Source organism: Rhinichthys klamathensis, unplaced genomic scaffold, assembly GCF_029890125.1.
Source record: "Rhinichthys klamathensis goyatoka isolate OS25496 unplaced genomic scaffold, OSU_Roscu_1.1 h1tg000011l_1, whole genome shotgun sequence".
Lineage (NCBI taxonomy): Eukaryota > Metazoa > Chordata > Actinopteri > Cypriniformes > Leuciscidae > Rhinichthys > Rhinichthys klamathensis.
In genome coordinates, this window is record NW_026606564.1 from 16,086,559 (window position 1) to 16,158,647 (window position 72,089).

At 42.8% G+C, this 72,089-nt stretch overlaps 1 pseudogene; it reads left to right on the plus strand.

Annotated features, from left to right (window-relative positions):
• Positions 1 to 32,530: 32,530 nt before the first annotated feature.
• On the plus strand, positions 32,531 to 34,396 carry LOC130101398 (general transcription factor II-I repeat domain-containing protein 2B-like; annotated as a pseudogene).
• Positions 34,397 to 72,089: the final 37,693 nt, after the last annotated feature.

Below are 72,089 nucleotides of genomic sequence, written 5' to 3' on the forward strand. Positions count from 1 at the left end.
AACCACCCAGAACACCCTAGCAACTGCCTTGCATCATCATAGCAAACTCCAAGAACACCCTAGCAACCGAGCGGCGAGTTTTGCCACTGCAAGCACCACTTCACATTTTCTTCTGGAAATGTACATTCTAGTTAGTGGTGCTTGCCTATGGCGAAGCAACACTATTGTTATCTCACATACTTATTATTCTTCTTCTTCTTCTTATTATTATTATTCTTCTGGCCACTTTTTGACGCGCTACTCCTCCCGCAGTTTTTGTCACAGACCCATGAATGAGGTGTCAAAACGTGCGGCCTGTTCGGGAATGGTGTGCTATGACTTTTCTAAGAGATCGGGGGTACGATGGTCGCCCCAGGGGCGAAAAACGGCCCAAAAAAATCCCATAGACTTAACATTGCGAAAAACTTTGACGAGTCGTAGCTCGGAACGAGGATGTCGCAGAAACGTGAAATTTGCCACATTTGAAGAGGCTGACAGGCTCTGTAAGAACATACCACACAATGGGGTAAAAGTTGCACCCCTGAGGGGCAGGAGGGGCCCAAAGTTGCCCCATTGACTTACTATGGTGTAGGACGGCCCATGAAATGGGCCGTCCTACACCATAGAAACCGCATTTGTATTGAACATAACTCTGGATCACAGTGTCATAGAGACAAGAGGGCGGGCTCATTTTACTCAGACAACCAATCAGTCTCTCAGGATCATTGTGAAGCTATCAAGCCACGCCCTAGCAACCATTTAGAGCACCTTAGCAACAACTCCCATAGACTTCCATTGAAAGAGATCGAAGGGATATCTCTGGACTGAATTGTCATAGAAACATGAGGGTGGGCTCGTTTGACTCGGGGCAGCAAACAGCCAATCCTGAATCACCTCAACACTTACTGGCCACGCCCTAGCAACCATTGTCGAGCACCTTAGCAACAAAAATCCAAAGAGGAATATCGTCCATTCTGAATGTCACAGAGGCATGGGAGTTGGTTTATATCATTCATACTGACAAGCAGCCTTTGGAGTTTCATGATTGGCAGCTGCCAAGACACTCCCTAGCAACCAAACAGAGTACCCTAGCAACCATTTTGCAAGACCTACATCTCTATATCAGAACATCGTATAGAGATGGGGGGTGGTTTATATCATTCATACTGACAATCAGCCTTTGGAGTTTCATCATTGGCAGCTGCCAAGCCACTCCCTAGCAACCAAACAGAGTACCCTAGCAACCATTTTGCAAGACCTACATCTCTGCATCAGAACATCGTATAGAGATGGGGGGTGGTTTATATCATTCATACTGACAAGCAGCCTTTGGAGTTTCATCATTGGCAGCTGCCAAGCCACTCCCTAGCAACCAAACAGAGTACCCTAGCAACCAATTTGCAAGACCTACATCTCTGCATCAGAACATCGTATAGAGATGGGGGTTGGGTCTTTTGACTCATGCTAGCACAAAGGACTTTCAACATGCTAAACATGCTAGCTGTGAATAGCTACATGCTAATATTGATTAGCTAAGTGCTAAATCATGCCATGAACATTATAAAAACTCTATAGTAACCAAATGTGAACACTACCAACCACCTAGTAACACCATAGCAACCATCCAGAATACCATAGCAACCACCTAAAACACCCTAGCAACCACCCAAAAAACCCTAGCAACCGCCTAGCAACACCATAGCAACCACCCAGAATACCCTAGCAACCACCTAACAACACCCTAGCAACCACCCAGAATACCCTAGCAACACCATAGCAACCACTCAGAACACCCTAGCAACCGCCTAGCAACACCCTAGCAACCACCCAGAACACCCTAGCAACTGCCTAGCAAAACCCTAGCAACCACCCAGAATACCCTAGCAACCGCCTAGCAACACCCTAGCAACCACCCAGAACACCCTAGCAACTGCCTAGCAACACCCTAGCAACCACCCAGAATACCCTAGCAACCGCCTAGCAACACCCTAGCAACCACTCAGAACACCCTAGCAACCGCCTAGCAACACCCTAGCAACCACCCAGAACACCCTAGCAACCGCCTAGCAACACCATAGCAACCAGCCAAAAACCCTAGCAACCGCCTAGCAACGCCCTAGCAACCACCCATAATACCCTAGCAACCACCTAGTAACACCTTAGCAACCATGCTACCATCATGCTAGCAACATGCTAAACATGCTAGCATCATGCTAGCAATATGCTAATCATGCTAGCATCTACCTAAAACATGTTTGCAACATGCTTATTTTTGCTAGCATCATGCTAGCAACATGCTAATCATGCTAGCATGTTGGTAGCATGATGCTAACAACATGCTAATCATGCTAGCATGATGCTAACAACATGCTAATCATGCTAGCATCATGCTAGCAACATGCTAATCATGCTAGCATCATGCTAGCAACATGCTAATCATGCTAGCAACATGCTAGCAACATGCTAATCATGCTAGCATCATGCTAGCAACATGCTAATCATCATGCTAGCAACATGCTAATCATGCTGGCAACATGCTAATCATGCTAGCATCATGCTAGCAACATGCTAAAAACATGCTAATCATGCTAGCATCATGCTAGCAACATGCTAGCAAAATGCTAATCATGCTAACATCATGCTAGCAACATGCTAATCATGCTAGCAACATGCTAATAATGCTAGCATAATGCTAACAACATGCTAATCATGCTAGCATGATAATAGCAACATGCTAATCATGCTAGCATCTTGGTAAAAACTAGCTAACCGCACGCTAGCAACCGAGCGGCGAGTTTTGCCACTGCAAGCACCACTTCACATTTTCTTCTGGAAATGTACATTCTAGTGTTGTGATTACTATTCACCTAGACAAAACTTCGGCACGCTACTCCTCCCGCACCTTTTGTCGTAGACCCATGAATGAGGTGTCAAATCGACCGGTTCATTGAGGAGATGTGTGCTATGTCTTTTCTAAGCGATCGGTTGTACGATGATCGTCCGGCGGGCGATAAATTGGACGAAAAAAGTCCCATAGACTTAACATTGGCACAAAATTTGTGAGATCATATCTTTTGACCAGAAGGTCATAGAGACTTGGGGTTGGGCTCTTTTGACTCGGCCTATCAAGAAGCCAATAAGTAGTGATATAATAACTTCATAGCTGTGCCTTAGCAACCACTTAGGGCACCCTAGCAACCATAAAACTACATTTACAAGCCATATCTCAGCTCCAGAAAATAGTAGAAACATGGAGTTTGCCTTTTTTGACTCAGACTGTCAACTAGTCTTTAAATATCATCTTATAAACTGTATAAGCACACCATAGCAACCATATAGACTACCCTAGTAACCACCTGAACACATTAATAAGCTATATCTCAGCACCAGAACATCGTACAGACGTGGTTCTTTGCTCGTATGCAATCATTTACCACACTCTAGCAACCGAGCGGCGAGTTTTGCCACTGCAAGCACCACTTCACATTTTCTTCTGGAAATGTACATTCTAGTATTGTGATTACTATTCACCTAGACGAAACTTCGGCACGCTACTCCTCCCGCACCTTTTGTCTTAGACCCATGAGTGAGGTGTCAAATCGACCGGTTCATTGAGGAGAGGTGTGCTATGACTTTTCTAAGTGATCGGTTGTACGATGTTCGTCCGGCGGGCGATAAATCGGCCTAAAAAAGTCCCATAGACTTAACATTGGCACAAAATTTGTGAGATCATATCTTTTGACCAGAAGGTCATAGAGACTTGGGGTTGGGCTCTTTTGACTCAGAATATCAAGCAGCCAATAAGTAGTGACATAATAACTTCATATTCGCGCCCTAGCAACCACTTAGGCCAGCCTAGCAACCATAAAACAACATATTCGAGCCATATCTCAGCTCCAGAAAATAGAAGAAACATGGAGTTTGCCTTTTTTGACTGTCAACTGGTCTTTAAATATCATCTCATAAACTGTATAAGCACACCATAGCAACCATATAGGGAACCCTAGTAACCATACAAACACATGAATAAGCCATATCTCAGCACCAGAACATCGTACAGACATGGTTGTTGGCTCGTATGTACCACATGTACCAATCATGTACCACACCCTAGCAACCGAGCGGCGACTTTTGCCACTGCAAGCACCACTTCACATTTTCTTCTGGAAATGTACATTCTAGTTAGTGGTGCTTGCCTATGGCGAAGCAACACTATTGTTATCTCACATACTTATTAGTGGTGCTTGCTGAAAGCAAGGCAACACTATTACTATTGCTTTTTTGGAGTCCGCCAAAAAGTTTGACGCGCTACTCCTCCCGCAGCTTTTGTCACAGACCCACGAATGAGGCATCAAAACGTGCGGCCTATTGAGGAGAGGTGTGCTATGACTTTTATAAGCGATCGGGGGTACGGTGTTCGCCCCAGGGGCGAACAAACTTCCAAAAAATCCCATAGACTTAACATTGCGACAAACTTTGACGACTCATAGCTCCGAACGAGGATTTCACAGAAGCCTGCGATTTACCACATTTGAAGAGGCTGACAGGCTCTGTAAGAAAATACCTCACAATGGGGTAAAAGTTGCACCCCTGCGGGGCAGGAGCTGCCCAAAGTTGTCCCATTGACCCCCATTGGTTTATTATTCTTATTAGTGGTGCTTGCCTATGGCGAAGCAACACTATTGTTATCTCACATACTTATTATTATTCTTCTTATTATTATTCTTCTGGCCACTTTTTGACGCGCTACTCCTCCCGCAGTTTTTGTCACAGACCCATGAATGAGGTGTCAAAACGTGCGGCCTGTTCGGGAATGGTGTGCTATGACTTTTCTAAGAGATCGGGGGTACGATGGTCGCCCCAGGGGCGAAAAACGGCCCAAAAAAATCCCATAGACTTAACATTGCGAAAAACTTTGACGAGTCATAGCTCAGAGTGTGAATTTCGCAGAAACGTGAAATTTGCCACATTTGAAGAGGCTGACAGACTCTGTAAGAACATACCACACAATGGGGTAAAAGTTGCACCCCTGGGGGGCAGGAGCTGCCCAAAGTTTCCCCATTGACTTACTATGGTGTAGGACGGCCCATGAAATGGGCCGTCCTACACCATAGAAACCGCTTTTATATTGAACATAACTCTGGATCACAGTGTCATAGAGACAAGGGGGCGGGCTCATTTTACTCAGACAACCAATCAGTCTCTCAGGATCATTGTGAAGCTATCAAGCCACGCCCTAGCAACCATTTAGAGCACCTTAGCAACAACTCCCATAGACTTCCATTGAAAGAGATCGAAGGGATATCTCTGGACTGAATTGTCATAGAAACATGAGGGTGGTCTCGTTTGACTCGGGGCAGCAAACAGCCAATCATGAATCACCTCAACACTTCCTAGCCACGCCCTAGCAACCATTGTCGAGCACCTTAGCAACCAAAATCCAATGAGGGATATCTTCCATTCTGAATGTCACAAAGGCGTGGGAGTTGGTTTATATCATTCATAGTGACAAGAAGCCTTTGGAGTTTCATGATTGGCAACTGCCAAGCCACTCCCTAGCAACCAAACAGAGTACCCTAGCAACCATTTTGCAAGACCAATATCTCTGCATCAGAACATCGTATAGAGATGGGGGTTGGTTTATACATTCACATTGACTTTGGAGCTTCATGATTGGCAGCTGCCAAGCCACTCCCTAGCAACCAAACAGAGTACCCTAGCAACCGTTTTGCAAGACCAATATCTCTGCATCAGAACATCGTATAGAGATGGGGGTTGGGTCTTTTGACTCATGCTAGCAAACAGGACTTGCTACATGCTACACATACTAGCAGTGAATAGCTACATGCTAATATTGATTAGCTAAGTGCTAAATCATGCCAATAAAATGCTACAAACTCAACAGTAACCATCTTTGACAACTACCAACCACCTAGTAACACCATAGCAACCACCCAAATTACCCTAGCAACACCCTAGCAACCACCCAGAACACCCTAGCAACTGCCTAGCAACGCCCTAGCAACCACCCAGAACACCCTAGCAACCGCCTAGCAACACCCTAGCAACCACCCAGAACACCCTAGCAACCGCCTAGCAACCACTCAAAACACCCTAGCAACCACCTAGCAACACCCTAGCAACCACCCAGAACACCCTAGCAACCACCCAGAACACCCTAGCAACGCCCTAGCAACCACCCAGAACACCCTAGCAACCGCCTAGCAACACCCTAGCAACCACCCAGAACACCCTAGCAACCGCCTAGCAACCACTCAAAACACCCTAGCAACCGCCTAGCAACACCATAGCAACCACCCAGAATACCCTAGCAACCGCCTAGCAACCGCACAGAACACCCTAGCAACCACCTAGCAACACCCTAGCAACCACCCAGAATACCCTAGCAACCACCTAGCAACACCCTAGCAACCACTCAGAACACCCTAGCAACCGCCTAGCAACACCCTAGCAACCACCCAGAACACCCTAGCAACCGCCTAGCAACACCCTAGCAACCACCCAGAATACCCTAGCAACCACCCAGAATACCCTAGCAACCACCCAGAACACCCTAGCAACCACTCAGAACACCCTAGCAACCACCTAGCAACACCCTAGCAACCACCCAGAACACCCTAGCAACCGCCTAGCAACACCCTAGCAACCACCCAGAATACCCTAGCAACCACCTAGCAACACCCTAGCAACCACTCAGAACACCCTAGCAACCACCTAGCAACCACCCAGAACACCCTAGCAACTGCCTTGCATCATCATAGCAAACTCCAACAACACCCTAGCAACCGAGCGGCGAGTTTTGCCACTGCAAGCACCACTTCACATTTTCTTCTGGAAATGTACATTCTAGTTCTTATTCTTATTCTTATTCTTATTCTTCTGGCCACTTTTTGACGCGCTACTCCTCCCGCAGTTTTTGTCACAGACCCATGAATGAGGTGTCAAAACGTGCGGCCTGTTCGGGAATGGTGTGCTATGACTTTTATAAGCGATCGGGGGTACGATGGTCGCCCCAGGGGCGGAAAAGCGGCCGAAAAATCCCATAGACTTAACATTGCGACAAACTTTGACGATTCATAGCTCCGAGCGAGGATTTCGCAGAAACCTGCAATTTACCACATTTGAAGAGGCTGACAGGCTCTGTAAGAATATACCTCACAATGGGATAAAAGTTGCACCCCTGGGGGGCAGGAGCTGCCCAAAGTTGCCCCATTGACCCCCATTGAAAATTTTTCTAGTATAACATTTACTATTCCAGGAAAAAAGTTTGGCGCCCTCCTATTCCCGCAGCTTTTGTCACAGACCCATGAATGAGGCATCAAATCGTGCGGCCTATTGAGGAGAAGAGTCCTATGAGTTTTAATAAGAGATCGGGGGTACGATGTTCGCCCTAGGGGCGAACAAACTTCCAAAAAAATCCCATAGACTTAACATTGCGACAAACTTTGACGACTCATAGCTCCGAACGAGGATTTCACAGAAACGTGTGATTTGCCACATTTGAAGAGGCTGACAGGCTCTGTAAGAGCATACCTCACAATGGGGTAAAAGTTGCACCCCTGGGGGGCAGGAGCTGCCCAAAGTTTCCCCATTGACTTACAATGGTGTAGGACGGCCCATGAAATGCATGCGTTTTTCCTACTATGGTAAATTGCATAGGGATTTTGTATTGAACATAGCTCTGGGTCACAGTGTCATAGAGACAAGAGGGCGGGCTCATTTTACTCAGACGACCAATCAGTCTCTCAGGATAATTGTGAAGCTATTAAGCCACGCCCTAGCAACCATTTAGAGCACCTTAGCAACAACTCCCATAGACTTCCATTGAAACAGATCAAAGCGATATCTCAGGATATAAGAGTCATAGAAACATGAATTTGACTCGGGGCAGCAAACAGCCAATCCTGAATCAGCTCAACACATCCTAACCCCTCCCTAGCAACCTATGTCAAGCACCTTAGCAACCAAAATCCAGACAGGGATATCTTCCATTCTGAATGTCACAAAGGCGTGGGAGTTGGTTTATATCATTCTTACTGACAAGAAGCCTTTGGAGTTTCATGATTGGCAGCTGCCAAGCCACTCCCTAGCAACCAAACATAGTACCCTAGCAACCGTTTTGCAAGACCAATATCTCTGCATCAGAACATCGTATAGAGATGGGGGTTGGCTCTTTTGACTCACGCTAGCAAACAGGACTTGCTACATGCTACACATGCTAGCAGTGAATAGCTACATGCTAATATTGATTAGCTAAGTGCTAAATCATGCCAATAAAATGCTACAAACTCAATAGTAACCATCTTTGACAACTACCAACCACCTAGTAACACCATAGCAACCACCCAGATTACCCTAGCAACACCCTAGCAACCACCCAGAACACCCTAGCAACTGCCTAGCAACGCCCTAGCAACCACCCAGAACACCCTAGCAACCACCTAGTAACCACCCAGGATACCCTAGCAACTGCCTAGCAATGCCCTAGCAACCACCCAGAACACCCTAGCAACTGCCTAGCAACGCCCTAGCAACCACCCAGAACACCCTAGCAACCGCCTAGCAACCGCCTAGCAACCACCCAGGATACACTAGCAACTGCCTAGCAACCACCCAGATTACCCTAGCAACCACCCAGGATACCCTAGCAACTGCCTAGCAACGCCCTAGCAACCACCCAGAACACCCTAGAAACTGCTTAGCAACCACCCAGAATACCCTAGCAACCACCCAGAACACCCTAGCAACCGCCTAGCAACACCCTAGCAACCATCCAGAATACCTTAGCAACCACCTAGCAACACCCTAGCAACCACCCAGAATACCCTAGCAACCGCCTAGCAACCACCCAGGATACCCTAGCAACTGCCTAGCAACGCCCTAGCAACCACCCAGAAAACCCTAGCAACCGCCTAGCAACACCATAGCAACCACCAAGAATACCCTAGCAACCGCCTAGCAACCACCCAGAACACCATAGCAACCGCCTAACAATGCCCTAGCAACCACACAGAATACCCTAGCAACCGCCTAGCAACGCCCTAGCAACCACCCAGAATATCCTAGCAACCGCCTAGCAACGTCCTAGCAACCACTCAGAACACCCTAGCAACCACCTAGCAACTCCCTAGCAACCATCCAGAACACCCTAGCAACCACCCAGAACACCCTAGTAACCGAGCGGCGAGTTTTGCCACTGCAAGCACCACTTCACATTTTCTTCTGGAAATGTACATTCTAGTTATTCTTATTCTTATTCTTCTGGCCACTTTTGACGCGCTACTCCTCCCGCAGTTTTTGTCACAGACCCACGAATGAGGCGTCAAAACGTGCGGCCTGTTCGGGAATGGTGTGCTATGACTTTTATAAGCGATCGGGGGTACGATGTTCGCCCCAGGGGCGAAAAACCGGCCGAAAAATCCCATAGACTTAACATTGCGTCAAACTTTGACGAGTCGTAGGTCGGAACGAGGATGTCGCAGAAACGTGTAATTTACCACATTTGAAGAGGCTGACAGGCTCTGTAAGAACATACCACACAATGGGGTAAAAGTTGCACCCCTGGGGGGCAGGAGGGGCCCAAAGTTGCCCCATTGACTTACTATGGTGTAGGACGGCCCATGAAATGCATGTGTTTTTCCTACTATGGTAAATTGCATAGGGATTTTGTATTGAACATAGCTGTGGATCACAGTGTCATAGAGACAAGGGGGCGGGCTCATTTTACTCAGACAACCAATCAGTCTCTCAGGATCATTGTGAAGCTATCAAGCCACGCCCTAGCAACCATTTAGAGCACCTTAGCAACAACTCCCATAGACTTCCATTGAAAGAGATCGAAGGGATATCTCTGGACTGAATTGTCATAGAAACATGAGGGTGGTCTCGTTTGACTCGGGGCAGCAAACAGCCAATCATGAATCACCTCAACACTTCCTAGCCACGCCCTAGCAACCATTGTCAAGCACCTTAGCAACCAAAATCCAAAGAGGAATATCGTCCATTCTGAATGTCACAGAGGCATGGGAGTTGGTTTATATCATTCATACTGACAAGCAGCCTTTGGAGTTTCATGATTGGCAGCTGCCAAGCCACTCCCTAGCAACCAAACAGAGTACCCTAGCAACCATTTTGCAAGACCAATATCTCTGCATCAGAACATCGTATAGAGATGGGGGTTGGTTTATACATTCACATTGACTTTGGAGCTTCATGATTGGCAGCTGCCAAGCCACTCCCTAGCAACCAAACAGAGCACCCTAGCAACCGTTTTGCAAGACCAATATCTCTGCATCAGAACATCGTATAGAGATGGGGGTTGGCTCTTTTGACTCATGCTAGCAAACAGGACTTGCTACATGCTACACATGCTAGCAGTGAATAGCTACATGCTAATATTGATTAGCTAAGTGCTAAATCATGCCAATAAAATGCTACAAACTCAACAGTAACCATCTTTGACAACTACCAACCACCTAGTAACACCATAGCAACCACCCAAATTACCCTAGCAACACCCTAGCAACAACCCAGAACACCCTAGCAACTGCCTAGCAACACCCTAGCAACCAACCAGAATACCCTAGCAACCACCTAGCAACACCCTAGCAACCACTCAGAACACCCTAGCAACCGCCTAGCAACACCCTAGCAACCACCCAGAACACCCTAGCAACCGTCTAGCAACACCCTAGCAACCACTCAGAACACCCTAGCAACCGCCTAGCAACACCCTAGCAACCACCCAGAAAACCCTAGCAACCGCCTAGCAACCACCCAGAACACCCTAGCAACCGCCTAGCAACACCCTAGCAACCACCCAAAACACCCTAGCAACCGCCTAGCAACACCCTAGCAACCACCCAGAACACCCTAGCAACACCCTAGCAACACCATAGCAACCACCCAGAACACCCTAGCAACAACCTAGCAACGCCCTAGCAACCACCCATAATACCCTAGCAACCACCTAGCAACCACCCAAAACACCTTAGCAACCACCCAGAACACCCTAGCAACCACTCAGAACATCCTAGCAACCGCCTAGCAACACCCTAACAACCACCCAGAACACCCTAGCAACTGCCTAGCAACACCCTAGCAACCACCCAGAATACCCTAGCAACCACCTAGCAACCACTCAGAACACCCTAGCAACCGCCTAGCAACACCCTAGCAACCACCCAGAACACCCTAGCAACCGCCTAGCAACACCCTAGCAACCACTCAGAACACCCTAGCAACCGCCTAGCAACACCCTAGCAACCACCCAGAACACCCTAGCAACCGCCTAGCAACACCCTAGCAACCACCCAAAACACCCTAGCAACCGCCTAGCAACACCCTAGAAACCACCCAGAACACCCTAGCAACACCCTAGCAACACCATAGCAACCACCCAGAACACCCTAGCAACAACCTAGCAACGCCCTAGCAACCACCCATAATACCCTAGCAACCACCTAGTAACACCTTAGCAACCATGCTAGCAACATGCTAAACATGCTAGCATGATGCTAGCAATATGCTAATAATGCTAGCATCTACCTAAAACATGTTTGCAACATGCATATTTTTGCTAGCATCATGCTAGCAACATGCTAATCATGCTAGCATGTTGGTAGCATGATGCTAACAACATGCTAATCATGCTAGCATGATGCTAGCATGATGCTAACAACATGCTAATCATGCTAGCATGATGCTAGCAACATGCTAATCATGCTAGCAACATGCTAGCAACATGTTAATCATGCTAGCATCATGCTAGCAACATGCTAATCATGCTAGCATCATGCTATTAACATGCTAGCAAAATGCTAATAATGCTAACATCATGCTAATCATGCTAGCATCTTGGTAAAAACTAGCTAACCGCACGCTAGCAACCGAGCGGCGAGTTTTGCCACTGCAAGCACCACTTCACATTTTCTTCTGGAAATGTACATTCTAGTTAGTGGTGCTTGCCTATGGCAAAGCAACACTAGTGTTATTGTGCATACTTATTAGTGGTGCTTGCCTATGGCGAAGCAACACTATTGTTATCTCACATACTTATTATTCTTCTTCTTATTATTCTTCCGGCCACTTTTTGACGCGCTACTCCTCCCGCAGTTTTTGTCACAGACCCATGAATGAGGTGTCAAAACGTGCGGCCTGTTCGGGAATGGTGTGCTATGACTTTTCTAAGAGATCGGGGGTACGATGGTCGCCCCAGGGGCGAAAAACGGCCCAAAAAAATCCCATAGACTTAACATTGCGAAAAACTTTGACGAGTCGTAGCTCGGAACGAGGATGTCGCAGAAACGTGAAATTTGCCACATTTGAAGAGGCTGACAGACTCTGTAAGAACATACCACACAATGGGGTAAAAGTTGCACCCCTGGGGTGCAGGAGCTGCCCAAAGTTTCCCCATTGACTTACTATGGTGTAGGACGGCCCATGAAATGGGCCGTCCTACACCATAGAAACCGCTTTTATATTGAACATAACTCTGGATCACAGTGTCATAGAGACAAGGGGGCGGGCTCATTTTACTCAGACAACCAATCAGTCTCTCAGGATCATTGTGAAGCTATCAAGCCACGCCCTAGCAACCATTTAGAGCACCTTAGCAACAACTCCCATAGACTTCCATTGAAAGAGATCGAAGGGATATCTCTGGACTGAATTGTCATAGAAACATGAGGGTGGTCTCGTTTGACTCGGGCCAGCAAACAGCCAATCATGAATCACCTCAACACTTGCTAGCCACGCCCTAGCAACCATTGTCGAGCACCTTAGCAACCAAAATCCAAAGAGGAATATCGTCCATTCTGAATGTCACAGAGGCATGGGAGTTGGTTTATATCTTTCATAGTGACAAGCAGCCTTTGGAGTTTCATGATTGGCAGCTGCCAAGCCACTCCCTAGCAACCAAACAGAGTACCCTAGCAACCATTTTGCAAAACCAATATCTCTGCATCAGAACATCGTATAGAGATGGGGGTTGGTTTATACATTCACATTGACTTTGGAGCTTCATGATTGGCAGCTGCCAAGCCACTCCCTAGCAACCAAACAGAGTACCCTAGCAACCATTTTGCAAGACCTACATCTCTGCATCAGAACATCGTATAGAGATGGGGGTTGGGTCTTTTGACTCATGCTAGCAAACAGGACTTGCTACATGCTACACATGCTAGCAGTGAATAGCTACATGCTAATATTGATTAGCTAAGTGCTAAATCATGCCAATAAAATGCTACAAACTCAACAGTAACCATCTTTGACAACTACCAACCACCTAGTAACACCATAGCAACCACCCAAATTACTCTAGCAACACCCTAGCAACCACCCAGAACACCCTAGCAACTGCCTAGCAACGCCCTAGCAACCACCCAGAACACCCTAGCAACCGCCTAGCAACCACCCAGGATACCCTAGCAACCGCCTAGCAACGCCCTAGCAACAACCCAGATTACCCTAGCAACCGCCTAGCAACGCCCTAGCAACCGCCTAGCAACCACCCAAAACACCCTAGCAACTGCCTAGCAACCACCCAGAACACCCTAGCAACCGCCTAGCAACCGCCCAGGATACCCTAGCAACTGCCTAGCAACGCCCTAGCAACCACCCTCGAACACCATAGCAACGGCCTAGCAACACCCTAGCAACCACTCAGAACACCCTAGCAACCACCTAGCAACACCCTAGCAACCACTCAGAACACCCTAGCAACCACCTAGCAACACCCTAGCAACCACCCAGAACACCCTAGCAACCACCTAGCAACACCCTAGCAACCACCCAGAACACCCTAGCAACCACCTAGCAACACCCTAGCAACCACTCAGAACACCCTAGCAACCACCTAGCAACACCCTAGCAACCACCCAGAACACCCTAGCAACCGCCTAGCAACACCCTAGCAACCACCCAGAACACCCTAGCAACCGCCTAGCAACACCCTAGCAACCACCCAAAACACCCTAGCAACCACCTAGCAACAAACTAGCAACACCCTAGCAACCACCCAGAACACCCTAGAAACCGCCTAGCAACCACCCAAAACACCTTAGCAACCACCCAGAATACCCTAGCAACCGCATAGCAACACCATAGCAACCACCCAGAACACCCTAGCAACTGCCTTGCATCATCATAGCAAACTCCAAGAACACCCTAGCAACCGAGCGGCGAGTTTTGCCACTGCAAGCACCACTTCACATTTTCTTCTGGAAATGTACATTCTAGTTAGTGGTGCTTGCCTATGGCAAAGCAACACTAGTGTTATTGTGCATACTTATTATTCTTCTTCTTCTTATTCTTCTTATTCTTCTGGCCACTTTTTGACGCGCTACTCCTCCCGCAGTTTTTGTCACAGACCCATGAATGAGGTGTCAAAACGTGCGGCCTGTTCGGGAATGGTGTGCTATGACTTTTCTAAGGGATCGGGGGTACGATGTTCGCCCCAGGGGCGAAAAACCGGCCGAAAAATCCCATAGACTTAACATTGCGTCAAACTTTGACGAGTCGTAGCTCGGAACGAGGATGTCGCAGAAACGTGAAATTTACCACATTTAAAGAGGCTGACAGGCTCTGTAAGAATATACCACACAATGGGGTAAAAGTTGCACCCCTGTGGGGCAGGAGCTGCCCAAAGTTGCCCCATTGACTTACTATGGTGTAGGACGGCCCATGAAATGGGCCGTCCTACACCATAGAAACCGCTTTTATATTGAACATAACTCTGGATCACAGTGTCGTAGAGACAAAGGGGCGGGCTCATTTTACTCAGACGGCCAATCAGTCTCTCAGGATCATTGTGAAGCTATCTAGCCACGCCCTAGCAACCATTTAGAGCTCCTTAGCAACAAGTTCCATAGACTTCCATTGAAAGAGATCAAAGGGATATCTCAGGATATAAGTGTCATAGAAACATGAGGGTGGGCTCGTTTGACTCGGGCCAGCAAACAGCCAATCCTGAATCACCTCAACACTTACTGCCCACGCCCTAGCAACCATTGTCGAGCACCTTAGCAACCAAAATCCAAAAAGGGATATCTTCCATTCTGAATGTCACAAAGGCGTGGGAGTTGGTTTATATCATTCATACTGACAAGCAGCCTTTGGAGTTTCATGATAGGCAGCTGCCAAGCCACTCCCTAGCAACCAAACAGAGTACCCTAGCAACCATTTTGCAAGACCTATATCTCTGCATCAAAACATCGTATAGAGATGGGGGTTGGTTTATACATTCACATTGACTTTGGAGCTTCATGATTGGCAGCTGCCAAGCCACTCCCTAGCAACCAAACAGAGTACCCTAGCAACCATTTTGCAAGACCAATATCTCTGCATCAGAACATCGTATAGAGATGGGGGTTGGGTCTTTTGACTCATGCTGGCACACAGGACTTTCAACATGCTAAACATGCTAGCTGTGAATAGCTACATGCTAATATTGATTAGCTAAGTGCTAAATCATGCCATGAACATTATAAAAACTCTATAGTAACCAAATGTGAACACTACCAACCACCTAGTAACACCATAGCAACCATCCAGAATACCATAGCAACCACCTAAAACACCCTAGCAACCGCCTAGCAACACCATAGCAACCACCCAGAATACCCTAGCAACCGCCTAGCAACACCCTAGCAACCACCCAGAACACCCTAGCAACCGCCTAGCAACACCCTGGCAACCACCCAGAATACCCTAGCAACCACCTAGCAACACCCTAGCAACCACCCAGAATACCCTAGCAACCACCTAGCAACACCCTAGCAACCACTCAGAACACCCTAGCAACCACCCAGAACACCCTAGCAACCGCCTAGCAACCACCCAAAACACCTTAGCAACCACCCAGAATACCCTAGCAACCGCATAGCAACAACATAGCAACCACCCAGAACCGCCTAGCAACACCCTAGCAACCACCCAGAACACCCTAGCAACACCCTAGCAACCAACCAGAACACCCTAGCAACCCCCTAGCAACACCCTAGCAACCACCCAGAACACCCTAGCAACCGCCTAGCAACCACCCAGAATACCCTAGCAACCGCATAGCAACACCATAGCAACCACCCAGAACACCCTAGCAACCGCCTAGCAACCACCCATAATACCCTAGCAACCACCTAGTAACACCTTAGCAACCATGCTAGCAACATGCTAGCAACATGCTAAACATGCTAGCATGATGCTAGCAATATGCTAATCATGCTAGCATCTAGCTAAAACATGTTTGCAACATGCTTATTTTTGCTAGCATCATGCTAGCAACATGCTAATCATGCTAGCATGTTGGTAGCATGATGCTAACAACATGCTAATCATGCTAGCATGATGCTAGCATGATGCTAACAACATGCTAATCATGCTAGCATGATGCTAGCAACATGCTAATCATGCTAGCATCATGCTAGCAACATGCTAGCAACATGCTAATCATGCTAGCATCATGCTAGCATCATGCTAGCAACATGCTAATCATGCTAGCAACATGCTAATAATGCTAGCATAATGCTAACAACATGCTAATCATGCTAGCATGATACTAGCAACATGCTAATCATGCTAGCATCTTGGTAAAAACTAGCTAACCGCACCCTAGCAACCGAGCGGCGAGTTTTGCCACTGCAAGCACCACTTCACATTTTCTTCTGGAAATGTACATTCTAGTTATTAGTGGTGCTTGCCTATGGCAAAGCAACACTAGTGTTATTGTCCATACTTATTATTCTTATTCTTATTCTTCTTATTATTCTTCTGGCCACTTTTTGACGCGCTACTCCTCCCGCAGTTTTTGTCACAGACCCACGAATGAGGCGTCAAAACGTGCGGCCTGTTCGGGAATGGTGTGCTATGACTTTTATAAGGGATCGGGGGTACGATGTTCGCCCCAGGGGCGAAAAACCGGCCGAAAAATCCCATAGACTTAACATTGCGTCAAACTTTGACGAGTCGTAGCTCGGAACGAGGATGTCGCAGAAACGTGTAATTTACCACATTTGAAGAGGCTGACAGGCTCTGTAAGAACATACCACACAATGGGGTAAAAGTTGCACCCCTGGGGCGCAGGAGCTGCCCAAAGTTGCCCCATTGACTTACTATGGTGTAGGACGGCCCATGAAATGGGCCGTCCTACACCATAGAAACCGCTTTTATATTGAACATAGCTCTGGATCACAGTGTCATAGAGACAAGGGGGCGGGCTCATTTTATTCAGACAACCAATCAGTCTCTCAGGATCATTGTGAAGCTATCAAGCCACGCCCTAGCAACCATTTAGAGCACCTTAGCAACAAGTTCCATAGACTTCCATTGAAAGAGATGGAAGGGATATCTCCGGATAGAAGTGTCATAGAAACACGAGGGTGGTCTCGTTTGACTCGGGGTAGCAAACAGCCAATCATGAATCACCTCAACACTTCCTAGCCACGCCCTAGCAACCATTGTCGAGCACCTTAGCAACCAAAATCCAAAGAGGGATATCTTCCATTCTGAATGTCACAGAGGCATGGGAGTTGGTTTATATCATTCATACTGACAAGCAGCCTTTGGAGTTTCATGATTGGCAGCTGCCAAGCCACTCCCTAGCAACCAAACATAGTACCCTAGCAACCATTTTGTAACAGCTATATCTCAGCATCAGAACATTGTATCGCGATGGGGGTTGGTTTATATCATTCATACTGACAAGCAGCCTTTGGAGTTTCATGATTGGCAGCTGCCAAGCCACTCCCTAGCAACCAAACAGAGTACCCTAGCAACCATTTTGTAACAGCTATATCTCAGCATCAGAACATTGTATCGCGATGGGGGTTGGGTCTTTTGACTCATGTTAACACACAGGACTTTCAACATGCTAAACATGCTAGCTGTGAATAGCTACATGCTAATATCGATTAGTTAATTGCTAAATGATGCTAGCAACATGCTAATCTTGCTAGTATCTGGCTACAAACATGCTAGCAAACATGCTAATCATGCTAGCATGATGCTAGCAACATGCTAATCATGCTAGCATGATGCTAGCAACATGCTAATCATGCTAGCATGATGCTAGCAACATGCTAATCATGCTAGCATGATGCTAGCAACATGCTAATCATGCTAACATGATGCTAGCAACATGCTAATCATGCTAACATGATGCTAGCAACATGCTAATCATGCTAGCATCTAACTACAAACATGCTAGCAAACATGCTAATCATGCTAGCATGATGCTAGCAACATGCTAATCATGCTAGCATGATGCTAGCAACATGCTAATCATGCTAGCATGATGCTAGCAACATGCTAATCATGCTAGCATGATGTTAGAAACATGCTAATCATGCTAGCATCTAGCTACAAACATGCTAGCAAACATGCTTATCATGCTAGCATGATGCTAGCAACATGCTAATCATGCTAGCATGATGCTAGCAACATGCTAATCATGCTAGCATGATGCTAGAAACATGCTAATCATGCTAGCATGATGCTAGCAACATGCTAATCATGCTAGCATGATGCTAGCAACATGCTAATCATGCTAGCATGATGCTAGCAACATGCTAATCATGCTAGCATGATGCTAGCAACATGCTAATCATGCTAAAATGATGCTAGCAACATGCTAATCATGCTAGCATCTAACTACAAACATGCTAGCAAACATGCTAATCATGCTAGCATGATGCTAGCAACATGCTAATCATGCTAGCATGATGCTAGCAACATGCTAATCATGCTAGCATGATGCTAGCAACATGCTAATCATGCTAGCATGATGCTTGAAACATGCTAATCATGCTAGCATGATGCTAGAAACATGCTAATCATGCTAGCATTATGCTAGCAACATGCCAATCATGCTAGCATGATGCTAGAAACATGCTAATCATGCTAGCATGATGCTAGCAACATGCTAATCATGCTGGCATAATGCTAGCAACATGCTAATCATGCTAGCATGATGCTAGCAACATGCTAATCATGCTAGCATGATGCTAGCAACATGCTAATCATGCTAGCATCTAGCTACAAACATGCTAGCAACCTGCTAATCATGTTAGCATCATGCTAAAGACACGGTAGCATGATGCTAGCAACCTGCTAATCATGTTAGCATCATGCTAAAGACACGGTAGCATGATGCTAGCAACATGCTAATCATGCTATCATTATGCTTATTTTGTTAGCATCTTACTAAAAACTAGCTATACACACCCTAGCAACCGAGCGGCGAGTTTTGCCACTGCAAGCACCACTTCACATTTTCTTCTGGAAATGTACATTCTAGTTATTATTAGTGGTGCTTGCCTATGGCGAAGCAACACTATTGTTATCTCACATACTTATTATTATTCTTCTTATTATTATTCTTCTGGCCACTTTTTGACGCGCTACTCCTCCCGCAGTTTTTGTCACAGACCCATGAATGAGGTGTCAAAACGTGCGGCCTGTTCGGGAATGGTGTGCTATGACTTTTCTAAGAGATCGGGGGTACGATGGTCGCCCCAGGGGCGAAAAACGGCCCAAAAAAATCCCATAGACTTAACATTGCGAAAAACTTTGACGAGTCATAGCTCAGAGTGTGAATTTCGCAGAAACGTGAAATTTGCCACATTTGAAGAGGCTGACAGACTCTGTAAGAACATACCACACAATGGGGTAAAAGTTGCACCCCTGGGGGGCAGGAGCTGCCCAAAGTTTCCCCATTGACTTACTATGGTGTAGGACGGCCCATGAAATGGGCCGTCCTACACCATAGAAACCGCTTTTATATTGAACATAACTCTGGATCACAGTGTCATAGAGACAAGGGGGCGGGCTCATTTTACTCAGACAACCAATCAGTCTCTCAGGATCATTGTGAAGCTATCAAGCCACGCCCTAGCAACCATTTAGAGCACCTTAGCAACAACTCCCATAGACTTCCATTGAAAGAGATCGAAGGGATATCTCTGGACTGAATTGTCATAGAAACATGAGGGTGGTCTCGTTTGACTCGGGGCAGCAAACAGCCAATCATGAATCACCTCAACACTTCCTAGCCACGCCCTAGCAACCATTGTCGAGCACCTTAGCAACCAAAATCCAATGAGGGATATCTTCCATTCTGAATGTCACAAAGGCGTGGGAGTTGGTTTATATCATTCATAGTGACAAGAAGCCTTTGGAGTTTCATGATTGGCAACTGCCAAGCCACTCCCTAGCAACCAAACAGAGTACCCTAGCAACCATTTTGCAAGACCAATATCTCTGCATCAGAACATCGTATAGAGATGGGGGTTGGTTTATACATTCACATTGACTTTGGAGCTTCATGATTGGCAGCTGCCAAGCCACTCCCTAGCAACCAAACAGAGTACCCTAGCAACCGTTTTGCAAGACCAATATCTCTGCATCAGAACATCGTATAGAGATGGGGGTTGGGTCTTTTGACTCATGCTAGCAAACAGGACTTGCTACATGCTACACATACTAGCAGTGAATAGCTACATGCTAATATTGATTAGCTAAGTGCTAAATCATGCCAATAAAATGCTACAAACTCAACAGTAACCATCTTTGACAACTACCAACCACCTAGTAACACCATAGCAACCACCCAAATTACCCTAGCAACACCCTAGCAACCACCCAGAACACCCTAGCAACTGCCTAGCAACGCCCTAGCAACCACCCAGAACACCCTAGCAACCGCCTAGCAACACCCTAGCAACCACCCAGAACACCCTAGCAACCGCCTAGCAACCACTCAAAACACCCTAGCAACCACCTAGCAACACCCTAGCAACCACCCAGAACACCCTAGCAACCACCCAGAACACCCTAGCAACGCCCTAGCAACCACCCAGAACACCCTAGCAACCGCCTAGCAACACCCTAGCAACCACCCAGAACACCCTACCAACCGCCTAGCAACCACTCAAAACACCCTAGCAACCGCCTAGCAACACCATAGCAACCACCCAGAATACCCTAGCAACCGCCTAGCAACCGCACAGAACACCCTAGCAACCACCTAGCAACACCCTAGCAACCACCCAGAATACCCTAGCAACCACCTAGCAACACCCTAGCAACCACTCAGAACACCCTAGCAACCGCCTAGCAACACCCTAGCAACCACCCAGAACACCCTAGCAACCGCCTAGCAACACCCTAGCAACCACCCAGAATACCCTAGCAACCACCCAGAATACCCTAGCAACCACCCAGAACACCCTAGCAACCACTCAGAACACCCTAGCAACCACCTAGCAACACCCTAGCAACCACCCAGAACACCCTAGCAACCGCCTAGCAACACCCTAGCAACCACCCAGAATACCCTAGCAACCACCTAGCAACACCCTAGCAACCACTCAGAACACCCTAGCAACCACCTAGCAACCACCCAGAACACCCTAGCAACTGCCTTGCATCATCATAGCAAACTCCAACAACACCCTAGCAACCGAGCGGCGAGTTTTGCCACTGCAAGCACCACTTCACATTTTCTTCTGGAAATGTACATTCTAGTATTGTGATTACTATTCACCTAGACAAAACTTCGGCACGCTACTCCTCCCGCACATTTTGTCGTAGACCCATGAATGAGGTGTCAAATCGACCGGTTCATTGAGGAGAGGTGTGCTATGACTTTTCTAAGCGATCGGGTGTACGATGTTCGCACAGCGGACGAAAAAGCGGCCAAAAAAGTCCCATTGACTTAACATTGCGGAATTTTCAAAAATTTAAATCTCAACTGTCACTTTCACACACACAGACACAAAAGGGCCTGACAGCCCTGCTGTCAGGCCCTCTCTCTCTCCCTCAGAGGATTTATTTTATCAAGCAGCCAATTAGTAATGGCCTAAAATCTTCATAGCCACACCCTAGCAACCAGTTACAGCACCCTAGCAACCGTAGGCCATACTAAATAACTCTATAAAAACTCTATAAAAACTCCATATAAAACTCCATAGTAATTATCTGTAAATAAATACATGCCGACATCACAGACCCCTGAGTGAGGCGTCAAATTGTGCGGATTATTGAGGAGAGGTGTGCTGTGACTTTTCTTACTGATCGGGGGTACGGTGTTTGCCCCAGGGGCAAATAATTGGCCGAAAAAAGTCCCATAGACTTAACATTGGCACAAAATTTGTTATATCATATCTTTTCACCAGAAGGTCATAGAGACTTGGGGTTGGGCTCTTTTGATTCAGCCTATCAAGCAGCCAATATGTAGTGACATAATAACTTCATATTCGCGCCCTAGCAACCACTTAGGGCAGCCTAGCAACCATAAAACAACATTTTCAAGCCATATCTCAGCTCCAGAAAACAGTAGAGACATGGAGTTTGGCTTTTTTGACTCAGACTGTCAACTTGTCTTTAAATATCATCTCATAAACTGTATAAGCACTCCATAGCAACCATATAGGGTACCATAGTAACCATACAAACACATGAATAAGCCATATCTCAGCTCCACAATATCGTACAGACGTGGTTGTTGGCTCGTATGCAATCATTTAACACACCCTAGCAACCGAGCGGCGAGTTTTGCCACTGCAAGCACCACTTCACATTTTCTTCTGGAAATGTACATTCTAGTATTGTGATTACTATTTTACCAAGACAAAACTTCGGCACGCTACTCCTCCCGCATTTTTTGTCGTAGACCCATGAATGAGGTGTCAAATCGACCGGCTTATTGAGGAGAGGTGTGCTATGACTTTTCTAAGTGATTGGTTGTACGATGTTCGTTCAGCGGGCGATAAATCGGACGAAAAAATTCCCATAGACTTAACATTGGCACAACATTTGTGAGATCATATCTTTTGACTAGAAGGTCAAAGAGACTTGGGGTTGGGCTCTTTTGACTCGGCCTATCAAGCAGCCAATAAGTAGTTACATAACAACTTCATGGCCACGCCCTAGCAACCACTTATGCCACCCTAGCAACCATAAAACAACATTTACAAGCTATATTTCAGCTCCAGAAATTCGTAGAGACGTGGAGTTCGGCTTTTTTGACTCAGACTGTCAACTAGTCTTCTAATATCATCTAATAAACTGTATAAGCACACCATAGCAACCATATAGGGTACCCTAGTAACCATACAAACACATGAATAAGCCATATCTCAGCACCAGAACATCGTACAGACGTGTTTGTGGTCTCGTATGCAATCATGTGCCACACTCTAGCAACCGATCGGCGAATTTTGCCACTGCAAGCACCACTTCACATTTTCTTCTGGAAATGTACATTCTAGTTATTCTTATTATTCTGGACAAATTTTGACGCGCTACTCCTCCCGCAGTTTTTGTCACAGACCCATGAATGAGGTGTCAAAACGTGCGGCCTGTTCGGGAATGGTGTGCTATGACTTTCCTAAGGGATCGGGGGTACGATGTTCGCCCCAGGGGCGAAAAACCGGCCGAAAAATCCCATAGACTTAACATTGCGTCAAACTTTGACGAGTCGTAGCTCGGAACGAGGATGTCGCAGAAACGTGTAATTTACCACATTTGAAGAGGCTGACAGGCTCTGTAAGAATATACCACACAATGGGGTAAAAGTTGCACCCCTGTGGGGCAGGAGCTGCCCAAAGTTGCCCCATTGACTTACTATGGTGTAGGACGGCCCATGAAATGGGCCGTCCTACACCATAGAAACCGCTTTTATATTGAACATAACTCTGGATCACAGTGTCGTAGAGACAAAGGGGCGGGCTCATTTTACTCAGACGGCCAATCAGTCTCTCAGGATCATTGTGAAGCTATCTAGCCACGCCCTAGCAACCATTTAGAGCTCCTTAGCAACAAGTTCCATAGACTTCCATTGAAACAGATCAAAGGGATATCTCAGGATATAAGAGTCATAGAAACGTGAGGGTGGGCTCGTTTGACTCGGGGCAGTAAACAGCCAATCATGAATCACCTCAACACATCTTAACCCCTCCCTAGCAACCATTGTCAAGCACCTTAGCAACCAAAATTCAAACAGGGATATCTTCCATTCTGAATGTCACAGAGGCATGGGAGTTGGTTTATATCTTTTATACTGACAAGCAGCCTTTGGAGTTTCATGATTGGCAGCTGCCAAGCCACTCCCTAGCAACCAAACAGAGTACCCTAGCAACCATTTTGCAAGACCTATATCTCTGCATCAAAACATCGTATAGAGATGGGGGTTGGTTTATACATTCACATTGACTTTGGAGCTTCATGATTGGCAGCTGCCAAGCCACTCCCTAGCAACCAAACAGAGTACCCTAGCAACCGTTTTGCAAGACCTATATCTCTGTATCAGAACATCGTATAGAGATGGGGGTTGGCTCTTTTGACTCATGCTAGCAAACAGGACTTGCTACATCCTACACATGCTAGCAGTGAATAGCTACATGCTAATATTGATTAGCTAAGTGCTAAATCATGCCAATAAAATGCTACAAACTCAACAGTAACCATCTGTGACAACTACCAACCACCTAGTAACACCATAGCAACCACCCAGATTACCCTAGCAACACCCTAGCAACTGCCTAGCAATGCCCTAGCAACCACCCAGAACACCCTAGCAACCGCCTAGCAACCACCCAGGACACCCTAGCAACCGCCTAGCAACGCCCTAGCAACCACCCAGATTACCTTAGCAACCGCCTAGCAACGCCCTAGCAACCGCCTAGCAACCACCCAGAATACTATAGCAACCGACTAGCGACACCCTAGCAACCACCTAGAACACCCTAGCAACCGCCTAGCAACCACCCAGAACACCATAGCAACCATCCACAATACCCTAGCAACCAACCAGATCACCCTAGCAACCGCCTAGCAACGCCATAGCAACCACCCAAAACACCCTAGCAACCACCCAGAATACCCTAGCAACTGCCTAGCAACACCATAGCAACCACCCAGAACACCCTAGCAACCGCCTAGCAACGCCCTAGCAACCACCCATAATACCCTAGCAACCACCTAGTAACACCTTAGCAACCATGCTAGCATCATGCTAGCAACATGCTAAACATGCTAGCATGATGCTAGCAATATGCTAATCATGCTAGCATCTAGCTAAAACATGTTTGCAACATGCTTATTTTTGCTAGCATCATGCTAGCAACATGTTAATCATGCTAGCATGTTGGTAGCATGATGCTAACAACATGCTAATCATGCTAGCATGTTGGTAGCATGATGCTAGCAACATGCTAATAATGCTAGCATGATGCTAGCATGATGCTAACAACATGCTAATCATGCTAGCATCATGCTAACAACATGCTAATCATGCTAGCATGATGCTAGCAACATGCTAATCATGCTAGCATCATGCTAGCAACATGCTAATCATGCTAGCATCATGTTAATCATGCTAGCATCATGCTAGCATCATGCTAGCAACATGCTAATCATGCTAGCAACATGCTAATAATGCTAGCATAATGCTAACAACATGCTAATCATGCTAGCATGATGCTAGCAACATGCTAATCATGCTAGCAACATGCTAGCAACATGCTAATCATGCTAGCAACATGCTAATAATGCCAGCATAATGTTAACAACATGCTAATCATGCTAGCATGATGCTAGCAACATGCTAATCATGCTAGCATCTTGCTAAAAACTAGCTAACCGCACACTAGCAACCGAGCGGCGAGTTTTGCCACTGCAAGCACCACTTCACATTTTCTTCTGGAAATGTACATTCTAGTATTGTGATTACTATTCACCTAGACAAAACTTCGGCACGCTACTCCTCCCGCACCTTTTGTCGTAGACCCATGAATGAGGTGTCAAATCGACCGGTTCATTGAGGAGAGGTGTGCTATGTCTTTTCTAAGCGATCGGTTGTAGGATGTTCGTCCGGCGGGCGAAAAATTTGCCGAAAAAAGTCCCATAGACTTAACATTGGCACAAAATTTGTGAGATCATATCTATTGACCAGTAGGTCATAGAGACTTGGGGTTGGGCACTTTTGACTCGGCCTATCAAGAAGCCAATAAGTAGTGACATAACTACTTCATGGCCACGCCCTAGCAACCACTTAGGGCACCCTAGCAACCATAAAACAACATTTACAAGCCATATTTCAGCTCCAGAAAATTGTAGAGACATGGAGGTCGGCTTTTTTGACTCAGACTGTCAACTAGTCTATAAATATCATCCCATAAACTGTATAAGCACACCATAGCAACCATATAGGGTACCCTAGTAACCATACAAACACATGAATAAGCCATATCTCAGCTCCACAATATCGTACAGACTTGGTTCTTGGCTCGTATGCAATCATCTACCACACCCTAGCAACCGAGCGGCGAGTTTTGCCACTGCAAGCACCACTTCACATTTTCTTCTGGAAATGTACATTCTAGTTAGTGGTGCTTGCCTATGGCGAAGCAACACTATTGTTATCTCACATACTTATTATTCTTATTCTTCTTATTCTTATTCTTCTGGCCACTTTTTGACGCGCTACTCCTCCCGCAGTTTTTGTCACAGACCCATGAATGAGGTGTCAAAACGTGCGGCCTGTTCGGGAATGGTGTGCTATGACTTTTCTAAGAGATCGGGGGTACGATGTTCGCCCCAGGGGCGAAAAACGGCCCAAAAAAATCCCATAGACTTAACATTGCGAAAAACTTTGACGAGTCGTAGCTCGGAACGAGGATGTCGCAGAAACGTGAAATTTGCCACATTTGAAGAGGCTGACAGGCTCTGTAAGAACATACCACACAATGGGGTAAAAGTTGCACCCCTGAGGGGCAGGAGGGGCCCAAAGTTGCCCCATTGACTTACTATGGTGTAGGACGGCCCATGAAATGCATGTGTTTTTCCTACTATGGTAAATTGCATAGGGATTTTGTATTGAACATAACTCTGGATCACAGTGTCATAGAGACAAAGGGGCGGGCTCATTTTACTCAGACAGCCAATCAGTCTCTCAGGATCATTGTGAAGCTATCAAGCCACGCCCTAGCAACCATTTAGAGCTCCTTAGCAACAAGTTCCATAGACTTCCATTGAAACAGATCAAAGGGATATCTCAGGATATAAGTGTCATAGAAACATGAGGGTGGGCTCGTTTCACTCGGGCCAGCAAACAGCCAATCCTGAATCACCTCAACACTTACTGGCCACGCCCTAGCAACCATTGTCGAGCACCTTAGCAACCAAAATCCAAACAGGGATATCTTCCATTCTGAATGTCACAGAGGCATGGGAGTTGGTTTATATCATTCATACTGACAAGCAGCCTTTGGAGCTTCATGATTGGCAGCTGCCAAGCCACTCCCTAGCAACCAAACAGAGTACCCTAGCAACCATTTTGCAAGACCTGTATGTCTGCTTTAAAACATCGTATAGAGATGGGGGTTGTTTTATACATTCACATTCACTTTGGAGCTTCATGATTGGCAGCTGCCAAGCCACTCCCTAGCAACCAAACAGAGTACCCTAGCAACCGTTTTGCAAGACCTATATCTCTGTATCAGAACATCGTATAGAGATGGGGGTTGGCTCTTTTGACTCATGCTAGCAAACAGGACTTGCTACATCCTACACATGCTAGCAGTGAATAGCTACATGCTAATATTGATTAGCTAAGTGCTAAATCATGCCAATAAAATGCTACAAACTCAACAGTAACCATCTTTGACAACTACCAACCACCTAGTAACACCATAGCAACCACCCAGATCACCCTAGCAACACCCTAGCAACTGCCTAGCAATGCCCTAGCAACCACCAGAACACCCTAGCAACCGCCTAGCAACCACCCAGGACACCATAGCAACCACCTAGCAACGCCCTAGCAACCAACCACATTACCTTAGCAACCGCCTAGCAACGCCCTAGCAACCGCATAGCAACCACCTAGCAACGCCCTAGCAACCACCCAAAACACCCTAGCAACCACCTAGCAACCACCCAAAACACCCTAGCAACCACCCAGAATACCCTAGCAACCGCCTAGCAACACCATAGCAACCACCCAGAACACCCTAGCAACCGCCTAGCAACGCCCTAGCAACCACCCATAATACCCTAGCAACCACCTAGTAACACCTTAGCAACCATGCTAGCAACATGCTAAACGTGCTAGCATGATGCTAGCAATATGCTAATCATGCTAGCATCTAGCTAAAACATGTTTGCAACATGCTTATTTTTGCTAGCATCATGCTAGCAACATGCTAATCATGCTAGCATGTTGGTAGCAACATGCTAATCATGCCAGCATCATGCTAGCAACATGCTAACAACATGCTAATCATGCTAGCATCATGCTAGCAACATGCTAGCAAAATGCTAATCATGCTAGCATCATGCTAATCATGCTAGCATGATGCTAGCAACATGCTAATCATGCTAGCAACATGCTAATAATGCTAGCATAATGCTAACAACATGCTAATCATGCTAGCATGATACTAGCAAAATGCTAATCATGCTAGCATCTTGGTAAAAACTAGGTCACCGCACCCTAGCAACCGAGCGGCGAGTTTTGCCACTGCAAGCACCACTTCACATTTTCTTCTGGAAATGTACATTCTAGTATTGTGATTACTATTCACCTAGACAAAACTTCGGCACGCTACTCCTCCCGCACGTTTTCTCGTAGACCCATGAATGAGGTATCAAATCGACCGGTTCATTGAGGAGAGGTGTGCTATGTCTTTTCTAAGCGATCGGTTGTACGATGATCGTCCGGCGGGCGATAAATTGGACGAAAAAAGTCCCATAGACTTAACATTGGCACAAAATTGTGAGATCATATCTTTTGACCAGAAGGTCATAGAGACTTGGGGTTGGGCTCTTTTGACTCAGACTATCAAGCAGCCAATAAGTAGTGACATAATAACTTCATATTCGCGCCCTAGCAACCACTTAGGCCAGCCTAGCAACCATAAAACAACATATTCGAGCCATATCTCAGCTCCAGAAAATAGAAGAAACATGGAGTTTGCCTTTTTTGACTCAGACTGTCAACTGGTCTTTAAATATCATCTCATAAACTGTATAAGCACACCATAGCAACCATATAGGGAACCCTAGTAACCATACAAACACATGAATAAGCCATATCTCAGCACCAGAACATCGTACAGACATGGTTGTTGGCTCGTATGTACCACATGTACCAATCATGTACCACACCCTAGCAACCGAGCGGCGACTTTTGCCACTGCAAGCACCACTTCACATTTTCTTCTGGAAATGTACATTCTAGTGTTGTGATTACTATTCACCTAGACAAAACTTCGGCACGCTACTCCTCCCGCACCTTTTGTCGTAGACCCATGAATGATGTGTCAAATCGACCGGTTCATTGAGGAGAGGTGTGCTATGACTTTTCTAAGCGATCGGTTTTACGATGTTCGTCCGGCGGGCGATAAATTATCCGAAAAAAGTCCCATAGACTTAACATTGGCACAAAATTTGTTATATCATATCTTTTGACCAGAACGTCATAGAGACTTGGGGTTGGGCTCTTTTGACTCGACCTATCAAGCAGCCAATAAGTAGAGACATAATAACTTCATATTCGTGCCCTAGCAACCACTTAGGGCAGCCTAGCAACCTTAAAACAACATATTCAAGCCATATCTCAGCTCCAGAAAATAGAAGAAACATGGAGTTTGCCTTTTTTGACTCAGACTGTCAACTAGTCTTTAAATATCCCCTCATAAACTGTATAAGTACACCATAGCAACCATATAGGGTACCCAAGTAACCATACAAACACATGAATAAGCCATATCTCAGCACTTGAACATCGTACAGACATGGTTGTTGGCTGGTATGCAATCATTTACCACACCCTAGCAACCGAGCGGCGAGTTTTGCCACTGCAAGCACCACTTCACATTTTCTTCTGGAAATGTACATTCTAGTATTGTGATTACTATTCACCAAGACAAAACTTCGGCACGCTACTCCTCCCGCACCTTTTGTCGTAGACCCATGAATGAGGTGTCAAATCGACCGGTTCATTGAGGAGAGGTGTGCTATTACTTTTCTAAGTGATCGGTTTTACGATGTTCGTCCGGCGGGCGATAAATTAGCCGAAAAATGTCCCATAGACTTAACATTGGCACAAAATTTGTTATATCATATCTTTTGACCAGAAGGTCATAGAGACTTGGGGTTGGGCTCTTTTGACTCGGCCTATCAAGCAGCCAATAAGTAGAGACATAATAACTTCATTTTCGTGCCCTAGCAACCCCTTAGGGCAGCCTAGCAACCATAAAACAACATATTCAAGCCATATCTCAGCTCCAGAAAATAGTAGAAACATGGAGTTTGCTTTTTTTGACTCATACAGTTTATGAGATGATATTTAAAGACTAGTTGACAGTCTAAGCACACCATAGCAACCATATAGGGTACCCTAGTAACCATACAAACACATGAATAAGCCATATCTCAGGACTTGAACATCGTACAGACATGGTTGTTGGCTCGTATGCAATAATGTACCACACTCTAGCAACCGGGCGGCGAGTTTTGCCACTGCAAGCACCACTTCACATTTTCTTCTGGAAATGTACATTCTAGTATTGTGATTACTATTCAACAAGACAAAACTTCGGCACGCTACTCCTCCCGCACCTTTTGTCGTAGACCCATGAATGAGGTGTCAAATCGACCGGTTCATTGAGGAGAGGTGTGCTATGACTTTTCTAAGTGATCGGTTTTACGATGTTCGTCCGGCGGGCGATAAATTAGCCGAAAAATGTCCCATAGACTTAACATTGGCACAAAATTTGTTACATCATATCTTTTGACCAGAAGCTCATAGAGACTTGGGGTTGGGCTCTTTTGACTCGGCCTATCAAGCAGCCAATAAGTAGAGACATAATAACTTCATATTCGTGCCCTAGCAACCACTTAGGGCAGCCTAGCAACCATAAAACAACATATTCAAGCCATATCTCAGCTCCAGAAAATAGTAGGAACATGGAGTTTGCCTTTTTTGACTCATACAGTTTATGAGATGATATTTAAAGACTAGTTGACAGTCTAAGCACACCATAGCAACCATATAGGGTACCCTAGTAACCATACAAACACATGAATAAGCCATATCTCAGGACTTGAACATCGTACAGACATGGTTGTTGGCTCGTATGCAATAATGTACCGCACTCTAGCAACCGGGCGGCGAGTTTTGCCACTGCAAGCACCACTTCACATTTTCTTCTGGAAATGTACATTCTAGTATTGTGATTACTATTCACCTAGACAAAACTTTGGCACGCTACTCCTCCCGCACGTTTTCTCGTAGATCCATGAATGAGGTATCAAATCGACCGGTTCATTGAGGAGAGGTGTGCTATGTCTTTTCTAAGCGATCGGTTGTACGATGTTCGTCCGGCGGGCGATAAATTGGACGAAAAAAGTCCCATAGACTTAACATTGGCACAAAATTTGTGAGATCATATCTTATGACCAGAAGGTCATAGAGACTTGGGGTTGGGCTCTTTTGACTCTGCCTATCAAGCAGCCAATAAGAAGTGACATAATAACTTCATATTTGCGCCCTAGCAACCACTTAGGGCAGCCTAGCAACCATAAAACAACATATTTAAGCCATATCTCAGCTCCAGAAAATAGAAGAAACATGGAGTTTGCCTTTTTTGACCCAGACTGTCAACTGGTCTTTAAATATCATCTCATAAACTGTTTAAGCACACCATAGCAACCATATAGAGTACCCTAGTAACCATACAGACACATGAATAAGCCATGTCTCAGCACCAGAACATCGTACAGACATGGTTGTTGGCTCGTATGCAATCATGTACCACACTCTAGCAACCGAGCGGCGAGTTTTGCCACTGCAAGCACCACTTCACATTTTCTTCTGGAAATGTACATTCTAGTTTCATTAATTATTTTACCATTAAAAATATAGAATTGTTCCCCATTCTGCTTAAAACATTCTTCATATCATGTTAATCCCTGTCAATCATACAATGCCTTATTGTATTCTAAAACTGACTTTTCATATCATTTAAACAGTTAATTTGACTTCCATAAATTCTGTCAGACATTTTATTTTCATCACATATAGTTTTCTACTATATTTCTTCTCGATCTTTCCCTACATGCCAGTTCCTTCATTATCTAACCAGTACATGATTGTTTGCACAATCCCCACACAAACATATCTCACACACCAACCTTCTTGTTTTTTCCACTTCCCTCTTCCATCAAGTCTCTCACTTACAGTTCCCTCTATTTCACACAGACAGCCTTATTGCTGCTTGCTACTTTAGTCCTTATCATATAAATTTAAGTTCTATAGACATCTAATGTCATGCATCCATTTACTGGATGAAGAAGTAAAAACTTTATTTCTCCTGGCAGTCCGACATTTTATCTTCAAGCCAACAATCCATGATCTATATATTCAGTGCTGTGTGGTTGCGCTGTGTGACGTGACAAGCAATGATGCGTCACCATGGAAACATTACCGCGAAAGCGTACCACAATAATCAACTAACTCTCTCCCAAAAAAATGGCTAAACGAAAGGTGGACTTTAAAAACAGGGGTTTTCAGGACAGGTGGGAGTCACAGTATATGTTCGCAGATGTAAAGGGAAAAGCTGTGTGTCTCCTGTGCGGAGACAGCGTGTCTGTAATGAAAGAATACAACATAAGAGACACTATGAAACGAAGCACCACGACAAATACAAGCATCTGGACACGACACAAAGGCTACAGAAGGTAGAAGAGTTAAAAAGAAGTCTGGTGTCACAGCAGGCTATGTTCACTAAAGCCAAATCACAAAAGCGAGGCTGCTGTTAAGGCCAGTTTTATTGTGGCAGCAGAGGTCGCAAAATCAGCCAGGGAATTTGTCAAAAACTGCATGATTAAAGTTTGCGACGCCGTGTGCCCAGAAAAAAGGCAAGCATTTTTAAATCTGAGCCTGAGCCGAAACACTGTTGCTGATCGTGTGCGTCACCTTGCTACCAATCTCCAACAACAGCTTGTGAGAAAGGGAAACGATTTCATAGCATACTCCCTTGCTGTGGATGAGAGCATCGACACTTCTGATACTGCCCAGCTGTCAATTTTTATCCGTGGAGTGGAGTGGACTCAAGCCTGTGCGTAACAGAAGAGTTAATGGGATTACACTCCATGCATGGCACAACTACGGGGAAAGATATCTTTGAAGAGGTGTCCAGATGTGTAGATAAAATGGGGTTGCCGTGGGATAAACTTGTGGGACTGACAACAGATGGAGCGCCTGCGATGTGTGGTCAAAAAAGTGGATTGGTGGGGAGGATCCGAGAAATGATGCAGGAGGAAAACGTCACAGGTGAGCTGACAGCTTATCACTGCATCATACACCAGGAATCCTTGTGTGGCAAAGCCTTGAAAATGGAACGTGTGATGAGCATCATAAAAAAAAAACGATTAACTTTATCAGAGCCAAAGGTTTAAATCACCGCCAGTTCAAGTCTTTTCTGGCGGAGTTAAGTTCAGAACATGGTGACTTGCCCTATCACACAGAGGTGCGATGGCTAAGCCAGGGAAAGGTGCTGGAAAGATTTTTCGAGTTGCGTGAGGAGATCTGTGAGTTCATGGAAAGCAAAGGAAAAGACACAAAAGAGCTCCGAAATAAAAAGTTTCTGTGTGAAGTGGCGTTTCTGTGTGACATCACGAGCCACCTGAATGCGCTCAACCTGCAGCTTCAGGGGCGGGGCCGTATCATCACTGACATGTACGCTATAGTGAGGGCTTTTAAAACCAAGCTGCGCCTGTCGGAGACGCAGATGCTGCAGGAAGACATGAGCCATTTTCCGCGCTGCCAAACAATGAAAGAGCAGGTCGCTGCCACCGTTTTCCCAACTACACAGTTTGCTGAAAAACTCTGCATACTTGGTGCTGAGTTCACATGGCGATTTGTCGATTTTGAAGCTCAAAAAAGCAGGTTTGAACTGCTCAGTAATCCATTTACAGCCGATGTGGAAAGCACACGATCAAACCTCCAAATGGAGCAGATTGAGCTCCAATGTAGTGACACACTGAAGGCAAAATATGAGTCTGTGGGCGCTGCAGAGTTTCCACGTTTCATCCCCAATACAATGCCCCAGATGCGCTCCCAGGCTGCTCAAAGGCTCTCTATGTTTGGCAGCACATACTTGTGTGAACAACTCTTCTCTTTAATGAAGATAAACAAAACTTCACACAGGACTCGTCTTACTGATGAACACCTTCACTCAATCCTGAGGATTTCCTCATCTCAGAGCCTGACCCCAGACATTGATGAACTTGTATCCAAGATGAGACACCAAGCATCTGGCTCAGACCAATGAGCAGAGCAGCAAGCGGTGCTTTGACGCATTTTCAGTCTTTAAAGCAGTTTCATTTTTGCATTTTTTCTTTCTCTTGCTATAGGACATTTGATTTTCCTTTGAAGTAAATACCTTTTGTAAATAACCATGAGAAATAAGTGAAACTGATTTTATTTATTAATTGTATTTCTTTTATTTCCTAATTAATGTTGTTTTATAGGCAATAATATATAGGCCTTGTTGGTTTCAGGTTCATAATAATAATACGTTGTTTCAATAAATGTTTAACCTGTCCGGCCCTTGACTTATAGCAATTTTTTAATCTCGGCCCACTGTGCATTTGAGTTTGACACCCCTGGTTTACGCTACGATATGGGCTGTTATGTCTTTTAAGGGCATGACTGCAACTTCCAGGCGCCTCTCAGGGCGCCTCAGTCCCTCTCAGGCCTTAACCTAATACAGAAAAGCACTGGTCAACACTGACCAGTCCCTAAGGTCAAAAGGTCTCCTCCCATCTGCTCCTGAGCATCACCCCAAGCACATACACAGACATTTTAGTTCATGTTATAGGATCATCAGGAGCCACATGGCTCAGATTCACCTAGTAAAATTTACTACTGATCAATGTAAGATTAAAATTGCACCCACAGTATGTCTATTAATAAATGTAATCATTCAAAACATCTATTGTGTTGCTGTCATTATAATTGATTAATTAAGTGATGACTGAGCAGTAGTGATGAACACCTGCTGTTAACAATCAGAATCACTGAAGGAAAGAGGAACAACAAGAATAAAAAAGAGAGAGAGAAACTTCCAGCCACAGCCTTAGATGAAATCAGCTGAAGACAAAAAGACATTGAATCTCTGAAGATCTCAGCAGAGGAGGATTAAACAATTCCACAAACAGCATTACCAGCTTCACTTATTACTAACCAGGAGTGCGTTTCCCAAAGCCAACTATGGTAGCAAGTGCGTTGTTACCAATGGAGTTCAATGGAAATTGCGATCACAGTTGACCGATGATGCCTTTGGGAAACGCACCCCGGATTGACTTTATTTTCTTTGCTCTTGGCTGACATGTGTCATTGCTATGGCCTGCTTCTGGCCCATGTCTAGCAAACAGTTAATTATTTAATGATACTTTTTAAATGCACTGTAAAACATTGCCAAGAATTTACAGGATTAAAGAGTATTATTTTACAATAAATTACTGTTGTCAGAAGTTTACAGTGAAATTAATGCATGATGCAGTGTTACTCATTGCGCGGCTCGCCAAGCTTTCATTTGTGGCTCGCATGGCGGTAAATAATACAGTGATATGATCATGCAGTCACCACAGATATTTCATAAAAACATTAAAAACAAGTAGAGCTATAACATAACCCATTAAAAACTCAAAGTGTCAGCTATTTTACAAATAATTTCGATCGGACTGAAAGGGGTGGTTTATCGAGAAAACATGTAAACACTTGATCGATTAAAAAACGAAACTGAAAGGACGACGTATGAAGCGCTGAACGAGCTGTTTTCCTGATGAATAAAGTGTCATAAATGAGTGTCCTGTCATTCTATAATTCTCCTTTCACTCAGCGTCTGTGAAGTGGAGCAGGACAACGGCTCACCAGTCCTTGTTTCAGACTCTAATCCACAGACGACTGGTTTTGGGCATGTTTACTGCGTGATGAATACAAAAAGCACGTCACAATGGTTCATATGTCCATAGTCTCCAAATTGTGACCAGAATTGGATAAATATTAAGTCTGCTATTTAAAACAAATAAAGAACCAATGTAGGAGAATGGTTAATAAGCAACAACAGCGGGAAACTCTGTATATTTGTGCAGTGTGCGCATGTCAAAAAATCTATTCCGATTTAAATCTTTTGACTTATAAACGCGCACATCAACCCGATAATGTATCACATCACGATGTTTGGCGTTCATGTAAACTACAATACATTGATTCATCAATCAGAATTAATTCAGTCCGATTGAAACAAAACGTACATGTATCCAGTCGTTGCGGAGTTGCCAGTTATGGCGGTCTTTCCAGCTCTTAACGCTACATGTGCTCTTAGATGGCTACTTGATGGGCTAAAGTAGAAAAAAAATGTAAGGTAATTCTGGGATGAATTTATTCTGGATATCCTGTTGTTGTTGTTTTTTTTTTTTGTCATTAAGGGAAATCATCTTGTCTCCATTACAAATTTGACTGGTAAATCATAAAGAATGTTTGCCCCTCACCCTTTTGTATTTATTGCATTGCATATTGTATGTTCAGAGGTGACAGATTGATAAGCAGACATGGTATTTATGACTGGATGCAACTTTTTATACATTGTGGTAAAAATGGCTTTCCTACTGACTTTGTCCTATCAGTGCGGCTCTCATGAAAAAAATAGTGAAGACATGATGGGTCATTTTATTACGAATTACTGTTAATCAACAGCAAAATGTTGTTGACATCACAGTAATGTAATGCTCTTTTTTTACTCTGAATTCACATTTTAAAGTTGTCTTTAACCATGCCACTGTAAGCAATTACATTGTTTTGTACTGTAATTGGCTTGAAGTCACCATAATGGTGATTAGTGTTGAATTTGCTTGGGATCTAGCCAAGTCGGAAATTTGACAAATGAAAACATTTGTCAAAACAAAGACAAGCTAGAATATAAAATAAACTAATTGGCTGATTCAAAGTTAGTCATCAAACTATACTATTAACTATACTATTATTAGTGTTACTTCAGCATAAAATAAGATAAGTCCTAATGTGGAATTACTGTGAAAGTAATGCATTTATTAACCTGGAATATACTGTAATTTCACACTAAAATTTTTAACAGTGTGTTTTTCATGATATGTTTTGGGGAAATGCATCCAGTGTTGCCAACTAATTTTACATTTTTAATTTTACATTACATAATGTCATTACAAGTTATGTAGAGTACACAATGGCATTACTCAAACTGACTGGCCATCTCGGCGAATGTGAAATTTGTTACTTTAGATTTGTTTGTTAATTATCACATATTTGATTTGAAATTACACATTATGTTCTAAATTTGTCTTTTGTCAACTATTGTACTCTGAACTGATTGTGTTTATATGATTTGACCGAAGGGGAAAAACTACTAGAAGTTTGTCTCATTGAAAAGTGTAAGATAATTCAGGTTAATTCAGGTTATTCTTTTAATCAACTGGCAGTCCAAAAATACAGTCCCCTCCAAAAGTATTGGAACGGTAAGGCAAATTCCTTTGTTTTTGTTGTTCACTGAAGACATTTGGGTTTAAGATCAAAAGATGAATATGAGACAAGAGTTCAGAATTTCAGCTTTTATTTGCTGGTATTCACATCTAGATGTGTTAAACAACTCACGACATACCACTCTTTGTTTGAACCCACCCATTTTTCAAGTGAGCAAAAGTATTGGAACATGTGACTTACAGATGTTTATTGTTGCCTAGGTGTTGCCTTTTAGGTTGATTGTACAAACATTAAATAGCTCTGCTTGACTAGTCTAAGTTTTCCTCCTTGGTTCAAACCTATAAAGACTGCATTTCCTGTTAAAGAGGATAAACCAACATGAAGACCAGAGAGCTGTCTATGGGAGAAAAGCAAGCCATTGTCAAGCTGAGAAGAAAAAGGAAAGTCGACCAGAGCCATTGGACAAACATTGGGCATAGCAAGCACAACAATTTGGAATGTCCTGAAAAAGAAAGAAGCTACTGGTGTACTGAGTAACAGACGTCGAACAGGTTGGCCAAGGAAAACAACAGTAGTTGATGACAGAAGTATCGTGAGAGCTGTGAAGAAAACCCCCAAAACATCAGTAAGTGACAACACCAACGACCTCCACAGTGAAGGGATGAAGGTATCACAATCCACTGTTCGAAGAATACTCAGAGAGCAGAAATATAGAGGCCACACCACAAGATGCAAACCACTCATCAGCAGTAAGAATCGGAAGGCCAGATTGGAATTTGCAATGAAGTACAGAGATGAGCCGCAAAAGTTCTGGAACACAATCTTATGAACTGATGAGACCAATTTTATGCTCTACCAAAGTGATGGAATGGCCAAAGTGTGGAGAAAGAAAGGAACTGCTTATGATCTGAAGCATACAAGCTCATCTGTGAAGCATGGTGGAGGTAATATCATGGCTTGAGCGTGCATGGCTGCTTCTGGAACAGGCTCATTAATATTTATTGATGATGTAACTGATGATGGTAGCAGCAGAATGAATTCAGAAGTGAACAGAAACATTTTGTCTGCCAAATAACGGAGAAATGCATTGAAACTAATCGGGAGGAAGTTTATCATGCAGCAGGACAATGATCCAAAGCACACTGGCAACAAAACAAAGGACTTCATCAGGGGGAAAAAGTGGAAGGTTTTAGACTGGCCAAGTCAATCACCTGACCTTAACCCATTAGAGCATGCATTTCACCTCCTTAAGAGGAGACTGAAGGGAGAAACACCCCGAAACAAACAAGAACTGAAAGAAGCTGTGGTAAAAGCCTGGAATAGCATGCCAAATGAAGAATGCAACTGTTTGGTGATGTCGATGGGTCACAGGCTTGTGGCAGTTATTGCAAGCAAGGGTTATGTCACCAAATATTAAATGTTATTTACTTTAAGATTATTTGTTCCAATACTTTTGCTCACTTGAAAAATGGGTGGGTTCAAACAAAGGGTGGTATGTCGTGAGTTGTTTAACACATCTAGATGTGAATACCAGCAAATAAAAGCTGAAATTCTGAACTCTTGTCTCATATTCATCTTTTGATCTTAAACACAAATGTCTTCAGTGAACAACAAAAACAAAGGAATTTGCCTTACCGTTCCAATACTTTTGGAGGGGACTGTAATTACTGAGCTTATGCAAGACTGTTTTAAAAGAACCGTGTAGCTTTGTTTACTCTGACACATGCTTCTTACAGGATGTGGTTTGACAATGAGAGATGTATACGAGCGTAAGATCACTGAGACCTTCTCTGTACACTCTCAAGAAAAGGTTCAAAAGCTGTCACTGGGGCAGTACCTTTTCAAAAGGTACACTTTTGTATGTTTCATGTAATATACACTTTAGGTACCAATATGTAGTTTCAGGGCACCAGTATGCACCCTTTATGTGACAGCTTTTTGTACATTTCTTTCTGAGTGTACCTGTACATTAGTTAAACCCCTCTTCAAAAGGTAATGAAGTATTTTAGTAAAGAATATTACAGGAAAGTGTTTTTGCAAAGCTGAGAATGTGTTGAGAGTATTTGATCAAAATGTGACAAGAAACAATCTACATTGGCTACTACGATCTTCCTAGACTTACAATGCTATTGGGAACAGCGGTCCAGATTAGTTTGGATCTAATGGGGCTTCAGCAGTTTGTCAGCAAACATTCTCCCACGCTGACATTCAAAAATCATGTTTCTGCTTTTTGTCATATTAGAGAAGTGCAAGCTTTTGAAAAAAAAAAGAAGCAAAAACAGAAATCGGGTTGGGTTGTTTCTGTGAACAGTGAGAGATCAGAAGCCCAAAAAAAAAAAAAACGTATTCCACCAAACCAATCTGGCTCTCACTGAGCAACATTATTGAACGACTAATGTAAGTCACCTCTTGATGGTCATAAATCTGATGATATTTCTGATGTGAATCCACTGATATTCTCACATCAATAGCAACTAGTTCCTAACAATCAAATCTATTCATGTTTTTTGTAAATTGCATTGGGAAGAATGTGTGTTCTAAGAAGAATAATAGCAGATATGTGATATAATTTAATGTAACACATTCTTATAAGAACTTCTTTCCACATACAGGTAGTAGCATCCACATATACCACACTAATTAAGTGTTTAGTCTTGTCAATAAAGTCTTTATCATGTCACACGTAAAGTCCATGTTTCATGCTCATATACTCATATATTTACCATAACCCGGAAATTAACATTTCTTAGAATTAATAAACGATTAACAGTGTTCACAGGACAAACAGGTTAATTGATTGTAATATTAATTTTACTACATTAAGTTAATTCTATTAACTAATCCAACTATTCATAATTAATTATAACAAGTTATGATTAATTATTCATATTTATTTTAAGCTAATTTGCTACAGTAGCATCACCTATACCACATGTAATAATAATGAAAGTGATAGGTGACGTTGTAAGGAATCGTTAGAGTCATAGAGATCCATTTGCAGCTTTATTTAGAAACAGAGGCAGACAGGCAGGATATGGATAGGCGAGCAGGAGTAGTGTGGGCAAGGCAAAGAATACTCAGGTAAACAGGCGTTGATGGTCGGGGCAGGCGGGAATGTGTAATCGGTGAAGAGCAGGTGTGTGTGTGATCAGTTCAGAAGAGCTGCGTTATGGGAAATGTAGTTTGCATGGCAACAGTCAATACTCTGGAGACGGATCCCTCCATGGGTGTGGAGGGAGTGATGCAGGAAACTCCTGCGCAACAGACGTCTACTGTATGTGGGAAGAAGTTCTTGCAAAGATAGATTTGTATTAGTTTGCACTCAGTCAACAGATCTGACAACATCAGCACAACTGAGCATAATTATTATAATAATAATCATAATTTTTGGACTTTCATGGCATTTTAGTATTTAAGCTGTGAACTGTCCATCAGCTTGGCTCATGAACACTGTTTGTAGTTTGTCTATGTTTGGCATATTACTTTTTATAATATATTTTTGCACACAGGTTTACTGTAAGCAAAGTGAGTAAAATAATGTGACATTTAATTTACAACTATATTTATAATTTATTTTGAAATATATGTATCTATTATTATTATCTATTTATATATATTTAGTTTTTTTTACTGTAGTTTTAATATATTTAAAAAAAACCGTAAAAGTTTTGAAATGTGTTAATATTTGTTTTACATTTTAGAAACATAGTGCAGCAGATTAGTAAAAAAAATCGTTCACTTTGGTATAAAAGCATGAAATTTGGCACAGATACTCTCTAAGGGCCACTATTTTGGAAAAAGGCGTTGGCCACTCAAAAATTCAATATTGCAGCCATTTTTCAAGATGGCCGCCATTGCTATTCAATGCTTATTATGTCAATTATTCAAACAGTAATCCAAGCAGAAAATTTGATACAAATACTCTCTAAAGGACACGTTAATGGAAAAAGATGCTTGTCCCTCAAAAATTCAAGATGGCTGCCATTTTTAAAGATGGCCACTGTTCCTGTCGAATATTAATTATTTCAATTGTTCAAATGGTGATGCAAGCATAAAATTAGGCAGAAATACTCTTCAAGGAACACTCTTTTGAAAAAATGTATGTGCCACCCAAAAATTCAGGATGGCTACCATTTTCAAGATGGCCACCATTTCTGTCAAATAGTCATAATGTCTGCTTTGTCTGCTTCCTCTCCTTTGACCTCTCCGGCTTAGTTAAAATTGCCAGGGATATAAATTCCCCGCCGGCATAGCACTAGGTTTATTGGAGTACACAAGCCTCTCCACCACGGCAAGGTGCAGTCCACAGAAAGGAAGGGCCACTGTTAGAAAAAAGAAGTGGCCAGTAAAAATTCAGGAAGGAAAACATTTTTGAAGATGGCTGCCCTCCTTTCCTATGTTCATTGCCACTGTTTCCAAAAATTGATGTAAGGATTCAAGAGAAATGGCGGCCATATTGAATTTTTGGGTGGCCAAGGCCTTTTTTCCAAAAAGTGACCATTAGAGAGTATCTGTGCCAAATGTCATGCTTCTATACCAATTTGAATGATTCTCTTGAAATATGCCATTAATCTGCTGCACTAACAAGGAAAATGTGTGATTTCTGAGAGTGTTTTATTGCATGACACTAAACAGACACACAGAAGGTCCCAGTGTGTTTTAAGAGAAAAACAAATGTGCTCCATGAATTCACAGTGACAGTCTCAGTCTGTGAGTCAAAGTGAAAGCTGCTGCTGTGGTTTGAGTTACACAGATCTAGAAGAATGTGGTATATTCTGATGGGCAGTGTTGGGAAAGTTCACTTTCTACATGAACTAGTTCAAAGTTCAGTTCACAAATTTTAAAATGAACTAGTTCAGTTCATAGTTCATACTTTAAAATTTTTAACTAGTTCATAGTTCTTTTTTTCCATATGTTGCTGCGAGCTATTATTTTTCAAAATTATTGCCACAGCCCATATAGAACCACAGACAGCACTTATTTTATCGGCGGGCAAAGTTTGCACAGAAATGTAAAATTTGTCCCATCTTCGCTCGCCGACCTTGTCATAAAACTCGTTTAAATGATCATATGACTCCTCCTTCAGTGGCGGCGCCAGGGAGGAGCTAGGTGGTGCTGTAGCTCCCCTTATAATAGCCATGGCACCCGCCCAGCACGCCCAAGAAATGTCTGTAATTTTTTATATTTATATTGTTTATATGTCATGTTTGAATAGTCTTTTTTAAGTTGTTAAAAATGGGTATTAAATATGTTTAATGCCTTTGTTTAGTCTAAAATAACATGAGGCCCAAACAGGCGATCTTCTTTGGCCGTTCCGGGAGTCTCCGCATATTGATAGCGGCTCCCTGATGCCCGCAAATTAGTTCAAATCTCCCGGAATCTAGCGAGCGAGAGACCTTGCGTGTGTGTGCAAATGTGCGTGTGTGCCTCATGAAGCGCATGTAAGACGACACAACCCAAGGCCCAAATAAATGTATCTATTTATTAAGAATCAGTCTATAGTTCATTTATAGAGTGAAGACTTTATTTTTTTTAGCTACAGTACTAGGTCTATTTAACAGTAGCATTCAAAAAAGAAACGAAGCACTGTTTATTTTATTTGTCTCTTATAGTATTTGTCATATTGTTTGTAATTAGCTTTTTTGCTTATTTTTAATAACAAAGATACAATTCATTAAAAAATCTATATTGTAATTATAAAATTACATTAAATAACTTGTTTCATGAAATAAGAGTGTCCTCAGTCTCGCGCTGTAGTGCAGAAACACGATCTGTTAGCTAAGACGAGTGTGGAACGAGGGGCTGTGGAATTTCTTTGGTCAAACATTTGAAAGGAGATACACCTGCTGTGTGTAAATCTGACATTACAGTGTTTGTTTTTTTGTTTGTTTGTTTTTTACAGACTGATCTCATGAAATGGCGTATGTATGACACGCCAATTCGTATTTTCATTTTTGGCGTGCTATCAACACGCATAATCGCTTTTCAGCGTGTTTATCAACGCCTTTGACTTAACGTTATATTACTGTATTATGTATATATAAATATATGACCTACCCCAACCCCGTCCCTAAACCTACCCGTCACTGGGGTTAATACCATTTATGAGTCTTCTCCTACCATCCTAGGAAAAGAAATATCGCTCCACAGATGTAGATATAGATTTTGCTTCGTTTCGCTCGGACATTTAACGGCGTACACATACACGCGGAATCACTCGGACATTTAATGGCGTAGACATACACGCAAAAGATTTCGGCGTGGACATACACGCGGATAGCTCAAAATGCGTATAGATAACACGCCACTTGAATTGAAAGTGGCGTGTATGTTTACGCAAAGTCATGATGTCATGTTGGTTTTTTAAATGGCGGTTGAGCACGACTGCTCCGTGAATGGATCAGAGGTAGGTGGCTGGAATAATATGGATTATGATGAACGAGAAGATGAAGAAAGGTGAAGAAAGTAGGTGACGGATGAGTGACAAAAGAACCAAAGGGAATAAAAGAGTCAGAAATGAGAAAGATAATGATACAGAAAGTGAAGAAGAGGGGCAAGGTATGGTTCATAAAGAAAGAGAGGAAAAGTATGTAGTCATAATAAGATTTAATGAAAAGAATCAGGGGAGCATGAAGAAAGTTAGCCCACTAGTGCTAACAACAACTCTGGCAAACAAGGTAGGGGATATCGAATATGCAAAGGTTCTAAATGATGGCAATTTATTGGTGAGATGTGCTGATACAGTGCAAATGGAAAAAGCGCTAAAAATTAAAGAGATAGGAAAATGCAAGGTGAAAAATACGGGGAGGGTAGGAGCTCGGATGGGAGGTGGAAACATAGGAGTGATAACGGGGGTGCCAATAAGTGTAATGTGGTGAACTGTATTCACACATGAATATTGGCTTCATGGAAGAATTTAAAAGGAATATTTAAAGGAGGGAAAGTACTTAATGTACAAATATTGAAATCAGCAAAGGAAGGAGTGATGAGAGATAGTGAATCGGTGTCAGTAGAATTTGAAGGAGAACATGTTCCTGTTGTGAAGAGGCGGAGTCAGGAGGATCCATTCGCAGCATTTATTAGAGTAGTTAAACAGGCAGGGATCAACAACAGCAAACAGGGCAACGGAGACAAGGCAGAGACAAACCAGATTACAAGCAAAGGGTCAGGGCAGGCAGAGAGAATCAGAGTCCAGTAAACAGTCCAGGGTCAGGGCAGGCAGAGAAGGGTCAGCAACGATAAACAATCCACAGGTCAAACACAGGAATCAAACTCAGGAAGGAAACGCTCAGAATTGCAGTGGAATAACGTACAAGACTTCACAGGGAATGATGAGGTGAACCAGGCTTATATGGGGTGAACTAAACAATATAATGAGACACAGGTGAATGATAATCAGGGATGATGAGTCCGGGCAGTGAATTATGGGAAATGTAGTTGTGAGTGAACAATGATAGTCTGATGTGGAGTGCCCCCAGGTGGCTCTCAAGGGCACTCCAGCTGATAACCGTTACAGTTCCAAAGAAAGTATTCTTCGGTTTTATGAGTTACCCAGTCAGGATGTTTGTACCAAAGCCGATGAGGTGCTTTAACTGCCAGAGATTTGGGCACACAGCAAAGAATTGTAATAGGCAGAGAAGGTGTGCTAGATGTGGAGGAGATCATGAATATGGGAAGTGTGGTACAGGGATTCCACCAAAATGTTGCAGTTGTGGAGGTGCCCACAATGTGGCATATGGAGGGTGTGAAATTATGAGACGGGAGACTAATATTCAAAAGATAATAGTGGAGAAAAGGATATCCTATGCTGAAGCTGTAAGAGTGTCAAAAGAGAGGGTAGATGTAATAAGAGAGCCAGAAGTTGTGGAAGAACAAGTACAACATCAAAGAACCAATGAAAGAATGTATGTGGGAAAAAGAGATCTAGTTACATTCATAGCAGGGGTGATTAATAGCACTGCAGAAGTTAAATCAAAAAATGAAAAAATCCTGTTGATAGTTAAAGCTGCAGTTAATTAGGACTGGTAGGACTGATGTGGGAAGAAGTAAGAGAGAACCTTACTATTCAGTCAAGTCAAGAAGCGTCATGGGTTGGTTAATAATTTTAATGGTAATTGTTTTACAATGGAATGCTATAAGCTTATTGGCGAATGGTCAAGAATTTAAGCATTTCATAAATGAATTGGAAGAGAAACCAGATGTGATGTGTATACAGGAAACTTGGCTTAAACCAAGTCTTGATTTTGTAATTCATGGATCCACTGTGTTAAGGAAAGATAGGATTGATGGAGGAGGAGGTGGGTGTGCAACATTTATAAAGCTTGGATTGACTTATAGGTTAAAGGGGACATATCATGCTAAATCCATTTTTTTAGCCCTTAAATGCATTTTGTTGTATATTTGGAGTGTTTAGAAGTACAGAAAAGTTTAAATTATTCTCTTCAGGTGCTTCGTTGATATCTTTATATTCTGTTTTGGTCATATTTTTCAACCTGTTCCGATTTTTCTGTTCACTATGACGTTTTTTTAACTATTACGTCACAGTATTTGCAGCGGAACTGCCAAATAAGGACATCGACTTCCGGCCCACCACTTCGAGCACTCCGCCATTTTTATTTCTCGCTGCAATTTTGTAGTCCAAGCTAAAGGATGCAGAATTTACGAGAGGGTAAGTTAAAATGTTCGGTTGTTGGATGTAGTAACCCACACGCTTCATTACACCGTCGAATGTAGATGAACTGCCGTGCTTGTGTTGTGACAGGGCGCATGTTTAACTGAAAGAACGAGCAGAGAGAGAGACCCGGTCGCGCGCGCACACTCTCTCTCTTCGGAGCCAGGCGAAAGTGTAAACAAGACTTCACCGTCTCCAAACTAGGCGCTGTCTTGCTCTCTCTCCCTCGCACATATTAATCAAAATAAATCGACACGGTGGTAAAAGGTCGGAAGACCAAAGTTTCATGTGTAAATACAGTAACACACCATTGCGATACATCCATATGAAGATGTACACACCATTGCGATACATCCATATGCAATACATCCATATGTTCTGCAGGTTCGTCGTCTTCATTTTCATCTCGCTCCAGCTCCGACTCTGGCTAGAACATGTAAGGCTGGCTGGACAAGTCTTCCGTTGTTGACATTTTGTTAATAACGTTTCTGTGCCGCTAGATAATCGTATCTCTGCTATCAAACTAAAAAAATGGCCGAACGGGGTGGAGTTGAACCGAGTGTCACCACTACAACCTCGAGAGGGGGCGGGGTATGAAGTGTCTCAATTGTATTTAAAGAGACCGCACCAAAACGAGTTGCTCTCAGACGCACATCAGAAAAGGGGTAGAAAAGGGGCCTGTGGAGCTATAATAATGGGGAATTCAGACCCAAGCATTGCAGTTCCGCTTTATATAGACTACAAATGTATGATTTATATGTAAAAAGGAACGATTTAAAAGCATGATATGTACCCTTTAATAGAAATGGGAGATGAGCAGGAATATATAGCGGTGGAGGTATGGGAAAGAGGGGAGGGGATAAGTGTTATTAACTACTATAACCCGTGTAAAAGGTTGATGATTGATAATTTATTAAGTATTCAAGGTCAGGATAGACAAAAAGTAATTTGGTGTGCAGACTTTAATGCTCATAGCCCTGTGTGGGGGGGAGAACAAACAGATGCTAATGGTAAGATAATTAAAGAATTGATGGATGAAAGAGAATTGGTCAGTCTGAATGATGGAAGGGGAACTAGGGTAAATTTAGTAACAGGAATGGAATCTGCATTAGACTTAACATTAGTGTCTAACACTTGAATACTAGATGGGAGGTATGGCTAACAACTACACTGGGTAGTGATCACTACCCAGTTTTATGCAGAGTAGGTGGGAGGCAAGAAATAAGGGTAGAAGAAAGGATCCCAAAGTGGATATTTGGAAAAGCAGACTGGGATCAATTCAAGAGGGTGAGTGAAGAAATAATGACTAGGATTGAAACAGCAGGAAGTATAGAGGAGATAAGTAACCAAGTTACGTCAGCAATCATAATGGCAGCGGAAGAAGCTATTCCTAAAGGGAAAAACAGAGGTAATCGGAAATTGGTGCCTTGGTGGAATGACGAGTATCAAAAGGCAGTGAGGAAAAGAAATAAAGCGTTTAAACTAGTAAAGAGGGATCACAACATGCAAGTTGGAGTAAATTTTGTGATGAAATTGGAAGGTCAACACCGGTGGGTAAGGTATGGTCTATGATAAAGAGGATGGGTGGAGATAGGAGACAGTGGGAGTACCCAGTATTGACATTAGAGGAGGTGATAGGTGTCACCAATCTAGAAAAGACAGAAATATTGGCAAAGTCGTTAACAAAGATACACAGTTCAGAAAATTTATCAGAAGAAGAGAGAAGGAGAAGGTCAGTAACTTTAAATCAAAATATGCATGCGTTAAATAGGAAGGAAGAGACTGGTAGTGTCATTGATGAGCCTTTTTCTCTGGCGGAATTGGTTAGAGCGATTAAAAGAGCAAAGCCTACCTCTCCAGGAAAGGATCAGGTATGTTATGTAATGTTAAAACACCTTGGGGAAAGATCACTATTTAAGTTACTGGAACTTTTTAACAAGATATGGAAGGAGGGAAAACTGCCAGTTGCATGGAAAGAAGCAGTAGTGGTTCCAATTAGGAAACCTGGAAAAGATCCAAGTAAACCCATAAGTTATAGTCCAATTGCTTTAACATCTAACTTGTGTAAGATTATGGAGAGGATGATAACAGAGAGATTGTCGTATGAAATGGAGAAAAGAGGATTACTGGTAAGTTGTCAGAGTGGTTTTAGGAAGGGAAGGAATACAATGGATTCAGTAGTGAGATTAGAGACTGAAATAAGAAGGGCACAAGCAATTAAAGAGACTGTAGTTGCAGTATTTTTTATTGATATTGAAAAGGCTTATGATATGTTGTGGAAGGAGGGGCTATAAATCAAGTTGGATAAAATAGGGATAGGTGGGAATTTGTTTAACTGGATAAAAGATTTTCTGTTTGGTAGGAAAATTCAAGTGAGAATAGGGGCAGAAGTGTCAAGTCAATATGAGGTTGGGAATGGGACACCTCAAGGAAGTGTGATAAGTCCTTTGTTATTTATTATAATGATAAATTATGTCTTTGCAAATGTTTCAGAAGATATTGGAACATCATTGTTTGCAGATGATGGGGCAATGTGGAAAAGAGGAAGGAATATAGAGTACACAATTAGGAAGGTACAGAAAGCAATTGATAAACTGGTAGAGTGGGCTTATGACTGGGGATTTAGGTTCTCAATAGAAAAGACTCAGACAGTCTTTTTTTTACCAGGAAAATAATTCAGGAAGAAGTTAAGCTAATGATGTATGGGAGAGAGTTGGAGAGGGTAAGTTCCATTAAGTTTTTGGGAGTGATTTTAGATGCAAGGTTGACATTTGCAGAACATATAAAAAAAATGGAAGACAAGTGCAAAAAAGTAATTAATGTGATGAGATGTTTGACAGGAAGAGAGTGGGGAGCCAGTCGGTCATCGCTTAAGAGTATATATGTGGCTCTGATAAGATCAGTGTTGGATTATGGTAGTATAGTGGTTGGGTTTGCAGCTAAGTCTATTTTACTGAGGCTGGAGTTTATTCAGAATCAAGCTTTAAGAATTTGCTGTGGTGCTTTTAAAACGTCTTCAGTACCTGCCATACAAGTGGAAATGGGAGAACTGCCACTGTAATTAAGAAGGATTCAATTGATGGCTAATTACTGGGCTGGATTGCAGGGCCATAATGACTCGCATCCCACGAAAGCAGTATTGCAGGATTGCTGGGAAAATGGAAGAAAGTTAAAGGAAAACTTTGGTCGGATTGGAAATAATGTAGCAAAAGAGTTAGAAGTATTTAATCTTAGAATAAGCCCTATGGTAGTTTTTCCAGAGATTGCCCCTTGGCAGATGACATGGCCTGAAGTAGACTGGTATGTGCTTGAGGAAAAAAGGAAGGGAAAGGAAGAAGTTAATCTGAAAAGTATATTTAATAACAGAGTAGGTGGAAACTATAGTGAATTTATGCAGATTTATACGGATGGTGCTAAAAAAACAGAGACGGAAGAAACAGGGTTTGGGGTGGCAATTCCAGGGAAAGAAGTAGAAATGAGTATAAAAACATCTAATAATTTAGGGGTATATTCTGTAGAGATGTTGGCAATTTTAAATGCTTTGCAATGAGTGGAAAAGGTAAGACAGGGAAAGGTTTTAATATGCTCTGATTCTTTATCTGTCTTGGCAAGTTTAACCCTCTGGGGACGGATTGGGCGGTACCGCCCAAAATGGCATACTTTTACAAATGTGTAATTATCTTAAAAACTATTAATGATAGAGAGATGCGGTCTTTTTTACCGTCTTCCTCAGATTCCGCTGAAAACAGTGATAACTCACCCGGCTTGTAAATATACACACTTCCTTGTTGCGCAATACCACTATGTAAAAGGCCAATGAAATCGATGTTGTTTGGCAGATTCCGCGAAGAATAACCAATGGAAAAATTGCCGATGGAGAAATATTTTTCTTACCCAATCAGAGGAAGGTTACCATGACGTTTCTAGCAAATCAGAGGACTCTGTAGCCTTGCAAGGGGTGGTACTACACTCACCGGCCACTTTATTAGGTACACCTGTCCAACTGCTCGTTAACACTTAATTTCTAAGCAGCCAATCACATGGCGGCAACTCAGTGCATTTAGGCATGTAGACATGGTCAAGACAATCTCCTGCAGTTCAAACCGAGCATCAGTATGGGGAAGAAAGGTGATTTGAGTGACTTTGAACGTGGCATGATTGTTGATGCCAGAAGGGCTGGTCTGAGTATTTCAGAAACTGCTAATCTACTGGGATTTTCACGCACAACCATCTCTAGGGTTTACAGAGAATGGTCCGAAAAAGAAAAAACATCCAGTGAGCGGCAGTTCTGTGGGCGGAAATGCCTTGTTGATGCCAGAGGTCAGAGGAGAATGGCCAGACTGGTTCGAGCTGATAGAAGGGCAACAGTGACTGAAATAACCACTCGTTACAACCGAGGTATGCAGCAAAGCATTTGTGAAGCCACAACACGCACAACCTTGAGGCGGATGGGCTACAACAGCAGAAGACTCCACCGGGTACCACTCATCTCCACTACAAATAGGAAAAAGAGGCCACATAATTATGAGGTGTAGGAAATATGAAATGCAGAGGCAGGTGATGAAGAATAAGTCGAGGCAGATTGGGGTGCAAGAGATTACATTAAAAGGGTTATTAAGAGCAGTAAATGGGACGCAGAATAGAATATTGATGCCTTTTTTAAGGGAGGCGGGAGTTTTCAATAGGATTTAATTGATAAATAAAGTTTGTTGTGTATGTGAGTGTTTATTTGAAGGGAATTATGTCACGGTGAGACACGGAGATGAACCCAAACGCAGACAGTATAAAATAAGACACGGTTTAATGACAAAAACAGGAAAACAAAACCCATGAGGGGGCAAAACAGATGGAACACAGAATACCAGACTGACTAGACTAAACTGGGAAACAAATGAACAAGAAAACAAACAAGACTTCAAGAGATGCTAACAATGACTAGATGTACACAGGGTACTCACAATCAACGTATAACAATGAACCGACACAAGACAGCAAACACAAGGGGATTAAATAGGAAGACTAATCAAACATAACAGGTGACACGGGTGAAACACTAATGACAGAATCAGGATAACAAGGGGGCGGGGTAACGAGACGAGACAACACAAGCACATGACCAAAACACAAGGCCATGTGCTTGCACACAGAACATGGGTCTGTCATGATCCTGCCAAAATACTAGAACTCACAGACCTGATGGCAGAATCATGACAGTACCCCCTCCTTAAAGAGCGGCTACCAGACGCTCCCCAAGGAGACATTAAACGCGGGACAAGACTGACAGAGACATAGACCAGACCCAACAAAACATGACAAATAATAACAGGGGCATACAAGCATGAACAATGACTGGGTTGGGGTGAAACATCAGAAAAAATAAACAAGGAAGGGGAGGCGGAGGGACAACAGAGTCTTTGAGCGAGAGTCCAGGGTGGGTGGGCGGGACGGTGATCTTGGAACTACAGGGTGTGGGCTTAGGACGGGGGACCCGAACGGACTTGGGTGAAGTGGTGTGAGTAGACGGAGAAACAGTCCTAGGTTGAACCATGACGGGGGAAACAAACGGGAGTCCGGGGGCAGTAGAGACAGGGACACACGAGGAGACAGTCCGGGGACTTCTGACGGGGAACATGGTTGGTGACGGGACAGGAGTGGGTGCCGCGCTCACGGCGACGGGCTCTGGAACAGCGCTTGCCGTAGCGGGCTCTGGAACAGCGCTTGCCGTAGCGGGCTCTGGAACAGCGCTTGCCGTAGCGGGCTCTGGAACAGCGCTTGCCGTAGCGGGCTCTGGAACAGCGCTTGCCGTAGCGGGCTCTGGAACAGCGCTTGCCGTAGCGGGCTCTGGAACAGCGCTTGCCGTAGCGGGCTCTGGAACAGCGCTTGCCGTAGCGGGCTCTGGAACAGCGCTTGCCGTACCGGGCTCTGGAACAGCGCTTGCCGTAGCGGGCTCTGGAACAGCGCTTGCCGTAGCGGGCTCTGGAACAGCGCTTGCCGTAGCGGGCTCTGGAACAGCGCTTGCCGTAGCGGGCTCTGGAACAGCGCTTGCCGTAGCGGGCTCTGGATGACAGTACCCCCTCCTTAAGGGCTCTGGAACGGGCACTGGGTTCAGCTCCGAAACACCGAACACCGGCCTCTCTAAGATCCGAGCCAGACGCTCCAGATAGTCCCAGCTCAGGAAGGCAGACGGGGCGTGAACAGTCTCTAGCTGGACAGACGGGGCGTGAACAGTCTCTAGCTGGACAGACGGGACGTGAACTGGCTCTGGCTGGGCAGATGCAGGTCTCCTCCTCTTCTTCCTCCTGATTCGCGGAGCCGATGATGCCTCGGGAGTCGAACTGGGACGTGTCTGTTCTCCAAGCCTCACGAAGCCTAACCTCAGATCCTCCGGGATCACCGGCAGACAGGCAGGAGGTGACGACACCATGGGACCCTGTGACTCCCGACGAACCAAGCAGTCCACCATGTCCCGGAACGGGCGGTGGGCCAGCCTCTCCCGTTCCGCCAGAGGTGGAGGAACTTTGAGACCCGCGATGAGGTAACGGTTAACCAGGCTCTCCGGTAAAAAATTTCTGTTTGCCTCCACGGCCTGAGCATATCCTCTCAGGGACCTCTCTCCCTGGGGAGGAAAAGGAAGCTTGCCCAACTTGCTGTCGTTGATAGCTGACTGCCACCATAGTTCCTGGTCAGCTGATTGTTGTCTTAGTGGGGATGACACACTGTCCGCTGGGTTCAGAATGGGTCGGTTCATTCTGTCACGGTGAGACACGGAGATGAACCCAAACGCAGACAGTATAAAATAAGACACGGTTTAATGACAAAAACAGGAAAACAAAACCCATGAGGGGGCAAAACAGATGGAACACAGAATACCAGACTGACTAGACTAAACTGGGAAACAAATGAACAAGAAAACAAACAAGACTTCAAGAGATGCTAACAATGACTAGATGTACACAGGGTACTCACAATCAACGTATAACAATGAACCGACACAAGACAGCAAACACAAGGGGATTAAATAGGAAGACTAATCAAACATAACAGGTGACACGGGTGAAACACTAAAGACAGAATCAGGATAACAAGGTGGCGGGGTAACGAGACGAGACAACACAAGCACATGACCAAAACACAAGGCCATGTGCTTGCACACAGAACATGGGTCTGTCATGATCCTGCCAAAATACTAGAACTCACAGACCTGATGGCAGAATCATGACAAATTAAGGTTATGTAAGTGTAGGAAAGAGAATGGACAATGATGTTTTGTAATTATAGTATCTGATCCACACTCCGGAGTAGAGGGGGCGGTAATGCACCAAAAAGCTGGATGCCAACCGCCGTAAAATTGGAAAGAAGAAGAAGAAGGGTGTACGGGTCCTCGTAGTTCTGGGTTCTTCCCTTCCGGGCGTTTTTGTTTCGGTTCTCGCTCACCGTTAAAGGGCATATTGCAGGTTAGAGGACCCAATGAGTCAATGTATAGAAAAACAATGTAGTAATTAGATTTTCTTTAAAATATACTTATAAATACGTTACATTGGCTTCTGGAGTCGTTTTTGTGAGAGAATTTTACTTCCGCATCTGAAAATGGGCGTGACGGGCGTGACGTAACGGGCGGGAGAGCGGTCGATTCAAACCATTCAAACAACAGGAAAACAATGGATCGCAATGACATTTCGGACTTACTCCTATGACAGACCACGGACGACAGCCTTACAATTATGAGCCTGCTATGCTGCTGAGAGAGCAGGGACAGGCCAGGATTAATGTTAGACAGAACAACGGTCAGAGGAGACACACATTATTGCAAAAGTATTATTATAAAAAAAACTTGCGTGGAGTGAGTGTGCGCAGCCGCAGTTTATTGCATCACTTCATCACGCGTATTTTTGATTAGCCTAGCTGTCAGATACTGAGTAAACATTAAAAGAACAGGCCTATTCAATCTTCCCTGGATGGTTTTTTAACGAAGAAATTAAATAATAGCAATCAGGAGAATGGAAGCAGCAATAAAAATATGAGGACTGTAGTGCTGTCGGCAAAACATTATACCACTGCAATAAAAACTGCACTGCAACAAAAAGGTAAGGCATATGTGTTTTTATATTTAATGCTGTTCACTGTGAGTTTTAATTAATAGTGTAATAGAGTTAATAGTGCATCGTTCATTCTGTTTGGTAAAATGTGAGGTGTATATCGTTCGATAATGTCGTTGTTCTACATGCACAGAGGGGAATGCAGGCCTATTTAAAACGCCGCCACGGCAGGTGTCGTGGTGAGAGACCACCGCTAACTTATAGATATAGCCTATACACATTCGCTAACGATATTGTGCTCACAATATTGTACAGATTATTACCATCGTATATCAGTTAATAGCAAAGCTATTATTGGTCATCTAGGAGTATTGGAATTTACCAATAACAGAATAAACTATAAGCTTTGATCAGGCGCGTATGTCATGCTCATTAATATCCGTCCAGACTAACGTTACATGATATAACTTAGCGTTTTCTCATCGAGAGACAGATAGATATTTTTATTCCTGATATACACGTTTTTGTTCCTCCGATCTGGTGTACGCTACACACGACCGCGTTTTTCGAAGCCGATGCAGAAGTGAAATCCTGTCTCGCAGCTGCACAAACCGCACACAGGCACGAAAGATATACAGCACCGTCCCTTTTCTTGTTAGGAAACCTGTGGACTCGATGTCCTGACAGGCCGGAGTTTTTGCAACCTCCACAAACACAATAATTTACCATGACGATGATAAATTAAAATACAAAACTACCGAAAACACTGATTCACGACCGCTCTCACTGACTTTTTTTTTTATTCGATGCCACAAGAACAAGAGGTTTTACATATTCACAATATCACATTAACATTAGCTGCCAGGAAATAAAAAATACAAAAAAAGGTTTTACATAAAATCCAGTGCTTTCAAAGCATTACATGTTTTCATTGCTTTTTTGTTTTTAGTTTGTTCCAAGAGATGTAGGCTACATATAATGTGAAGTCATTTATAAAATGTGAAAAAAAGCCCAATTCTTTTTATGTATATGGTATTTTCCTAATAAAACAAATAACTGTATAATATGTTGTTCTTTACATTCCAAATTGTCATTCTGAGTATAAAAAAGCAAATTTACCCGCTCGTACATACAAACCTATCTGCGCTGCTGAGGCTCCCTCCCTCTGGTGACGTAAAATGACGCGATGTTGAAAAAAAAAACGGTTTTTACGAGCAGTCAAAGAAATGCTCACTTTATCTACTAAATTTGTGCCCTTATGTCGTTTTAAAACATTTTAAATCCTGCATTACTGTTATGTATTCATGAGACAAAACCACCAAATGCTACCAAACATACTTTACCGGTGTTCAGATCACAGGTTGATTACATCACATTCCCCACACGTGCAACTCACATCACGTGACTTAAATACCCGCTCCCAAACATGAGAGCCAATGAATACACATCCTGCATATATAAGCATTATGCCAATACACCACATTACCTCCCCCATTAAAACTAAACACACCACATTAGTTCAAATTCTCAATTTCTAAAACGTTGTGGTAATGTAATAGTCCGTTTAGAACGACGCAGACCCACTGGACTTGGGTTGTTCAATGATTGTTCAAAAGGTACCTCAGAGTCAAATGTACCTACTGGAGTTCCAGCAAATCCTGAATCTTGACCATTGAGTTCCGCATATTGAGGTAGATCATGTGGTTCAACACATTGAGCAGTCTCCTTTTCCTCCTGTGGCATTGGAATCTCTGAGGATGAAGTATGTGGTCTCAGTTGATCTCCATGCCGTCTGTACACAGTATCCGATATTGGATCACGTACCTTGTACGAAACAGGTCCTGTCTGCTGTGTAATCACTCCAGATAACCACTTCGGACCTCCCTCCACTGTACTTCGCAGGAACACAGAATCATCCACAGCAAAGGATCTCTCTCTTGCGCGATAGTCATGTTGATTTTTCTGCAAATACTGTTTTCTACGAACCATTTCATGAATGTTCGGTTTCAGGAAATCCAACCTGGTGCGAATGTGTCTCTTTAAAAATAAATCAGATGGTGACTGACCTGTGGTACAATTAGGAGTTGTGCGATATCGTAACAAAAATAAAGACAGTCTATCATCAATGCACATTTGTTCATTAGTCAATTTCTTCATACCTCTCTTAAATGTCTGGACATATCTTTCTGCCAATCCATTTGTGGCTGGGTGCTTAGGTGCACTCCTGGTATGCAGAATACCATTCTGTTTCACAAATCTTTGGAATTCATCAGAAGTAAAAGTTGTTGCATTATCAGTCACTATTTGTTCAGGTAATCCATATGCAGAAAACAATCTCTTCAGTCTGGTAATTGTAGCTTGAGAAGTGATCTGTGACATACGAAAAACTTCTAACCACTTAGAATGAGCATCAACAACGATCATGAACATGTTGTTCAGGAAAGGACCCGCAAAATCCACATGCAACCTTCTCCAACACTCACCCGGGAATTCCCATGGATGAAGAGGGACGTGACTTGGCATCCTTTGTTCCTGTTGACAGATTTGACATTCCTTGCAAATTCTTTCTATGTCTGCATCAATTTTTGGCCACCACACAAATTTACGAGTCAGCGCTTTCATTTTAACAATGCCAGGATGTCCTGAATGAATTTCATGTAACACTGATTTTCGAAACTTGAAGGGTACAATCACTCGTGTGCCCCATAACAGACATCCCTGTTCCACTGACAGTTCATCTCTTTTCACATAGAATATTTTCAAATCATCAGACACTTCAATTGGCCACCCCTCCATGACATAACGAAAAACTTTAGAAAGTTCTTGATCAGTTCTTGTCATTCTGGCAATCTGTGCAGCATTTAGAGGAGCTTCTTGAAGATGATTTGTCAAAAGAGTGTTGGTATTTTCTGAAATGGCTTCGGTTCCCACATCCGTAATTTCAGGTAGTGGAATTCGTGACAGGCCATCTGCATTTCCATGACATTCTGCCTTACGATACATGATATGATAATCATATGCCGACAAAATTATAGCCCACCGCTGAATACGAGCGGCAGCCATCATTGGGAAGTGTTTATGTTCTCCAAACAGAGTCACTAATGGTCTATGATCCGTTATCAAATTAAAAGATCTTCCCCAAAGATATTGATGGAATTTTTTTACTCCATAGATCACACTCAACGCTTCCTTCTCAATCTGTGAATATTTCTTTTCAGCAGGGGACAACGTCCGTGAAGCATATGCAATGGGATGTTCTTCACCATTCGGCATAATGTGCTGAAGCACTGCACCAATTCCATAAGCCGAAGCATCACATGCTAAAGTCAAAGGCAGTTGTGGATCATAATGTACCAACACTTTGTCACTTGTGAGCAATTCTTTACACTTTTTGAAAGCATCTTGTTCCTTTTTCCCCCAACACCAAGTAGTTTGTTCTTTCAACAGTCTATACAGTGGTGCCAACACTGTGCTCTGATTTGGTACAAAACGTCCATAATAATTTACCAAGCCTAAAAAAGCTCGCAGTTCCTTTACGTTTGAAGGTGCTGGTGCATCTTGAATGGCTTTTACCTTGTCTTTCGTTGGATACACCCCTTTTTCATCAATCACATAACCCAGGTATTCAATTCGTGTTTGTCCCCACTCACACTTACATTCCTTCACTCTTAAGCCTGAGTCTTGAAGACGCTGTAGGACTTTACAAAGGTTTGTTAGATGTTCTTGTTCATCATGACCTTGTAATCAACAAATCATCCAGATACACAATCACTTTCAGATCTTTCATCAAAGTTTCCATTATACGTTGAAAAATGGAAGGGGCTGAACTGATGCCAAAAGCTAGACGATTATACACGTATAATCCCTTGTGGGTGTTGATTGTCTTATACTTCTTGGAATCATCATCCAGTAAAACCTGTTGATATGCTTGTGCCAATTCAATCTTGGAAAACAACTTTCCTCCACTCAAAGTGGCCAAAACGTCCTCAATCCGTGGCAGGGGATACACTTCAGTATTGGACGCTTGATTGACAGTGACTTTGTAGTCGCCGCATAAGCGGATTGTGGAATCTTTTTTAATAACAGGCACAACTGGAGCCGCCCACTCACTATACTTTACTGGAGATATCACATTGGCTTTCTCCAGCCTATCAATTTCCTTCTCCACCCGTTCCTTCATAGCAAAGGGAAGAGGACGACTTTTAAAAAACTTGGGTGGAACATCTGGTTTCACTGAAATAGTAGCTTTAATGTCCTTTAGAGTGCCCAGCTCATCCTTAAAGACTTCACGATACTTATCCAGCACTTCTTTGATAGACCCAGGCTGCTTAGCTTGACTCACATATCGAATTATTTTCCAATTCAATTTTACTTTCTGGAGCCAGTTCCTACCACACAGGTTTGGACCATTCCCTTCCACTACAATTAGTGGTAACTCATTCACTTTATCCTCATATTGTACAGTAGTTGTGAATTGACCCAATACTGGAATGCATTCACCAGTGTAGGTCTTTAACTTTACTCCAGCTCCCTCCAGTGGCAAATGGGCAAACGATTGTTTATACACTTGTTGCGAAATTATGCTTACAGCTGCTCCTGTCCATCAACAAATCTTGCTGATTCACAGTAAAATTCACTCGGAAAGGCTGTTTCTCAGTTTCACTTAAAGGGATACTCCACTTTTTTTGGAAATAGGCTCAATTTACAACTCCCCCAGAGTTAAACTGTTGAGTTTTACCGTTTTTGAATCCATTCAGCCGATCTCCGGTTCTGGCGGTACCACTTTTAGCATAGCTTAGCATACATCATTGAAGTGGACAAGACCATTAGCATTTCTCATTAAAAAATGACCAAAGTGTTTCGATATTTTTCCTATTTAAAACTTGACTCTTCTGTAGTTACATCGTGCACTAAGACCGACGGAAAATGTAAAGTTGTGATTTTCTAGGCTGATATGCTGCCGTGCAAAGGCAAAAGACCGTAACTTCGTGTTTGGTCGAAAATTAGTTTTTTATATTTTTGGCACATTCAAGACCCCCTTTATCATGTGGATAAGTATCTTGAGTCAATTCCGTCGTTTTTTCGAGAAAATAATGGGTTGTCTTAACAGTAACTTCCAAAAGCCCGTGAGAAACCAAGGCAGAACACCGTAACACCAGTTACCGCTCTTTGGCTTTGTTTTGGAACGCTCATTTTGAGTTACGGTACTCTGCCTTTGTTTAGCCGCGTCAATATGAAGTTACGGTGCTGGCGTTCTTTCAAATAATGCTACCTTTCAGATTGTACGGTGTTCTGCCTTTGTTTTGCTCTCCATTAAAATTGAAATTACGATGTAGCCGGTGTACTTTGTACAGCTGCCATCAGTCCCTGTAACTTCTGATGTCCTCAGAGCTTTGTCCAGCACAAATGCGGTCAGAACATTTAGTATGGTCTGAACCCGCTCCATCGACAAACGTGCGATAGGCTATCCATCGCGAATGATATGCAGAGTTGACAGAAAAAATGTTACACACGCCGTAGCAGGTGAATACAACAAAGAACTAAAGCCCCGCCTCACCCAGATCGGGTACCGGACCTGGGTGAAACAATCATGCATCTAGCTGGCAGAGTGCCAAAATTTCGCCGGCGCCTTCAGCTCCGCCCTGAACACAGTCGGGCCGACGCGGGACTAATATGTCACAGGGAGTGATAATAATGAAGCAACAACGGTATATTGGTGCATACAACATAATGAAGCAAGAATTGCTGGTGCATACAACATCAGACAAGCTGTTACAAGCGGGTTGTACCTACAATCACACTGTCCGGAATAAATCCGCGGGACGAGCGAAGTGCACTGCACAATAATAGGGCAGACAGCTGAAACCACCGCTACTGAAAAGACGCAGAACACAGAAGGTTGTGCTATAAATGCATTAGTCGTCTAGGTAGTCCAGAGCGCGCTCCCCACCGAGTCTCAAGATGGAAAGCACTGCGTTCGTACTTCGTACTTTTCGTGAACATACGAGGAGCATGACACCTTCGATCACGAATATACTATAAACGAGTCCCCGGGTCGAATGTGCGCGAGGACCTGTTTTATCGTGATCATTTTGAACGCGCGTTTATCAAGTCTTATGCCACTCGGTACCAATTGAAGATCTTACCGCTATGGAGGTATTTTGCCATGTCTCATGTATTAATAATGCCACCAGAATGCAACCAAAGCAGCAATAAGTAGATGTCTATAAGTGTAAATCATACAAAATAAATGCCATGATCACTAGATTTTATACAGGTGTTACTATAATGATTTTGTTAATGGTGATCAGCAACCAAATATTGATAATGTGGAAGTTACTGCCTTTTGCCTTGGCATGACTTCTCACTTTTTGCTGACAATGCAAAGGCAGAGTGTACAGTAACTTTAAAATAGTGGTCAAAAGTCAAGTTTGAGCTCAAGATTTTTTTATGTAGATAATTTTCATTACTAAAAAATCTAATTGCCAGATTTACAGTGTCCTACCTATAATTAATTTGGAGGGACAACTGAAAATCTTTAAAGTCATTTTTCTCAGTTCCACACTCTGAGTTAAGGTCTTTCTCATTATTTTTTTATTTTGTAATATTTTGTAACTATTGATGTAATATTAACCCTTACTAGACAGAACTTACTAAATGTTATTTTAAGGCTATCGTTGTTATCATAGAAATGTTTGTATAGAGTGATAAAAGCCAAAATGGTCAATAAATTAGAAGTTAAGGTATTTTGCCTTTGTATGACCCATTATTGTTTTGCAGATAATGCAAAGGCAGAATACAGTAACTTCCGAATAAGGGTCAAAGGTCAAGTTTGAGCTAAAAAAATTTTAATGTAGATAAATATATTCATTATGACAACTACTTGGCAAATTTTCATTGTCCTACCTATCATACAATTGGCTGGACAACAAAAAAACTTTAAAGTCATTTTTCTCAGTTTCACACTCTGGTGAGTTAAGGTCTTTTGCCTTTGTAGGGCAGTATGGCTAGGAACTATACTCTCATTCCTGCGTAATAATCAAGAAACTTTACTGCCGTACCGTGAGAGCAGCAGGCGTAATGATATGACGCAGCGCCTGAAAATAGTTCCGTTGTGTTGACGGAAGGTGGCCTATTTTCAGGCGCTGCGTCATATCATTACGCCTGCTGCTCTCAATGCGATGGCATTGTACTAAGATCCTGACGGAATTACTTTCAGGTATGTTGATATATACTTCCAAAGGTATAGATGGGTTTCCGTTTCTCTAATTACCCATTATCCTCTGCGGCGCGCCGCCATGTTGTGTGTCAAAGCTGTCATGCTCATGTTTACCGCCTATTCATTTACCCAAGTATTTTTGACTCTTTTGTGTTGAGAATGAGATAACGATGACAAATTCCTCCAAACCTGGCGACAAGGTGAAGGTTATTTACAGGGACACATTAGACGATGGTTGCAAGGCAAGATATGATGAGAAATTGAGTTATATCGATGGAAAGGATCCTTACACAATGTCGGAAGAGGACTGGTCATGTCATTTTTTTGTATGTGTTATTCGTTCAATAAAATTTTTGTCCCGCCAAAGTTTTATTTGATCGGTGAGTAATGTGGATGAACTGCTGCGCTTGTGACAGGACGCATGTTTAACTGAAAGAACGAGCAGAAAGTGAGAGAGAGCCGGTCGTGCGCGCGCACTCCCTCTCTCTTCGGAGCCAGGCGAAAGTGTAAACAAGACTTCACCGTCTCCAAACTAAGCGCTGTCTTGCTCTCACTCCCTCGTGGAAAAGTTAGTCTTAAACTTAATATTTAAACTTGAATCAAATGTATTGTATTAAATGTTTTTTTAGAGCATACACTGTACCAATTTGATATATTTTTAATCCAAATGTACAAAACTTCACAATACGTCTGTGTCACATCTATAACTAACATACAATACACATTTTTTTCATATTTTATTATAATGTACACAAGAGAGTGAATATTTACAGTTTTAAATATTAAGGGAGAAGAGGTGCTGGGAATATCTTTGTTCACCCAGAAACGCAGTCATTCATTATTAAGCCAATTTATCACTGTAATAAAATATAGAACTATATAGTCGTTTTAAATCGACAACATGTGCGTACGGCTCGCATGCATTTAATGTATTTGTGTGTACTCTTCTCTGGGCGTACTGTAGTCGCTAGTGTGTTTTTGCACTGACAAGGAGCCATGTGATCAATGGCTAGGCTAACACAATCATCGTAATGTGCATGATAATCATGAAAATAAAACAACGTAGAATTAAAGGAACTCAGCTGTTTATCAATTTACCTGAGATAAAATGATCGGATAGACTTTATAGTGTCTAACGTTTACCAAGATGAACAAATACAGTAACAAATGTATTGCTCATGGTTAGTTAATGTAAGTTAATACATTAACTAATGTTAACTAATGAACCTTATTGTAAAGTGTTACCTTATCATGCTCCGTAACACAAACGCTTGAGCCACTTGACACACAAGATGGCGCCGTAAGGAGTTACGGGAGAAATGTGACGTCATCGGAAACCTATCTATATCGTGGGTGTTGGGGGTAATTATTATGTCACGTTTAGCAGTAAGAACACGCTGGCAGATGCGGGTGAACGCTGGCCAGTAATCGGATCTGCAGCACGGGTTGTGAGTAACCGTACAGCGCCGCGTTTGATCGTGATTCAATCTAAACCGTAAGTCACCTCTCCCTTGTTCACATTCGGGGTTCGGGACATTTAGATTGACTGGTGTCTCGTTATTGAAGGTCAATGGAGAATGGATCATCGCGGTTTCTCTAGCCATAGTGGGGAATGCTGCACGTGACGCCGCTGCTGCTTTGCTTCCCGGCAACGTCTCCTTTGTTTCAATTGTTTATTTTGATCAGTGTATTTGTGTTGCTGGTACGCCTGGGGCCTCATTTATAAACGTTGCATACGCACAAAAGAAGGCGTACGCCGCTCTCTACGCAATAATTTATAAAAAGCAAACTTGACGGTAAAATGTGCGGTCCTTCACGCAAGCTCTGACCCAGGCGTACGCACAAAAACGGGTGAAATGAGAAATGGCGACACCGTCGGCAGATGGAAGAAACACGTGAAAGTGTGTGAAACTGTAGACCGTTGTGTAAAATAAATGGCAATACTGCCTCTCATAAATAACACGAAGACTTCACAAAGCAAGTATTACAATTAACAGCCTACACGAACACCCGTTTGATCGATCTGCAACAGAAATGCAAATTACAGTTTTTCTCAGTCGCTTTGGTGCATTTCTCACATCACTGTTTACATTTGCACAACAGTTAGTTCAACCTCCACAACATTTAGTCATTTGTGCACATCATAGTAGCAAATTCTCATTCCTTCCAACAAATTGCAAATGCTCTTGGACATGCATCAATTGCTTTCATACAACTCTCTGCTGTTTTATAACATTATCATTTGCTTATGTCATGTCAGTCAAAATTAACTATACTTGTGAATGCTGAATAGTCATTCCATATAAAACTAATAGTCCTCATTTCATTGCTTGAGTCATCACATACAAAAAATTTGAACTAGTTGTCGAAATCTGTCAAGCTAATTTTACTATTTTTGTTATCTTTTTAAAAAATATATTTTTTTTTATCCTAAATTGAACAATTTCTCTCAGGTGAACCTCAGCTTTCACTGATGAGAAGGGGTGTGCATGAATGATTTACAGTACTATGTATGTTGTATGTTCAGTTCCAATATGTACTGCAATATTGTTTACAGTTGTGCACAGCTCTACCCAAAGGGAGTTTATGTTTGTTGTAAATAAGGGTATATTTTTTATTTTGCACAATGCTGTGAACAAATTAGATTTGCAAAGAGCATATGCAGCATGTGCAGTATGTGAAACATACATATCCAGTGTCTTGTACTCAGTTACCTCACTAAATACAGTAATGTGTAACTTTACTGTAGTTTTCAAATGGCTGTGCAAATAGTATATAGTGCTGTCTTGAGCATTGTCAGGTAGTGTGACCAAGATCTGACTTTTTTTTTGCATTGGAAAACATTTACAGAGTAAACTGTCATAATGAAAACATTGACTATCTTGTTCATAAACAGTGGTGTCAGGACTTTTCATCTTGATGACACGGACACTTTCATTGACATGAATACTTGCTTTTGAGGAATGAGCTATCCATTTTGAGCAAGTGACATGCTTTTGCAGGTTATCAACTAGGTTTTGCAGTTTGTACTAATTGTTTTGAGAACTGCATTAACTGTTGTGCAAATGTAAATAGTGATGTGAGAAATGCACCAAAGCGACGGAGAAAAACTGTAACACATATTTGCAAAAAGAAAAGTGAAATATGTTCTGCAATAATATTGGCATGTTATACAATTCATCCTCATAAATAAGATGGTAAACAGAACGAAATAATGTACAAAACTGATATTCTCGCCAATGTGTCCGTCAGGCGGAGCAGATATAGATGCAATTAGATAGATAGCTAATTAGGGAGATAGATAATTAGGGAGATAGATAGATAGATAGATAGATAGATAGATAGATAGATAGATAGATAGATAGATAGATAGATGTATTATTTGTCCACTGGGGAAAGTTGTTTTCATAGTAAAAATGTCTTCATCAGCTACGGAATCATGGTATTCATGCAGGTATTTCATGCATATGCCTTTAGTTTGTTTTATTTTTGATAAAATAACGTATGACGTAGACCTATGTCTCAATCATTCAGAAAGCTGCAAGAAATTACATTTGCGCTGAACTATTTCCCATTTCCAAGTGGATTATAACCGACATCTGTAGCTTGTCATTTCTTTTTTATTTCGGCCACAGTCCGAGGTTGTGAGGCTATACAGCATTTACGGCGTCTGCAACCTTTTGCCACTCAAGTGCCTTTTTTAGTAATGCCCACACTGTGCCCTCCAAACAACATATTACTCCTCTTTTCCACCTCGTCAACTATAACTTCTACTTCACATTGAGTGAAGTTACGTTTTTTTTGATTTCCTCTCTATGTTTGCCATGATTTCGCAATCGATGAATATTAACTTGTGGGCGTTTCACGGACTATTTATGGGCAACTATGGGCGTGACATGAAGCCGCAAAAGCTGCGCTACATTTAGAATTGATTGTGATTTATTAAGGGAAAAATGCGTAGGATGTGCGTGCGCACGGTTTTATAAATCCGAATATTTCTGTGCGTACGCACGTCCTATGTTTCATCCGTACGCCACTTCTGACGCAAATCCTACGCAAAGTTTTATAAATGAGGCCCCTGGTGTTTATATGGCAAGTATGGTGAAAGGCTAGTTTCTCCAGTTTGGTGTCCGCCTGGCTGACTACCAGGGTTATTTGGTTTCGTTTGTAATTATAGTTTAATTTCTTTCTTTTTCTTTTGGTTTGTTTTGCCGGGTTGTTTTTTTCTTTCTTTTTGTTACCTACAGTTTTGTTTCTTGTAAATTTTGGTTTTGTTTATCAGTGGGTTCATTTGCTGTTTTGTATGATTACTTGTGGGCATTTTTCCAGTTTGTATTCCACATTATCTGTCTGTAAATGTTTGTTTCTCCTGTATCTCCTGGTTCGTTTGGTGCTAATAGTCGCTGATTGTCAGTCCTAGCAGTGGAATGTACCGGTCAGGGGCTGGAGTATTCTAGCTGCCATCTTTGGTGGCTGTATTCCAGTTTTTTTTCTTTATTATCTTGTGTGATTTTGGTTTGATTGTTAATGCGAGTTCCTTTCTATTCTCTTCAGTAGCCAGTGACGATTTGGCGCGGAACGGGTAAGGCTAGCCGCTTCACTTGAGTGGTGTGTGACACCGTGTGCGGGTGGTGCCCCCTGGGTGCCGACGAAATGTTCTTATGGTGTGGGTGTGCTGGTCTGATTTGCGGTGATTTTGAGGTGGGTTGGGACAACCTCTGGAATTGCAGCCAGCCTGCCCTGTTCCCGCCAACCTTGGCTCTGAGGAAGTGTTTGTTACGGTGTGAGTCCGGAGAGTGAGTTTTATGAGTGTTGATCAATTTTTAATAAAGTATTTTTGTATTGCCCCTCACATCTCCAGTTATCTGTCTGTCCAACTGGTAACACTTACGTGTGTCTTTCTTGGGAGTCATTTCCCTGGCGCCCCACCAGGGTGGCGTAGTCGGAGTAAGTTATTAGGGGTTAGCTGCGTATAGCAACCTTCACTTATTGCCACAAATTTATAAAACAATGAGTAGTTCTGTCATATTTTTCAGTTACTTTTACTGTTTTCGGTTTTTTTCCCCATGGTATCGATTCAGTATCGAGGTATTTTAGTCTGGTATCGAAGTCATAATTTTGGTATCGTGACAACACTACTCTCCTGTCGATTGTGTCGACTCCCATCTTGTGACCTGATTATTGGTTAAATTGCCTCACCTGCCCTCCCCTCGTTGCCTGCCTTGTTTGCTCCCTATTTATTCTCCTTGTGTTTGCAGTCTTGTGCTGGTGGTGGTAATGCACATTAAAATGTTGTTTGCCAACCACCATTAAAAAATGTTTGTATTTTGTTTTATTTTATTATTAAAATAAAGCCAATCAACTCTGCACCTAAGTCCTCGCCCCTTTCTCCATCCCCACACCTGACAGTTGAGTTTAAACGCAGTTGCTCCGTTGCGCTTAAAGAAGATTAAAGAAAATAGTCCAACGCCGTGGTACAGCGAGCACACTCAGGCCCTAAAGAGAGCAGCCAGAAAAATGGAGCGCAACTGGAAGAAAACTAAACTAGAGGTATTTCGGATTTCGTGGAAAGAGAGCTCAATTGCTTACAGAGAGGCTTTAAAAGCTGCTAGATCTGCTTATTTTTCAAACCTATTAGAAGAAAATAAACATAATCCTAGGTATTTATTTGAAACAGTGGCTAAACTAACGAAAAAGAAAGCTTCAAGCTCAGAAGTGTCAAAGCAACACGGCAGTGATGACTTTATGAACTTCTTCACTTATAAGATTTATAATATCAGGGACAAAATTATAACTATGCAACCATCTACCACAGTATCGCATCAGGAAGTGCATTGTAGTCTCCCTGAGGAAAAATTTGATTTATTTGTTGCTATAGGAGAAGAATTCTGCAAACTCGTTAATTCATCTAAATCGACAACTTGTATGTTAGATCCTATACCGACTAAGCTACTGAAAGAGATGTTTCCAGAGGTCATATATCCTCTTCTTAATATCATTAATTCATCTTTGTCTCTAGGATACGTACCAAAAACCTTTAAACTGGCTATGATAAAACCGCTTGTTAAAAAACCACAACTTGATCCTACAGAATTAGTCAATTACAGGCCGATCTCGAATCTGCCTTTTCTGTCAAAGATATTAGAAAAAGCAGTATCTTCACAACTATGTTCCTTTCTAGAAAGAAATGATATCTGCGAGGATTTTCAGTCCGGATTTAGACCGTACCATAGCACTGAGACCGCTCTCATTAGAGTCACAAATGATTTGCTCTTATCATCCGATCGTGGTTGTATCTCTCTATTAGTGTTACTCGATCTTAGTGCTGCATTTGACACCACTGACCACAATATTCTTTTAAATAGACTAGAAAACTATGTTGGCATTAGTGGAATTGCATTAGCATGGTTTAAATCATACTTAACTGACCGTTATCAGTTTGTAGCAGTAAATAAAGGGATGTCTTATCGATCACAAGTTCAGTATGGCGTACCACAAGGCTCAGTACTAGGACCGCTGCTGTTCACTCTGTACATGCTACCATTAGGAGATATCATTAGGAAACATGGAGTTAGCTTTCACTGTTATGCCGATGATACTCAGCTGTATATTTCTTCAAAACCCAACGAAACTTACCAATTCACAAAATTAACGGAATGCATAGCTGATATAAAAAATTGGATGACTAGTAATTTCCTACTACTAAATTCTGAAAAGACAGAGATTCTAATTATTGGACAAAAAACTTCCACACGTAATAACCAAGAAAACTGTCTAACACTTAATGGCTGCTCTGTCAAGTCTTCGTCGTCAGTTAGGAACCTGGGTGTGCTATTTGATACCAACCTTTCTTTTGAAAGCCACGTGTCTAGTATCTGTAAAACTGCATTTTTCCATCTTAAAAATATATCTAAATTACGCCATATGCTCTCATTGGGAAATGCGGAACAATTAGTCCATGCGTTCATGACCTCAAGGCTAGATTATTGTAATGCTCTACTGGGTGGTTGCCCTGCACACTTAATAAACAAACTACAGCTAGTTCAAAACGCCGCAGCTCGAGTTCTTACCAGAACCAGGAAATATGACCATATTAGCCCGGTTCTGTCAACACTGCATTGGCTCCCTATTAAACATCGTATAAATTTTAAAATATTGTTGATTACCTACAAAGCACTAAATGGTTTAGCTCCGCAGTACTTGAGCGAGCTCTTAACGCATTATAGTCCTTCACGTCTATTGCGATCTCAAAATTCCGGCCAGTTGATAATACCTAGAATATCTAAATCGACTGCTGGCGGTAGATCCTTTTCCTATTTAGCACCAAAACTTTGGAACCGTCTTCCTACCATTGTCCGGGAAGCAGACACACTCTGTCAGTTCAAAGCTAGACTAAAAACACATCTCTTTGACCTAGCATACACATAATACATTATAGACTTCTATAAATTCAATGTTAGGCTGCATAGATTAGGTCAGCCGGAACTGGGAACACTTCCCTTAAATCTTGATGTACTCGCTACATCATAAGAAGAATGGCATCTACGCTAATATTAGTGTCTTTGTTTATCCCGAGGTTTTCCCGCAGCCTGCCGGATCCAGGCCGTGTCCAGATCTGACGAAGGAGATTCGCCTGGACCCGATGACAATGCAGTGCTGAAGTATCCACTATCCTCTCCCTATGGAGGATCCCTTTCCCACTCTACAGATAAAGCGCTGTGAATTCCGGCTCGCGTACCCCCCGAAGTGATAAAATAAAACAAAATTCTGTATCAAAATTTATAGGCAAGAAAAGTAGTTTGTTTAGGCTGGGTTGTATGAATTACAAACCTGCGCACATATTTTAAAAAGCACATAACTATAGAATTCTGAATGAGCATGTGAACGCCGTCAGCGTTAATCACAGGTTCGCGTTTAAAGTCTGATCATTTCGACGGAGGTGAATCAATCAAAGTTAACTTTAGCTGGAAGTAACATTATTCAAGAACCGCTATAACGCCAAAACAATCTGTTACCTTAAATTATATGTTTATCTCTGTAAAGCTGCTTTGAAACAATTCATTGTTAAAAGCGCTATATAAATGAAGATGACTTGACTTGACTTTAAAAAAAATGAGCTTACCCTCTTTGAAAGACCTGCAGCCGCCACTGAGATGTGTATATATATATATATATATATACACTCACCGGCCACTTTATTAGGTACCCCATGCTAGTAACGGGTTGGACCCCCTTTTGCCTTCAGAACTGCCTCAATTCTTCGTGGCATAGATTCAACAAGGTGCTGGAAGCATTCCTCAGGGAGTTTGGTCCATATTGACATGATGGCATCACACAGTTGCCGCAGATTTGTCGGCTGCACATCCATGATGCGAATCTCCCGTTCCACCACATCCCAAAGATGCTCTATTGGGTTGAGATCTGGTGACTGTGGAGGCCATTTTATTACAGTGAACTCATTGTCATGTTCAAGAAACCAATTTGAAATGATTAGAGCTTTGTGACATGGTGGAAGTAGCCATCAGAGGATGGGTACATGGTGGCCATAAAGGGATGGACATGGTCAGAAACAATGCTCAGGTAGGCCGTGGCATTTAAACGATGCCCAATTGGCACTAAGGGGCCTAAAGTGTGCCAGGAAAACATCCCCCACACCATTACACCACCACCACCAGCCTGCACAGTAGTAACAAGGCATGATGGTTCCATGTTCTCATTCTGTTTACGCCAAATTCTGACTCTAACATCTGAATGTCTCAACAGAAATCGAGACTCATCAGACCAGGCAACATTTTTCCAGTCTTCAACTGTTCAATTTTGGTGAGCTCTTGCAAATTGTAGCCTCTTTTTCCTATTTGTAGTGGAGATGAGTGGTAGTCTTCCCGGTGGAGTCTTCTGCTGTTGTAGCCCATCTGCCTCAAGGTTGTGCGTGTTGTGGCTTCACAAATGCTTTGCTGCATACCTCGGTTGTAACGAGTGGTTATTTCAGTCACTGTTGCCCTTCTATCAGCTCGAACCAGTCTGGCCATTCTCCTCTGACCTCTGGCATCAACAAGGCATTTCCGCCCACAGAACTGCCGCTCACTGGAAGTTTTTTCTTTTTCGGACCATTCTCTGTAAACCCTAGAGATGGTTGTGCGTGAAAATCCCAGTAGATTAGCAGTTTCTGAAATACTCAGACCAGCCCTTCTGGCACCAACAATCATGCCACGTTCAAAGTCACTCAAATCACCTTTCCTCCCCATACTGATGCTCGGTTTGAACTGCAGGAGATTGTCTTGACCATGTCTACATGCCTAAATGCACTGAGTTGCCGCCATGTGCTTGGCTGCTTAGAAATTAAGTGTTAACGAGCAGTTGGACAGGTGTAGCTAATAAAGTGGCCGGTGAGTGTATATATATATATATATATATATATATATATATATATATATACACACGAAGTGCATTGCATGCTCACATGAAATGTCTTACAGGTGTTTACAAAAAGTAAATTGGATAAACAGATGTATTTCAATCAGCAAGGCAGAGGTAGCTGGCTAGCTTATTTGATTAATGTAGTTAATCTAAACCTTACCTTCAACATAGATGATTTAGACCTTTATCCAGTTGCTGTGCCCTTTCAGCTCATGAGTTTCGACATCCTTCAGGTCTAGGTTGCTGGTTTACCGTAGCTTTCGGGTTTCTTCCCACCAGAGCCTTGCTTTCGAATTGAACATAGCGGATGCGTAAAATCAGTGTATTCTCTAGCCGTTGAGTGCGCATCAGTTGTACATTCGTTACTGCGGTGCACTGTGGGATTGAATGAGTGCACTTTATAATGTCCATAAGGTTTCGGACACCACTAAAAATGGCTGTCCCCTCAAATACCGTAGTGTCCTATTTAAGGGTATAGGGGGTGAATCTGAACACAGGGCTTGTGTTCTTGCAGTCTTTGGCTGCGTTCGGAATCGCATACTCAATGAGTAGGTACTTAATTTCAATGAGTACTTACTTAACGAGCGCTAAAAGAGTAGGTACTTTATAGCCAAATCTCGTTAAGTATGAATGCGATCCGGACATCATACGCCATGTTGACGTTATCATGTGACCTACGACGTGTTATCACACTTAAAAGATATGAACAACACATTTAATTCATCTATCTGTAAATATCTTGATATTGATGAAACTTGCTCATTTTGTGGTAGCCTATTGTTGAAGAAACAGCTGTCCATTATTTTGTGAATATATTTAGGGTTGATTTAAGTTGTTATATTTTAAACCCTACTAATGTGACCCACAGTTTTATCCTTATAGGGCCTAACGATATAACTTTTTACTAAGAAACCCCAACATTGTCATCTCTTGAATATGTTGTTAATTTCTTTATTTTATACCCAAAAAGTTTCTCCTTTAATTTTCCTCTTTTTCTTGATGAATTTACCTCTCGTTTGATCCCTCAGAATTGTTTATGTATTATGAAAAACTATTTAAAGATATTTAGCCTTGTCATTGTTCATTTTTCCTGTGTAGCCTATAAATATCATATTATGATGTGCACAAACCAATGCTCTTTATGTTTTCTGTTTTGTCATTATGATTGTTCATTTTTAGATACAACTATGGTATCTTCCCATTTTTATGTAATAAGTTTAAATG